Genomic DNA, 68,422 nt, shown 5'->3' on the forward strand with positions numbered 1-68,422 from the left:
CTCCTACTTATATTTGTTTTCTGGTTGCATGGAATGACTTTCCACCTCTTGACTCTCAGTTTATGTAAGTCTTTATAAATGAAATGTGTTTCTTGTAGGCAGCTTATAATTGAGTCTTCTTAAAAATTCATTCAGCTATCCTGTGCCTTTTAATTGAAAAATTGAATCAATTTAGATTCGGTATTATTGATAAGTAAAGACTTGTTACTGCCATTTTGTTGTTTGTCTTCTGAGTGTTTTGTAACTTTTCTCTCTCTTCCTTCCTTTCTTATTGTCATCCTTTGTTGTCAAGTGATATTCTCCGGTTGTATGTTTTAATTTGTTGCTTTTCATATATTTAGTAAATGTGTTATAGGTATTTGCATTGTGGTTACTGTGAAGCTTACAAAAAGGATCTTACAGTTATAACAAGTTATTTAAAGAGATGAAAACCTATTTTAGATCAAAAATAGAACATCAACAAAAGATAATTTTAAAACCCTATACTTTAACTCCACTTCCCCAGTTAGTCTTTGTGTTGTATTTATTTACATATTTTTATATTGCCTATACTTAACAGGCTGCTGTAGCTATTATTGTTTTTGATACATTAGTCCTTTGGGTTTCACAGTAGAGTAAGAATGTATTGTACATCACAATTACAGTATTACAGTGTTATGGGCTTATCCACTTAACAGTGAGTTTTATGTCTTCAAAATTTTATCTACTTTTAGCATTTCCTTTTAGCAATAAATTTCCATTATTTAATTATCTGTTTCTCAAGCTTTGGAAACATCTGTTACTATTTTTTTTTAAATAAGCTTTACATCTCTTGCTCAACTCTCTCTTAAACACCAGTAATTAGATTTTTAAGGTAATTTTCTATATATTGTAGGTGATCTTTATTTCTTTTAATTATTTTTCTTTTTTTATCTTTTGACTGTGGTGTTGTCAAATAGTCTATCTTCAAGCTCACTGATTTTTCTCTCTTCTGTATGCATTCTGCTGTCAAGACTAATGAATTTTCTACTTTGACAAATATATTCCTTAGTTTTAAAAGTTCTATTTGATTTTTTAAAAATTATTCAATCTCTTTAATAAATTCTCTATGGTAAAATACTGAGTTGTTTTTCTGTGTTACCTTGGAGATCACTGAGTTTTTTTTTTTTAAACTACTATTTTGAATTATTTGTCAGAAAGCTCACATATCACTGTCTTGCTAGGGTCAATCATTGGTTCCTTACTTTGTGCATTTGAGAAGATCATAATTTCTTGCTTGCTGTTGTTTTTTTGTGGATTTATGTCTATGTCTTTTCAGTGAAGGATTAGTTATTTATTCCAGTAATCTCTGTCTGGCTTGTTTTGGTTTTTATTAGATACATTTGCTTAGAGGTTCTTTGTAATTTACCTGTTGATTATCTTTCTCTCTCTTTTCTTTTTCCCTACTGGGCCACTGTCTTCGTTTTGGCATTAGATGACACCCTAAGCCCAGGCTTGCCTGAATTTTAATAAACAATCACAGGGCCTTCAGTCACAAAAGAGGGAGGTTCCAAGGAGGATATCCCAGTAGTGTGGGAAGACTGACTAGGAGTTTGTGCCCAGGCAAACTGTGGAACAAAGCTCCTATAGCATGGTTCTGTTGAACATCCACTTTGATGTCTCCTTTGGCTGAGTTACAGAGCAGAGTTTCCAGGGCTGCAGATGGAAGTCCCCACTTTTTTCTGGCCATGTTCAGGGATATATATCTCTCTAGGCACTTTCAACACTTCTTATGGTGTGTTGAAAGGTATCCTGCCAAGAAAACCAAGATGGCTGGCAAGTTGATTGTTCACGTTGATTTCTCTTTTACTAGAGTATAAACCAGGAGTCAAAGGGAGATTTTCTGTGTTTGGTGCCAAGCAGATTGGAGGCAGTGGTATCACAGATATACAAGTGCAATTCTCTTACTGTTCGCTCTGAGTTTTCTGTGTTCTTTATGGCCCTAGGAACTGTTTTTTCCTGACTGGAGTTCTGGGATATTCCTGACCATAACCTTAATGTTGTGTAATGACAGGAGGTGAGGCAGTGAAGCCAGCTAGCTTCTGCACCAACATTTTGGAACCAGAGGTCTTTTTTTCTACTTTCTGAAAAAAGAAGTATACATTACTGATTTGAATATTTTTTCTTTTCTAATGTAAGTGTATACTGCTATAATTTTCCCTTTTAAGCACTGCTTTAGCTCAGTCTGCTGATGAACGTAGTGAGGGCCTGTTTCACTTCTGCTATTGCATTTATTATTTTTAGCAAATTCCACTGGACTCTTTCTATAAGCTTCCTCATTTTTCTAAAATTTTCCCATAGACCTTTCAATATATTAATCATATTATTTTGAAGTTACTGTCTGGTATTTCCAGCATGTGAATTATTGCTGATTTCTGATTCCAGTAATATAGATTGTTTATTGCTTGACAATGAGATTTTTTTCTTGTATTTTGGTGGGTTCTGCAAATTTTTTTAATTGAATATTGGATATTGTGTATGTATGAAAGGTAGACTTGCAGGTAATTTGTACTTATACCTTACAATGGGCATGCTTCTTCTGTCAGGCTGTAATGTCAGAGGTTAAGTGATTCTATCCGGGAATTGAGCTGTCTTGGATTCTATTGCTACCATTAGTCTCAATGCACCAAAGCTTCCAAATCCTCCAGTGTTTGTTTAGTATGGGGCCTGGAGTATCAGATGATTGTTTCTGATGTTCCTTATTCATTCTCAACTTTCGTCAGTCTCTGCATTTGCATATCGTAAAGGGGTTCTTTATCCATGCCTTTGCCGCTATTAGCAGTAGCTTGTCATTGCTTATTATTTGGTGCTTGAGTTATGGTGGGTTTGATCAGCCATTATCAAATCTCCTTATCCAGTGTCAGATTTAGGTAATTCTTATGAGCCTCTGGGTGTGGGTTTGGTCTTTCTCTGAATTTATGCCCTATATAAATGGCAGTAAAATATTGCCTTTAATTTGTGGTGTGCCTTAGGTGGCTAAGGGTTTCCTGATGCTCCTCTAGTGAGACCAGAGCTCTGTCTTAATAATCATGCAGAATTTTAAGCCCCAGATAATTTTCTCCTTTTAGCTCAGAGTTAGATAGCTATTGCTTCTGCCACTCTCCCAGAAACAGCAGATTTTGTTGGGCCATGTGCATATGAGAGTTTCCATTCCTCCACTGTACACCACAGGAAGATGGATTTTCTTTCTGTTCCTCCCCAGAAGTAGTAAACTTCTGCTCGCCCCTGAGTGTGTGTGTGCGTGTGTGTGTCCTCCCTCAATGTATTAAAGGCTTTTATTTTCTATGAGGGAAGCATCCTGGAAAACAGGTGAGGGTTCCTTCTCATCCCCCAGGGATAGTGATCAGAACCTGCATGCTTATACCATCTTGTAGTGCTATTTCCACTCTTTCCCTGACTCTAGTTTTTCTTTTGAGCATCTAGTTGAAGCCCATGATAAAGGGTTTTTGAGTGTATATTTGTGAACTCCTTTCAAGTCTTAGGCTCCCAGTTATTTTAAACTTTCATATTAGCTCATACTTGGCTTTTAAAAATTTATTAATATTTTAGCTGATGTTCTCTTACCAAATATTATGACAGGCATTTCCTTCTCTCATGTTCTATTGAGACGTAGGTTCCACTGCCCTGGAAGTCTGACCTGCAGACCCTGACTCAACAACGAATGAATTAATGCACTCTCACACCATTACAGTGTTTCAAGTGGGCCAGGGAATGGCCATTGACTGCTTTCAGAGGGCGAAATGCAACCAATCAACCTAGACCCTCTGTCTGTCCACACTTTTATTCATAACAGGTTCTAAGTTATCACATCTGTGGATAATTAACATGGTTAAGCGAATGGTTTTAAGATTAATAAAAACTTTAGGTTCCCAAGACCAGAGTAAATGCTATTACAGGTAATTGCCCTTTGATCTTCCTCAGAGAGACCACCTAGCACAAAATCGTCATGAGTAAGTAGAGTAGAGACCAATGGGTGTAGGGTAAGGCTTTTGATTATCTCTATCTCTCCCTAACTTAATGGACTGGATGGCCGCCTTCGCCTTCAGCCTGCCCCAGTAAAACCTTTTGGCCTTCCAAAAGGCTTGAGACTAATCTACAACATTCTCTAATATATCTTTACTATTTTCTGTAATATTTTGCCAACCTCACTGAGTGAATCTCAACATTCTTTAAACAGTTCATGTGTCCTCTTTCTTCCTAAAGGAGCTTATCACTCTTGGTAATTTGGTGTAGTTCTCACTGTCTTGCAATCTCAGTTAAGTCATGGGATCAAAATAAGTTGTAATTTTGTGGATTGCTTGTTGTTTTCTTGTTGTTTGGATGAGAACATTTTTTCAGTTTTCTTCATTCTTTGTGAAAGTGGATTTTTTTTTTCACTATTCTTATCTTAACATGCTGATGTCTGACAACTAGAGATGATTAGAATATCCTTCTTGACCTAAGAAGTCCTCTGAGCATTTTCTCTTTTTCTTTTTTTCTTCCCACCCTTCTCCCTCCCCACCACCCCGCCACATTTTCTCTTTTTCACATGTGCATGAAATTTAAACTCAGGAAGCATTGCCTGTCAGACTGATGGCATTTATGTTTTTAATTGCTGGGAAAATTCAGAAAATAGTTTAGACTCATTCTGCTTCCTGGAGCCATACCCAGAGCTTCATGTAAACCTAACAAATTGCCTTAAGATATTATTTTCATCAAATGAGGATGCATTGGTGCCATAATTGAAGAATCTTCGGTGTTAACTGGTTGGAAAAACTTCTTTGATTTCACAATTCTCTTATGCAACCAGCAATAGTTTATTTAGAACAGCCTAATTCAGAAAGTTGACTTGTCTTGTTAGGGCAAGTATGAGCTCATAATAATATAAAATACTTACTTGTGTCATTTAATTTTTGTAATAGCTTCATAAAGCATTGATTTTATCATAAAAAGTGCCATGGTATTGGGTTTTAATCAAATACAGTTGAATGAAAAGAAGAAATTTATAGTGTCAATGTAATGATTTCTCATAGGGCCCAGAAATCCTAAATTTTCTCAGTTTCAATTCTCAGCTTGCACAAGTGCCAGGAAATTTACTGTGTTTAAATGAGTGTATTTTAAAATATTGCATAAGTTTATATTTATTATTTTATTTTTATGATATAAGATTAGGCAATGTCTTCTTATAGGAAACAAATAAAGGAATTTTACAAGTAGTTAACAAAAAACTCAGATTATAGGTGATGTATTAGCTAAAGTAAAGATAACTCAATTACCAATGAGGTATTTTATATAAATCTACACATTATTTAACATGTGTATGCCAGGAGTAATGGTACATTTGTCTAGTCCTGATTCACACCGTGAACGTTTTTCAACTTTAGTCCTTGATCACATCATTTAACCTCAGGTGTAAATACTGAGATTTCAGTAGGTCTTTTTGTGGAGTGTTTTGTAGAATTTGAGTTTTTGCAAACTGAATTATGGGTTAAGCTAAACGTTCTTTCATACATGTATATGTATATATAACAAAAAAATATTGTTTTACTTTAAATTCTGGGATACATGTGGAGAATGTGCAGATTTTTTACATAGGTATACATGTGCCATGGTGGTTTGCTTCACCTATCAATCATTATCTAGGTTTTAAGCCCTGCATCCGTTAGGTATTTGTCCTAATGCTCTCCTTCCCCTTGCCCCCAACACCCTGTGTTGTTCCCCTTCCTGTGTCCATGTGTTCTGTCTCTCTTCTTTTTTGATAGATAGTGGGAAGAGTATTGCCATTTGAAATCTTTTTTTTTTTTTTTTTTTTTTTTTTTTTGAGACGGAGTTTCGCTCTTGTTACCCAGGCTGGAGTGCAATGGCGCGATCTCGGCTCACCGCAACCTCTGCCTCCTGGGTTCAGGCAATTCTCCTGCCTCAGCCTCCTGAGTAGCTGGGATTACAGGCACGCGCCACCATGCCCAGCTAATTTTTTGTAGTTTTTAGTAGAGATGGGGTTTCACCACGTTGAAGAGGATGGTCTTGATCTCTTGACCTCGTGATCCACCCGCCGTGGCTTCCCAAAGTGCTGGGATTACAGGTGTGAGCCACCGCGCTCAGCCCGCCATTTGAAATCTTAACTCTGATGCTCAACATCTTTATATTGCATATTCCACAGAGTAAAATGGGGAAACAAATAAAATCACTGAAAATTGAATGAAATAAGGTTTCGTGAAAAGCACCAAGCTTAATATCTTTCCATTTTAAGGCCCAATCAATGTTATTTTCCTTTCCCTTATATGCTTTTTTAATATGGAGGTCATGATGGTCTATTAGAATGGATGGAGCTTCGGAGTTGGAAAAAGATACTTGAATCCCAGTTTTATTACTTAGTGGTGCTGTGTGTTATTAGAAAGCTACTTCACTTCTCTGGTCCTGTTGTTTTTTTTCATTTGCAAAATGGGTGGGAGGGAATAAGACCTATGTTAGATTATTACAAAGATTAAATGACATAAACTTGTGGCATAATGCCAACATCTAGAAGGCATTCAATGAGCTCTTGCTTTTACTTAAATATTATAATCTTCCTTTTTACTTTCTTAGTGTTTTACATGCATCTCATTTCCTGTCAGTTTGAACTTGCCCTCGTATTCCTCTCTAGTGGCTGCCGTGTATCTGTCATCTGGGCTGTAACTGTGCAGAAATAACTACTGATAACCAAAGTCATTTTTAGTACTAACTAAATACCAAGAAGTATTCTAAATACTGTACATACATTATTTCATTTAAAACTTGGTCTTTTTAAAAAGGAAAACTAATTTATAATGAAAGAAATCAGTGGAGTGGAACCAGGAGGGATTAACTGGAAGACGGCCCCAAGGAACTTCTGAGGTAATGAAAAATGTGCTAAATCATGATAGGGATTTGTAAGCATTTGAAAAACTCATCAAATTGTACACAGAAAACGTGGGTATTTTACTGTTGGTAAATTATGCCTGAATGAGAAATTGAGAGGAAGAACCTAATGGTAAAAATATCCATAGAGTGGAACATTTTATGTCTACTTTTTAAAGAAAACTATTCAGATGATATATTCAAGCTCACACTTGCTGGTGGCTGTGCCAGTCAAATCTAGATATATTTTAGTGCATGGCTCCTGCACCTAACCACTAGGCTCCACTGCCTCTAGTGAGATCTGTGTATCCTGACCCATGTTTTCATATTTATTCTTTGTTATTTTATCCTTAGTAAATATATAACATAGTTTGAGGCAGAGCACTATATTTATATTTATATTATATATTAATGTTTATATTATGTTTATATTATTGAAATAGTCTTATCAGAGATAGAATTGTATAGTTTGGACAAAACTCTATGCAGAAAACATATATACCCCAAAATGTTTAGCTAGGGTGATGAGACCCAGGATATATTCTATCCTTGGAATCGCTATGCATTTCCAAGAATGCTGGAAACATTTGGAAGTAATGTTTCAGCTGTGGTAACCTCAGGTAGCATATTCAAAAGTACCTCAGTAAGTTCTCTGGTGGCAAACTCGCTACCAGTGTCTGCCATACAACGGACCCGCAAGGAGGTAGGAGTATCTTTAAGACGAGGCTTTAACAACCAAGTGAATTTGTTATCTAACCTTCTGTTACAATGCATACATTTAAATTTCAAATCAAATATGTCAGCAAAGATCCCTTGATACTTTGGTGATTATGAAACAAAGCAATCTGCAGTGCCTTTGCAGAGTTAGTGTCACTTTAAGGTTATTTCTGCCTTAAAGAGGCAGGAGTTTCTAAACTTATCAAAGCCTTGCCTGATGTCTTCTCTCCCAACTTCCATCAAAAAGCCCACATAGATTCAGAAATCTGAATCTGAAATTTAAATTTTAAAAGGACAGTTGATCAAATTGAAGGGAACTTTTCCTCTGTGCCATGATGAATATAAACTGAGAAATGCCTTCTTGTGCTATAAACTGTGAGTTTACCCTCTGAAACCCAATATTAATGTGAAGCATTTAATATACTCATTTAATCCTCACAGCAACCCTATGAGGACTTTAATATTAATATGCACATTTGTAGAGTAATAAAACATGTTAGCTGGTTGATTTGTCTGAGGATACACATCCCATAATTTTGAGTGGGAGAGCCAATATTCAGGCCTCTTTAGCTACCTCTATTCCCTACTATGAAATACTGCAACCCTTCCCAAAAGAAAAGATTAAACATGTTTATCTGCTTTACTGTGTATATCTGGGGATGCACTGACCCAGGCCAACTAATTTTGGAATTACAACTAGACATTTTCTGTGCTGCTTTCAGCACTTCCTCACCTGTAAACACCTTTTCAAAGCTCCGTATGTTGGGGCATTGCAAATTGAAGTGAGTACATTAAAATTGGTGTTTAAGGGAGAGAGAATATTAGGAAGATCAGATGCTAGCATGTATGGTTTCTCTTGTACTGTATGATCAATGAATTGTAAATGAAATATTAGTTTCTATTAAATTACAAAGCTCATTATTGTGGCATTGGTTAGAGGAGAGTGAATACTTGTAAAGCAAACTGCACCTGAGCATCACATATGGAGCTAGAAGATAAACACAAAGCTTTCCCTTCATATTTAGATCTGCGGGGGAAATGCTGCAAGCCTGTTAAATGTTGGCATTGACCGAGTTCTGCCCATATAAAGATCACTAAAGAGATGATAAAATGAAAAGTCAGGAATCATGGGGCCCAGAAAAAGACACAGCATAAGGCTAGAGATCTTTTTACAAATACAGACCTCTGAAAATGATATTTTACAAGAAGTAGATGTTTTCACAAGATTGTAAGCACCATGTGGACAGAAACACTGTTTATTTCCTAAGGAATTCCTAGCAAGAAGAATAATATTTGACAAATAGCAGGCATTCAAAAAATGTTTGTTAAGTATCTTTTGAATAAAAAGTGGAGAAAAAAGGCAAAGGAATATAATTAATGAATTCCCCAAACCGTCAATTCAAAGACAATTTCATGTACGTAATAGCTCAAATTATATGACATCATTGTATTATTACTTGGAACGCTGTTTGGAGACATATGTGTAAATCTAAGGTAATTAATGCTAATTGCTTCAACAGACAACCTTTAAATCTTAGTGGCTTAACAGAGTAAGGTCTATTTATTACATGTTATAGTCTGATGTGGGCAGCTGTCTCCCATGAGGCAACTCAAGGATCCAGGCTCCTTTCGTCTCAGAGTATCATACTTCACTTACAATTGCATTGGTAAGAGAGACAAAATGCATACAAGATCACATGGGTAAGAGCAGGCCAGTCTTGGGAATGGCATTCATCACTTTCCTCCACATGCCATTAGGCAGAAGCCAGAAATATGGCTTCAACTTAACTAGAAGAAGGGTCGGAAATGTTCTCTTCCTGTTTGTCCAGTAAGAGGAACTGGAACTTGTAAACATTTAGATACTCTCTACTCCATTCCATCTTTTTGAGTATCAAATTTGTATTATACTCTTTCTCCCACACCATGAACACATTCACCATCTCTATAAGGTGATAACCTAATGTCCTATGTAGTCACTCATTGCCCTCCACCCATCCCAAATTTTGGAATCTCCATTGATGACAGTTTCCTCTCTGAGGCCTTGTTGTGGTTCCTTCTATTTATCTGTCCAATACAGCTATTTACAATAGTGAAACATGCCCAGAATAACTGGAATAGACAATCTCATTTCAAACAGGACATAGAAGTCACTGGTTCATAGCAAAAGTGAAATACCACTAAGCACATGCTTGGGAAGACCCTGGTATGAGTCTGTTCTCATGCTGCCAGTAAAGACGTACCTGAGACTGGGTAATTTATAAAGGAAAGAGGTTTAGTTGAATCACAGTTCAACATGTCTGGGGAGGCCTCACAATTATGGCAGAAGGCAAAGGAGAAGCAAAGGTGTATCTTACATGGTGGCAAGCAAGAGAGATGTGTTGGGGAACTCTCCTTTATAAAACCAGCAAATATCATGAAAATGGTATGGGTGAAACCACCCCTCATGTTTCAATTATCTCCACCTGGCCCTGCCCTTGACATGTGGGGATTACTATAATTCAAGATGAGATTTGGGTAGGGACAGAGCCAAATCATATCAACACCCTATCTTATGTGTAGGGGAAGGTCCTTGCTTAAGCCTTGGCTATACTTTCTGACAGAGGCTCTTTTGCTTCTTTGACTACTATTCTCTATGTCCCTACTGAAAAAGAAGTTTCTCTTCATGCATTTTTCTCCTTGCCTATTCTAAAGTGTGTGTAGGAATGGTACTCTCCTTGAAGACTATAGAAACTTCAGAAACAACTTACTATTTGTGGAAAGTGGAAACCTAAAGGGTAATTTCAAAGCTTAAAAATGTTTTGTGTGTGGGGATGTACATGAGGGAAGTAAAAGAGTTTCTGTGACAATACAATTACCTCAAAAACTTAGTGATTCTGATAATACTAGTTTCCATATTATTCCATTTTCTTTTAATCATAAAGTTCTATTATCTAGTTCTAAAATCTGTTTTATTATTTTGTTTTCTTGCTACCCGCACCATGACTCTCTCTTAATATAAGTGGAGTCAACTTTAGGCAGGGCATGAATGGATGTATCCCTTGAGACAGTTTATTCAATTGAGACATTTTTTACAGAATATTTTTCATTCAAAGCCTTATAAATCATTTTGGAAAATTTCCAACATATAAAAAGGTAGAGTGCATAATGAATCACCCTAATCCCATCATCCAGTTTCAACAATTTTCAATGCATGAAGTTAAATAAGTTTAAATAAAGTTTAACAACTGGAATTTGACAAATCTGTGTGACTATATAGTCTTTACATTACTGTAGACTTAGGAGAAATAGATTATGCATAGGGTTGTAAAATTGAAGCAAACACTATCCAGAGACACTCAGTGACTTGCTGAAGATTACAAAATTCGTTAGTGGGAAACCTGGGACTAGAAATGAAGTCTCTTGTTCTTAATCTAATTCTTCTTCCATGTTGCTCTTTTGTCTTGCCCAGATTAATTAAAGGCTGTCACAATAATTTAAGCAGCCACTGTGCTTATCACTTTTTAGGAAAAAAAAGTGCTACCTTTCATAACGAGCTTAGTGATGCTCCTTAAGTAATAAAATTTACAAAACAGAAATAATTAGAAAGTAGAAAACTAGAGCATTGTTAAGATAGTATTTGTATTAGTCCATTCTCTCACTGCTATAAAGAAATACCCAAGACCAGGTAATTAATAAAGAAAAGAGGTTTAATTGACTCACAGTTCTACATGGGTGGGGAGGCCTTGGAAAATGTACAGTCATGGTGGAAGGTGAAGCAGGCATGTTTTACATGGTGCCAGGCAAGAGAGAAGAGAGTGTGTAGGAGGAGGAACTGTCAAATGCTTACAAAAACCATTGGATCTTGGTGATAATTCACTATCATGAGAAGAGAATGGCGAAAGCCATCCCCATGATCCGATCACTTCCCACTAGGTCCCTCCCTTAACACGTGGGGATTATGGGGATTACAATTTGAGATGAGATTTGGGTGGGGACACAGAGCCTAACCATATCAGTATTTAACTTCCAAATCTATTTCTTCAAATATTCTTACTTTTATTTTTGCCTTTATTAAATTGGTCTTCATTTCTCTACTATAGTTAGTGGAAAAAAATGATGATACCTGCAAATTCCAAGGAAGTTGCAATTTGAAATTTTATTGAACAGCAAAATTGAAGACAGCATTAAAAAGAATGAAAAAGCCTATTTCAGAGTGGACTGAATTAAGTCTTCTTGCACTCACTAAACAAAAGACGTGCAGCCATATGAAGACAATAAAATATGAGCCTGACCATTTTCTTGTACTGTAGTGACACCTCTGCATATTGACAGATGGGCTCCCAGTGGAGTGGATCCGCAGGTCTTGCCAGCACACTGTGAGGATCACAAGGAGAAATCAGGCCTCACACCTGTGCTGAACTGAGTTCCAGGCACTTCTCTAGGGCCTATGGGGAAAAAAATGTTATTTTAATTTCTTTTCCTACAAGAAATAAAGGTAATTAAAAAAAAAAAAACATTTCTTTCCATTGCCTCATTTTTTCTAAACTGTTCTATTATAATCTATCGGTAGTTAGAATCAGATGTCTATTTTTGAGGCAAATACATATTGCAATTTGATTCTTAAATGATCATTGAACAAAGTGACATCTTCATTTATGTTACATACACAGTCTAATGCCTCTAGACATCTGGGATGTCTTTTCCAAACTTGTTTGATTAATATTCTCATTTTTCTCACCACTGAAAATCATGACTAATTTGCTATTTTCCTTTTACTTCTGAGGCTTCTGCCAATGGCTTGCACTTGGGTCTTTCGCAGCATCTGTGACTGCTCACCATTTGTGATCCCCTGGAACACTGTTGGAACTGGAAAGAAATGATGCCCATCCTGGCCTTTCCTATTTACGGCTGTATAATCCAAAGAAGAATACGTTATTTCTCTCAGCCTCAATTCCTCACTGGCAAAATCAGTAAGAGTCTGTCAATATTACATGATTATTGTTATATCTGCGATGATTAGTAGTCACATTATCATCATATCATTGTAGGATCCTGATAATGTTTGTCAGATTAGTAAATGGACAACAGTTCATTAATAATTTCCTGACCTAAAAAATAAATTATTGACCTTTCAGGTAATCTAGACATCTTTCCTCTGATTCCAAAGTCTTTTTATTAAACTCCTTAAAGGTAGAATGTTTCATACACATTTGCATCCCACAGTTCCTAACATATCACCTTATATAATTCGACATTTTTGTAATTTTTCAGAAAAGATAGCCTAGGTAACCTGATAGATGGTTTTTCTTAGCATAGCATGAGTCAGTAGTTTTAAATGGAACGATGTCTGGAGAAAATTTTGGCTGTTACAACTGGGGGTGGTGCTACTGGCAGCTAGCTGGTATAAGTCAAGGATGCTGCTAAATATTCTCAAATATATAGTGTATTCAAACAACAAAAAATTATCTGGCCCCAAATGTGCTAAGATTGAGAAACCCTACTATAGTGGAAAATACGGCTTTGGAGTCAGACATAGGTTCCAATCCGAACTCAGTTGTCAACTTGCTTTATGATCTTGGGCGAGTTGCTTGGCTTCTTTACATCTTGGTTTTTAACCTCTATATAGTCAGTATATTCTATTTTAATATAAAATAAAGCTATTATTTCCTTTTACTTTGGGAATTAAAAAATAATAATTGTAAAGTATTCAGTGCTTAATACATAGAAGTTATGCAAATATATATACATTTTCCTTGCACTCCTTAAAAAATCTGTCTGGCATAATATGTTACAAGAATCTAGACACAGAGAGGTAGATAGATGCAAGCAGGAATTCTTGTCTTAATAAGACCCAGAGATCTCGGGATTTTAGTAAGGAATTTGAATAAGATGTAGGCTGTTCTCTGGAGACACAAAGAGGGGCAGTTCTAATGAAAAACGTGCTTACAGAAAGAGAATGCAAATAAATCTCATATGTCCTGTTGGTGGCCAGGCCACTCTGGGTTACTTTGTGTCTTTGCTTCCCAAACACAGATCACTTTAAGAGGAGCTGAACATGCCAAGGCCCTAATAGAGATGTGAATTCCACTTGCTTCCTGATCTCAGTCAGCTTTCATAAAATTGAATGTTTCCTTAATTGATTTCATAGAATCACAAAGACTTACTTTTATCAAGATTGTTATAGGGAGTCTAGAGCCTCCAAAGGAGACTGTGAGCATCCGGAGAATTGGGCACCAGCATAGCAGGCAGGAAAATGCATCTGCACCTGCTGCAACCAGCTAGCCTTCCTCCAGGCCTGGGCCCAAGGCTGACAGTGAGCCATACCAGAATTTTAGAATGCTCCAATGTTCACCATCTTCGTGTTGAAGCACTAGTAGAACTAGCAGATAGGTGTCAGGGAGCTCCAGGATAGCCTGTCCTGATGCTATGCAAGCAGGTATGTCATCCTGTTTAATGTAACAGACTCAGGACCAAACACGTGCCTGGAACACAGGTGTTTAATAACGATTATTGAATAGTCTCACAGAAACACTGAAACAGTAACATTTGACTCTAAAACCTGAGGGAAACACTCTGGGCAGAAGCCAAAGTGTTTCTGTGTGGAGGTCTTTGAGCTGGGTGATTCACAAACATTTAGAAGCATTCCTGAAGACTAATACCTCCTCTAAGGAGTGAGGCATAAAACCTTACATAAAAGGCATCACTGCAGAATCAAGTGGAGCCCATCCCTCACATTAGCAAGAGGTATTGAAATATACCCCTATATATTATAAGTCAGAGGGAAGTATAATAAAATTCAGTTAAAAGAAACAACTACTTAGGAGAGTTAATGAGTTTGCCATTCAAAACGTGTGTTAATAATTACTATTTTATTAAATGCTTATCACTTCTCATCTATTGAAGTAAGCACTTTTCACACATATCCTTATTTTATGGGCACATCAACTTATGACATAGATTCTGTTGTTATCCACATTCTACAGACAAGAACATTGATGTTTAGAGAGGTTAACTTATTTTCCCAAAGTCACAGGACAGTAGTTAAGGTCAGTATGAGTCCAGAGGCTGAGTTCTTAAACATTAAGCAATATGCTTAGAGAATCCCTTGGAGCATCCTTACAAAAGGAAAAAAAATTGCTTGGAAAATGTCTGCCTGAGCCAGAGGTACTGACCTGCAGCGTCAGGTCCTATAAATCGGCAGATGAATGGCCACGTATTTTTGGCAGCCAAAACAAAGAAGGAAATGTGAATATTTAATGATTTGATGTGCAAAAGAGAAAGGCAAACCAGACGTATTAGAGAAGCACAATTATCTCTGCTATTAAAACCAGATAATCATTTCTCTGGGGCCCAACAGAGGATAATGTTTAATATTAATAACAATGCATAAATGAGTCTTTACTGTAAATATGATGCACAACAAAAAGGCTATAATCATGAAATTACTGAAATTATTTGAATACCTTGAAATTATTTTAATACCTCTTGCTAATGTGAGGGATGGGATCCACTTGATTCCGCAGTTATCCTTTTTATGTAATGTCTTAAGCCTCAGTTTTTGGAGAAGGTAGTATTCTTCAGGAATGTTTCTAAATAGCCATGAATTATGCAGATCAAAAACCTCCACACAGGCCACATGTTTTTTCTAGGAGGAAACCACCACTAAGCTCTACTCTTCAAGGAGTAGATTCTTAAAGTCACAGATGCTCCCTCTATACATGTTGCACTGGCTCTGAGAAAACAATGTTTATGAAGACTGTCTGAAGATGATGCTGTTAATTTGTTCCTCTATGCAGAGCTTAAAGTTTGCAGTGAACGCCAAGAATGAAATACTCAGACAGTTCCAGCTGAGCGGGCCTGGGGGTAGATCTTCCGAGAGAGTCCGCCCCAGCATCCATCCACCAAATATTTATTAAAAGGGCTTGTCTAACTACAAACATCCACTAGATGGTCATTTGAAGTGGGTACCTTGTACACACTCAAACTGCATTCTCAGGAAGTTATTTTTCCTGCTTTATGGTAGGAAAAGAGTAACAGGGTTATATCTTAATAATTGGAGGCAACATCGGCGCCCCTTTATGAGAAGAGAAGCTATTAAATCTGTGGTCTTTTGTATGTGTTTAGAGGGATCATGAGACAGGTAAATAGCACATGAATACAGAACTGACAAAAGGCAAACCCTACCTGCTCAACTAAGCCATGCAAGGGCTGGATATCTAAGTTATTTTTACCATATTTTGGCCCTTGAAAGTGATTAGAATGTGACTGGGATAATAAACCTGCACTGAGTTATCTTAAGTGTGTAAAAAAAAAAAAACCTCAAAAAACTTTTTAAAATGTCTTTAGGTGCTGGCCATTTCCCCGCATTAGCCTTTAGCCGGAATGCTCTAGAAGTGAGCTTGGAAAAGTAAGGCTGTGGTTGGTTTCTTTTCACCTGCTCCAAACTCCTTAGAGGGCCTCTCTCTTTAACAGCCTGCCACCTGTTGCTGCCCTTACCCCGAGAGGAAGGAAGGAAGACTACACGTGGCAGCAAGAGGCCAGAGAATGACCAGGTGGTAACGTGCGTTTGTAATTGCGGAGGCAGGAGGCAAGAGGGTAGCAGGCTGGGAGAAGATCGCTCCCCTCATCCTCCAGACCACCTACGCTTGGAGCCAACCCTGTTAGGTAAGGTACTGAAAACATACTGGGCTTTTTATTATTTTTTCTACCCCCATGCAGAGAGGCTCAGGGGAGGAGCAGACATGCAGCACAAGGTCTGCTTTGAAATTCCCTAGCCATAGTGTTTTTAAACATGTTATAAAAAAGCATTCCTTACTGCTGCATCTATCTTCTGAACATGGCAGAAGCTGTTAGTATTTAACATGGCGATGGGAGAGCGTCCTTTACTAGTGGGCTTCTCCCCCAGAGCTCTGTACTCCAGGCTGCTCTGCACCCCTCTGCCCACCTTAGTGTAGTAAGGTTGGGGTGCACAGGGACTGTTTCTTAGCCCTCTCCGTAGAGAGCCAGGGAAGACAAGGAATTGCTTGTCAGCTGAGACATGCGAGGGTGGCAGGGAAGGGCAGAAGTAGGAAAAGCAGCAGCACAGCAGGCAGCAGGCCACTTTCTGGGCACAGTTACTAAGGCACGTGACCATGGCGAAGAGGATTCTCAGGACCGGGCTGGAGCTGCCTGCAGCCACCCGGGACTCGGTCTGTGTCTCTTGGCCTCCCCTCCATCACCACAAACCCACACAGGGGCAACTTGTCTAAGCTGCCAGAGACCAAATGGGCACTCCATGGCATCCTAGCAACTCTCCTGCCCCAGGTCTCTGTGGGCAGCAAGAAAGCCAGAGCTTTCTTGGATAAAACCCAGGAGGCAGCATGCAACTTTCCTTTATACTCCAGGGAAACAGAAAAAAGTCAAGGCCAGGTAGGCTGATACTGGAAGTAGGAAAGTGAGGAAGTGAGAACTTGCATATTAGGAAGACAATCATAATTGGCCACTTTCCTTCCCTCCTGGAGGCACTCCTCCAGCAGGGAAGTTTGTCAAGGAGACGCGGCCACCCAATCACATAGATGTTCACTGACCAGGAGGCTTATCCAAGGACTGTCCCTTGGGCGGCCTCCAGTCTCCTCAAGGGGGATGGGAGGCACTGTTGCCTGAATGGGGCCAATGAATGCAGGTCACTTTAAGGGTAGAAGAAAAGAGGGCAATAGCTTTTCTGTTAGGGGAGGAAAAGGCTCTGGTTCATCCTTATCCTCACTAGAAAAAAATCTCTTCCTTACTCCCTATAGAAGGGAATGAAGTGGAGAGAGAAGTCTCTCCCTGTTGTTCTCATTTTTGCTTTTCCTTCTCTTTTAAATCTCCTGAATTCCCTTCAGGTGGAGAAGATGGGTGGTCTGACGCACCACAATCTAACAGATAGAGGATACAATGCAGAGCTTACCAGCGCCCAGGTGGTCAAAATAGTAGCATTAGTAAAATGACCTTGCTTATGTCCTCTTTTCAGGCAATGACCTACCGGCTCCCATAACTCTAAATCTAAGTTTCCTTGATCAGGAAACCAAGGGCATTCCTGCCTAATTAAGAGCATAAGCTTGTGTAGAGCTCCAGGCTCTACGGTGCACTGGACAGCCTTAAGTAGCTGTTGCACTGTTTTAAAAAATACTTTCTGCTCTTTGGTCATTTCTTGACTCATGATAATCTAGCCCCTGATGTTTTACACATGCATCCCTTCCTCCTGATGGGAGTCAGGACTGTCCCTTACGAGATTCCCTGGAAAATTGATGAGCTTTCCTCCTTCACACATAAATTCAAGTCAATCATGTCGGGGGCACCAGCCGCAGAACTTAGAGCTCTGCAAGAACACCAAGAACGCAGTACTCAGTTCCAGCTGAGCGGGGCTAGGGGATAGCTCTTCTGAGAGAGTCCACCCCAGCATCAGTCTGCCAAGTATTTATTGAAATGGCTTATATTAACTACAAATATCCGCTAGATGGTCATTTGAGGTGGGTTGCTGAGGCACCTGTGACCTTGTACACACTCAAACTGCATTCTCAGGAGGCTGTTTTCAGCGTTCCTTATCACACCACACACTCCACTCCCTGTCCTGTTTTCAGAGTAAACGAGTTTCATTCTCATGTACAAATAACATACACAGTGCCTCAGTATTTTTCCATGCCTGATCTCAAATACCATGTACATAAGCTTGAATATGTTGCCGTGCACCCTCTATGCTCTAGGTATTATAAAATCTATCTCTACATTGCAAATGACCAGCAGGAATATCCCTAGATTTCATGGTTGTGGTCTTTTTGTTGTGTGTCCTGTTTAAAGTTGCTCTTGTAGGCATTGTTAATTAAATTAAACAGTGTCCTCTGGTGAGGCCGGGAGAAGTGATTCCCTGGTTTTAATCGCAAAGATAATTGTGTTTCCCTAATGGCTTTGGTTTATCTTTTCCTCTTGCACATCAGACCATGTAAATATTCACGTTTCCTTCTTTGTTTTGGCTGCCAAAAATACATGGCCACTTACCTGCAGATTTATAGGAACTTAGACTGCAAGTGAGTACCTCTGAGGCAGAGATTTTCCAAGTTTTTTTTTTTTTTTTTCCCATTTGTGAGGATGCTACAAGGGTTTCCCTAACCCCCTGTTAATTTTAACTTGTATTAATGGGGAAAGTCAGGGTAATTTTGCAGGGGGTAGAGGTGAAGAATAGCTAAAAGATTCTAAGCAATGAACTTGGGTTGGGGCTACACAGGTACAGATGACAAATTCCTCACTCTCAGTGAGTTTCTGGCTTAATGGAGAAAACTCACAAGTTAAAAAATTTTGTAACACGCAGTTTTTAAAAATTGCATTCATGTGAGGATGAGAACACTAGATGAGACCTTCAAGCCCTCTACTCTGCCAAGGGAAATTAAGAAAGTTTTAATGCAGGAGTTGACAGTTGCGGAATAAAGAAACAACATTTATTGAACACTGTATGCTGTGTGCTGCTTTATTTAGATTAGCTAGCTGAATCTCGGTAACTGCACAAGATAGCTGCATTTTCTCTCATTTTTTTTTTTTTTGGATAGACAATGAACATAAGGCCCAGGAAGATCAAGCATTTACTCAGGGTGGCACAGGTATGGTGCTTCGAGGCTGGGATTTCAACCTAGACCTGTTTGTCTTCAACCCTGCTTGTTCCTTCATGCATTAGGACTATTCAGATCTAATGAGGTCTTCAAATGAGGATTCATGGTTCTGGGAATAGGGAAGGCAAATTCCACCCAGGCATATCTGGTTGAATGTGTTCTTTGTGCAGGCAGAGGAAAGGGCAAAATGATATTTCAGGATGTTTCTAGCTTATTTTCTGTGCATGCTTGTCTCAGGGAAGAAAACATCTCCACTTCTAACTTTTGATCAGTGTTCCTTTTAGTGTAAGTGTCTCTCCAGTGGTACAGCAAAGTTTTTAGATGAATTACATTTAAACTGGATGAAGAAAGGGATCAGGTCAGTCTTACTCAGGACTCATACCTAGTACCTGGCCATAGAAGCCATTGATTCTCATTGTATATTGACTCAGTGAACACAGCAATCTGGGATTCACTGAAGGAACTTGAAGATAAGTGTTAATATATTAGGTTTGGTGATTTGGTAGATTCTGTATCCCCTCAGTCCTCATGACAATTTTAGGTGCTCAACAAATGTTTTCAATTGAAAAACGCCCCACCATTTAGAACTGCATTTAGTCGGAGAACACTTCCCTGACAATCCTCAATTTGGCTTACTCCTACGCCAAACCACACAAATTCTGCCACATGACTTCTGTAACACTCTACGTCTCCTGTCAGGGCACTTATTAACATTTTTAGAATTGTCTTCTCAGTTACACATCTTCTTTCACTCCCATGTAAGCATCCTGAAGACAGTGTGGCTCCCTTAATCACCTTTGTGTCTGTAATATCCAGCCTGGCATAAATTAGGCTTGATTGGTTAATAGAATGAAAGAACTAATCAATCAATGAGCACAATATTTAGTTATTCTTGACTACCATGCTAGACACATGAAGAATACGCTTTGGCAGGTGAGTCATAATCCAGAGAAGAGCTAAAAATAATTACACAAAAGCAAATTATTATATATAAACTGTGCCTCCCCCCAATACAAAAGAAAAATACATGCATGATAAAATGGCACCTAAGTAGCAGTGTGAGGGCCCTATAAAAGCAAAGCAAAACAAACCAAAAAACAAAATGAAACTAAACAAGTTGTATTCATCATTAGATCACCCGGGCTTCCAATTGTCTCACTGCAGTAGTTCGTTCTTTTAAAACTTCTGGTGCCTCCTACTCTGAGTTGCTGCAGTTTAAGTATTAAATTCCTCAAGCTGAAGATTTTCCGCCTTGTTCATCTTTCGTCTTCTTTCATTCTTCCCGGGAAGCTGCATGGTTTTTACTTCTTATTCCACACAACCCTTTGGCCAAGGTTCTCAGCTTGAAAGCTGCTTTGTATTTTTATGTTTTTAAAGTAGACCACGTATTCAAGCACAGTACTCTGTTGACTTATTTCAGTTTTTTTATCACGGTACCTCTTTCATGATAAAGCTTTTCCTCTACGCTTTGCAGATAGAAAGTAATAATGTAAGTGATTGATTTTCTCTTCCTAGTCACAAAACATTTTGAAAGTGATTCAGAAGTCTCCAGGTCTTTTCATGCCTATCTCAACTCCAAGAACATTTTAGTGGCAGCCATGCCTTACATACTAATATGATTCCTGGCATTATGTATCTGTTGCTTTATGAATATTGCTACTTAAGATTAATGTTGATTTATAAATTACATCAAAGGAAATAACTTTAATAACATCTATATTGATTTACAGTTTAAATACTGTTTATTTAATTACCTTGTTAAAGACACAGGCATCTCACTATATTGCCTGTGTTGGAGTACAGTGGCTATTCACAGGCATGATGATAGTGCACTAGAGCTTTGAACTCCTGGGCTCAAGCCAGCCTCTTACTTCAGCCAAGTAGCAGTACTGCAGGCACATGCCATCATATCATGCTAAAGGGTTACTTAATATCAGTAAATTCTCAATAGCCAGTGTAGGTTACTTACAGATGGGGAAACTAATGTCCTGGTTGGTTTGCCCAAGATCAAATAGTCTACCTAGATTTTTTTGTCTAGATATTATTCCCTCCATTATATCAACTTGTGCGAAATTTAGAACCATACAACTCTGACTCTACGAAAATGGGTTCTCATCCCCAAGGCTTTGTCTTAGGACCATGGTAGACTTAAGGAGATCTCCTGATAACGCTGTGCAATTACTGGGTTCTGTATCTTTGTACAAGCTGTTCTTTCTTGGGAAACCTGTTCCCACCTCAAATGTGAAAACTCTTTATATCTTTGTGCTCAGGTGTCACTTTCCCTGAGAAGCACATCTATCACCCTGTACAAAGTTAGTGACCTCCCTTATGTTCCTTTTGTTCCTTGCATATCTTTCCATTACTGGATTTATTACACTGGAATACAGTGGGATTTCTGTCTCCTTGGATTTGCCTTAGGCAGTTGGAAGACAGAGATTATGTCACATCCAGTAGATGCTTAGTAAATCCCAGTTGAGCTGAATTAGCTATACAATTTAAAGAATTAAAACTATGTTGGGCACATTACCTGGGAATGTTTGCTGCTTTTTGGATTTCTTGCTAAAATTCATACTAATACCAAGTTACTTAGTTCACTGAGGTGTGTCAAACTTGATTAAAGTATTACATGTTCTATTTTTCCATCTTACACATGAAAGTTGATGCTGTTAGAATACAAAAAAACTACCCAGAAATGTGGTCGACTGAAGGAAACCATCTTAATCTGGTTCTTCAAGCTTCAAAAAACAAAATGAAGATGGAAGGCCAATTAGAGGGACTGTTGTCACTCTACATGTAAGAAAAATGTTACCTGTCATCCAGACTAAAGTTTCTACCTCTCATTCTTCACAATATCTATGTTTTTAGAGATGTGGCTGGGTGTATGCTTTATATGCATTAATCCTTACAGTAGTCATGTGATGCAGGAATAAAATCATTCTTCACTGTTCATGCACATGAGATCAAAGCAGGTTTAATGACTTGCCAAGTTCACATACAAGTTCAAGGGAAAATGTGAGATATGCAAAAACTTCTAACTGGTTTCAAAATGTGTACTCTTTACAAGCTGCATGAGCTTTTCTTGCTGTATGAGCAGCCATGACATAACGAAGAATGCTTTCTTCATCTTATTCATTCAAACATTTTCTTTTCCACCTGCCCAGTGACTTTGCTATGAGGAAAAAGAAAAAAAATAAGCTTAAATCCTTTTGTGTAACAGTGCACCTGACTGAGAACTAAAGTAGCTATTTGTCCTTGGCAAATCACTGTGTAGTTAAGACTTTTCATAAAATTCATTTAAATTTTCTGCTTTGGTCTCAAGGCCCCAACCTCTTGAATATTATTTGGTTTTAACTTTTCTTTCCCAGTATGAGTGAAGCTCCTGTTGGTTTTTATAAATGCACCTTTTTCATCAGACACACAGCTTTCTAATGACTTTCATGTTCATTTGATAATTTTCTGGAACATGAACAGAAGGCATATATAATACACAAATGTGATTATGTAATTATATATATAATTATATAAGTATATGTAATTATATATATAATTATATATATTTATGATTTTTTTCTTCTGTCCTGGGAGGCAGTAGTGGGAAGTATAAAAGTTTATATTAACCTCCACCCCACTTTTTATTTTTGGTCAGCCAAATGGTTAGCAAGAAAAGAGACTTCACAAACTGAAAGATTCCATGCTGATTTTCAAAGGTGGCCCCAGTTTCTTCTAGGTAACTGAAGATTTTCATCTATTAGAAAACAGCCTTGAGGGAAACTACCAGGAGCATAGTCATTAATACAGCATTCATAGTTCAGTGTCAGGAACTTTTGAGAATGGGGGAAATTATGAGATATTTTCTTCTTCACATTTTAAAAAATAGAGTATCTATTTGGTAAAATTCAAATGCAGACCTAAGGAAACATATGAACAGGACCTAAGTAAGCTTTTGAGTAAAAAAGACCTAGGATTGAAATCCAGTTCTATTGTTATCTTTTTGTAGTGGTGGTTGTATGATTCAACACATACATTAAATATCATAAAGCCTTATAACAAAAAAATTGGAAGGTTTTTAGGCATTGTTTATTCCACTATATTTTCAGCACCAAACTCTTTCCCTTCACTTTTTGTGACTGACAGGAAAAATATTAGACACCTTGTTTTTCTCCTGTAGATCTGAGACTATTAAATTTTTTAAACTCTTTTTTTTTTTCTGTCATTCAGGCTGAAGAAGTTCTACTGATCTATCTATGGGTTTTTTGACTCTTCTCTATTCATCTCCATTTCACTGTCAATCCCAACAGGTAAGTTATTTATTTATTTAGAGATGGAGTTTTGCTCTTGTTGCCCAGGCTGGAGTGCAACGGTGGAATCTCAGCTCATTGCAAAGTCGACATCTCTGGTTCAAGCGATTCTCCTGCCTCAGCTTCCCAAGTAGCTGGGATTAAAGGCATGGGGAACCATGCCTGACTAATTTTTTGTATTTAGTAGAGATGGGGTTTTACCATGTTGGTCAGGTTGGTCTTCAACGCCTGATCTCAAGTGATCTACCCTCCTTGGGCTTCCTAAAGTGCTGGGATTACAGGCATGAGCCACAACCCCCAGCCCTTTATTTAGTTATTATATTTTTTAGTTCTCAACTGTCATTTAGTTCTTCCTGTATTTCTAATACTTTGCTGAAACTTTGTTTTTTTATTTGTTTCAAAAGGTTTCGAAGTTCCGTATTGGGGCAATTTTATAATACCTGATTTATAGACTTTGTCACAAAATTTCAACATCTGTGCTATCTTAGTTTTGGCATCTGTTGATTGCTTTTTCTCATGTGAGTTGAGATTCTCCTTGTTTTTCACATCAGGACTAATTTTGAATTGTATCCTACTTAAAAATCATAGAAAATGTTGACATTTTGTTTAGGTTCTGGCTGCAAGTTCAATTTTACCTTTTGTGGGATTGTCTGGTTCCAATGTCAGTTGAGTTTTCAAAGCCTTTGCTTATGTCCATCCTGCTTGTGCTCCACCTAGTATGGTCAAACTAGATGGTGATGCATATGTCACCACAGCATTGTCAAAGATTTGGACGGGCTGATTAGAATCAGTTCTATTCATAAGCTTACTTCATATATAATTTGCATAGGCTCACATTTCTCAGCTACTCTTTATCCTTGAATCTCCTTGTCAGTTTCCAGTTCCCTGGGGGTCACTTATTTGGCCCTCCAGTAGGAAAGCTGGGGCTCTAGTTGCCCAACTCCATTGCAGGGCTAACACCCGGGTAAAGTTAGGCACATTTCTTGGGTACAAAATTTAAGAGGGCTCCTAAAAATTCAATAATCAAGATACATAAAATTTTAATGCAATCTTTAAAAAAATGAAAATGAATGTGAAAATTTAAAATGAACGAAATGTTGCAATTTAAGTAAAGAGAGGATCCAGCTCCGCACTTTACTACCCTGCTTCACTTCCTCACCCTCATTCCAACCCTACCTTGCTGTGTACTTCTACAACTGCACCTCCATCTGGAGCCAGGCAAGCAGGAAGACAGGTGGAAAAAAAATGTAACCAGTTTGGTGGTACTTTGAATTCTGGTCTTCGTCCTCAACCTTTCTGCTACTATTTATATTTCAGAGCCTTCAAGTAGTTGATCTATGCATTCTACCAGGTTTTGCAGCTACACTCAATGAGAAAGACAGAGTAGAGGGTGGTTATTTCGTCTTAACAGGAACAAGAACCAGAGAAGAATATTCTTAGATTGCTACAAGGAGCTAGGTGAAAAAATTGACAAAAAAAGTAAATTCTAGGGGAAAAAGTAATAAATATTTCAAAAAGCAATTCTATCACCTTATTATTTCTAGTGAAACTTTGTATTCTTAAGAAGAAAATTAGCTTTCCAGGATTTATACAATACACTCTTTTCCTTTCATCTCCCAGGGGAACGTTCATGTGTACATGCGTGTATGTGTGCATGAATAGGCATGTGTACAGTCATGCCCCAGAGAAAGACAGAAACAGAAATAGAATCAGAAATAGAATCAAAGTGGGGAGGGACTTAGAAAAGGATGCTGTAGATGTAGGTTGAGCTTCTCCAGTGTTCCCTTTACCATTAGGGACAGATTAAAATGTGAGAATAAAGAACTTATCAGGTCCTATATGGATTTTCTTTTTCCTTCCTATTTTGAGGAAATCATCAGAGGTAGAAACCTCTCTCATGGGTACAGTATTTGCTACCATTGACAATGTCACAGTTCTTTCCATTTATAAAAAGAAGGATACTTACATAAAGGGCAATTCATTGTTTTAAGCAAGGGAGGTCAAGTTCAATACTGCCATTCCTTTAGCTATCTGCATAAGTACCTTAAAACTACGGAAAACATATTCAAATGTGCTATTTGAAGAATGTAGTTTGGGATTTTTGATTGTTTGCTCCTGTACCCAGAACTGCTTTGTTTATTGAATATGGCCAGTGTTAGATGGAAGGTTGTAAAAAGCAGGATATAATCTATTTAAATACTATTTGAATTTGACTGGAGAAAAAGAACTGTGTACAAAAGCTGTTGACTGCCTTTTAACTTTGTGATCTCTGGACCTTTGAATTCATTGCAGTAAAAACCAAATTGTAACCTTTGTTTGGCCCAGACAGTGAATTCTATAAATCTGGAAAACTCTAAAACATCCCCTCTCTAATTTTCCTCCCTGTCTCCTTCTCTTCATCCATCCTGCCTTTGTTTTCTTCACCCCCTATTTCCTTCCTCTCCAGGAACACTGATTTAGCACCTTATTTTGCCTGTCACTTTACTAGACACTGTGGACAATGCAAAAGTAGATGAGATAAATAAATAATGATCTAGCTGGGAACACTGCCATTTATTTGTGGAAACAGGTATAATCACATGAAAGACTTAAAACAGACTTGGAACAATATACATCCCAGTGAATAAATGTCTCATAGAGATGGTCTTTCTAGATTATTTCTGATTTCTTTAGGGAATCATTGTGTCTCAACTTCATTACGTTTGCAGACGTTTCTCTTTTCCAATAAACAAATTAGTTTATTGCTCTGTGAGTGTGTGCGTGTATATGCGGTAAGAGATCTTGTATTTAAAAACGCATATATTATGTGTGTTTCAGGTACTTCTTGCTACCCTTAGCTATTGCTTTAACAAGTCAAATTTTCTTCTATTACCCTCTGTAAAGACATTTCTGTTCTTAGACTGCGAGCCAAGTCAGGTGACACTGTCTGATTGCTGAATAAGCCTTGAGCCAGGCATTCATTCTGAGGGTCACAAACGGAAACCTACCCAGAGGCCTATTTTTATGAACCTTTGCTTTATTCCAGGCAAAGCTTCCCAAGAGGTCTCTGCACTCTCGTCTGGTTTGATCTCTATTGAAAATCTCCTAGGCAGCCAGCCTCCCATTGGGTCTGCTCACCTAGAAAGCTTCTGTCTGCTTTCAGTAATTAGGGCGAGACAGCTGACACAGATCTACCTGGGAATTGCCAGTCTCCCTTGCACGTTCTCTGGCTTCCTCAGGCACTCTGCCTGGGAATTAACCTCCCATTACATCATTCAGAAAGGAGGTGGCTCATGATGCCGTCTTCTGGCATGAGTGACCTGGGGTGCTCTGAAGAAACTTAGAGGCTGACAGTGTCAGAGAGAAATGATGAGTACAGGAAGAGAGCCCTCAGGAATTACCTCAGGATGCTTTCCAACTCCTCCCACTCCGGCTTCTCAACACATTTTAGAGAAGCAATTATCACTGGGAGGTGGTGGAGGAGCAAGGCTGTGTGCGGGACTGGCTGACCAATTTAGCAAATGAGAGGAGGGACTACCTCCCATGCAGATATAGCTGTATTTTGGAGAATTGTTACCTGGAGAGAAGCCGACTTCTGCCTTCTCCTGGGAAGCCTGTGACCTATGATTTTGTTAGAAATGGTATTTTTTTTTCTTCAGAGGAAGGAGTTTCGTTTATGGCAGATTTTGAATATGGTTGTAATAAAATGGCCTTTAAATTTTAGAATTTGTGTGAAGAAATCCATTGGATGTCTCCCTAAACCCCAATTTCCTTTTCTGAACTGTGGGTTTTGGCAGCTTTCGTTTTCAGGGTCCAGTTGCCAATTTTAGTAAGGCAGGAATAAAAGCCCCTGGCACCTCATAGCTTGTAACAGCTCCCAGCAGGATGAAGGAAGGCTGAGCTGCCAGGTTTCAAATGTAGGTTGCACTTCGGTATCCTGAAGCCTGTCAGTCATACATACCATAGCTGCAGAGGGTAGGCAGCAGCAGCACACTAGTCTCAATGGGACAAACAACTTTTAGAAATTACATTTATATTGTTCCCTTATCTAGGTGCCGCTTCTGTTGAAACAGAGACTCAGAGACACGTGATTTTCAGATGTATTCAGTAACTACAATTTTTCTCAATTCGATGGGATAAGCACCTGCTGCCAAGCAGCATTGTCACCAGCATCATCAGCAACGAACTGATCGATGCATTCATCATTTTTTTAAACTAGCCTTAGTTGAGCTAATAAGGTTCTATATGTCGAACTCTAGACATTGCCCTATAAACAGTTTACTCATTACATTCAAGGTACTCTGAATCCTTTGGGTAAAACATGTAACAAAACTTATTGTAATTAATATAATGTGTATTGTAACGGAGACGTTAATTGTTATTTAACAAAACAGATGGAAGGAGGCAAGGTCTTTCCAGGCAAAGAGAGGAGCACGTGGAAAGGAATGGAGATGCGTATGTGCAAATGGCATGTTCAGCTCACTATTACGGATGGAAGGGCAGTGAGTGGGCCTGAAAAGGCAGGTGAGGACAGATATTTAAGGAACATGCCATGCTACAGAGTATGGATTTATTCTGAAGTTAACATTTATATAAGAGTAGTAAGCAGATGTAACTGGTATCATCTACTTCACCATCTTGAAGTACAGACAAGATTATAACAAAATAATAAAAATATCCTAGCAATGTTTTAGGATACATCCTGGAAACTTCTGTGAAGAAACAGACATGAATGGGAATGGAGAGGAACACACAGGGAGCCCAATTGTGTCTTCTATATTTATTTGGTTTTTTAACACAGAGTTCTAAAGTAAGTTAGTACAACATTAGATTTGATTAAAGTGGTGATGAGTAAAGATGTGACAATAAAATAATTATCAAAAATAATGAGGGTTATATCTTTGTAATATTCAAATTCACTCAGGTCTCTATTTGTGCAAGATGGCAAGTGTTACAGGCTGAATTTTACCTTCTCACCAAAATTCATGTATTGAAGCCCTACCCCGTGGTACCTGAGAATGTGACTGTATTTGGAGATAGGCTCGTTGTTGTTGTTGTTGTTTGAGACAGTCTCCCTCTGTCGCCCAGGCTGGAGTGCAGTGGTAGTCATGGCACACTGCAGCCTCAGCCCCCCAGAGCTCAGATGATCTTCCCGAGTAGCTCGGACTACGTGGAACTATGCATCACCGTGTCCAGCTAATTTTTGTATTTTCTGTGGAGATGGGGTTCTACCATATTGCCCAGGCTGGTCTCTAATTTCTGGGCTCAAGTGATCTGCCTGCCTTGGCTTCCCAAAGTGCTGGGAATATAGGTGTTATCCACCTCACCTGGCCTGGAGATTAGCTGTTTAAAGGTATAACTAAGGTAAAATGAGGTCAGTATGGTTCACTGTAATCCAGTATGACTGGTGGCTTTATAAAAGGAGGATATGAGGACACAAATATCTGCAGAGGCCATGTAATGACACAGGGAGAGGACGGCTATCTATAAGTAAAGAAGAAAGTCTGCAGAGGAAACTGGCTCTGCTGAGACTCTGATCTCTAACTTCCCAGAACTGTGAGAAGATACATTTTTATTGTTTAATAAACAGTAGTAATTTGTTAGGGCACCCCTAGAAAATTAACACAGCAAAGGTTGTAGAGTGACTCTCTTGGGGCTTTCTCAATACCCAGCAATTGTCTAAGAACCTCTGGGAATCATTCATTTTCAAAACAGCTGCAACTGCTTCTAGGCTAAACAAGAACACAAGCATCAGATCTGGCCACAGGCAGATGCCAGTTTTTTGTTGGCCTTGTTTCTTTTACTATCAGTGGTACAGTTAAGGACTGGTGCTGCACTACTGAACATTTCCTGACCAGTTGCAGCAAAGACACCTTTACTGGTCTGGATCCCATTCCCATGAGCATTCCTCTTGTGTAAAGATGCTCTAGATTAGACTTAAAAGGTCGCAGTTCTTTAGTTTACATTTAAGGCCCAGTAACTGTGCGTAAAGTTTTCCTGTAGGCTAAGGAGGAGTTGACAGTGTCAGCCACATGCGCATTCTCATGTGTCTTTAAGTCCTATTGTTGAGCCTACCTCGCCAGTCAGGCTCTCCTTCTGCTCTGGGTACACTCCTTTCATCCTTTCTCAATAGGTGGATCTTTTGTGAAAACTAATCAATTCATGAGTAAAGCTTGAACCATAAGAAGAAAGAAAACAGTTTTTTATATTTTATTTTTGAGACAGAGTCTTGCTCTGTCACCAGGCTGGAGTGCAGTGGAGTGTAGCACTGCCATCTCGGCTTACTGCAACCTCCACCTCCCCGGTTCAAGCAATTCTCCTGCCTCAGCCTCCCACCTAGCTGGTATTACAGGTGCACACCACCGCCCCAGGCTAATTTGTGTGTGTTTTAGTAGAGATGGGATTTCACCATGTTGGCCAGGCTGGTCTCAGACCTAGTGATTTACCTACCTCCACCTCCCAAAGTGCTGGGATTATAGGCCCCAGCCACTGCACCTGGCTAAATGGAGACAGCTCTTAATCCCTCCTTCTCAAGAGGTTCCTAAATCCCCTGCACAGGTTTCTGCATTTTCCCCATACCACAGTTCTGCTTATCCAGGGTATTAGGTGCCTATCTGATTTATATTTGTCTAAGGAACCTGTTAAACAAATCTCTACAGCATAAATCTGATTTATGGTGCTGTTACATTATATATATATAAAAGGAAGCTGAAGTTTTTTAAATGGCAAATTTTATTGCTTAAATTGCAAATAATCAGTATCGTCATACAAAACAAAAAGAGTGACATGAGCAAAACTTCCTAATTGCAATCAGTCTCTGAATAGCCACTAATGTTATGTTTTAAAAATAAAAATAATGGCCAGTTTTCTTTTTTATTTCTTACAGAACCCAATTTAAATTATTTATTCACTTGGCTCCGACTGAAAACAAAAAGGAACACAGCAAACAAATTTCTAATCCTCCTTCAAGGTTCAGCTCAAGTATATGCTCAAATAAATTGACTCATACTTGCTTCTTTTATTCCTTATTATTTTTCTGAAGAATACTTACCAAAGGAAAGCCAGGAGCTCTTTTTTCATCTTAACAATCACAAAGCATAGCAGAGTGCTGGCACATAGCCAATAAATAAATGAATAGATATTTGTAAAGTATTGCTGATAGCAATGTGAACTGTATCTTAGATGTGTCTTTAAAATTTCACTCCCCAAAAGGCAGAGAATCAAAGTAAAAACGATAAGCTATTTAAGCAAGAAATGATGTGTCTGGACTAAAGAAATAATAGTGAGGATGAAGAATTGTAGATTTTGCAGATAAATAATCGGTAAGACTTGGTATTTGGTAAAAAGGTGGTATGAAGAATATAAAATGATTATCAAATGAGTTTACGGAAAACTGAGGTAAAGTTGTGTGTTTCATTCCTAATAGAACATAAGAAAATCAGTAAGTTTAGGGGGCTCAGATTTTCTTCTAGTAACTACTAAGTGTGAGGAAATATGCTTTGCCATTGAGGAACTCCGTCTAGTTAGAAGTGAAAACATGCATCTAAATTGGCAAATAAAATTGTTAAATGGCTTAGAAAAATATAAAATCAATAAATTATAAGAAGCAAATATGGATAAAAACAAATCATTCACCTTTTAAAGGAAAATAAAAATATTGCAATTCTACGTGGTCTGGAACCAGCTGCTCCCCTGCTCTGAGCTGGGGTTCTGAAATGGTAGTTAATAGTTTTGTTGATTTAACATCTTGACACTAGGAAAGCTGTTGATAAATTGCCTTGAGCTCACTAGACATTTTTCAGGATTCTTTCTGCTGGGCCAAACCCCAGCTCATACTGGCTTTTGCAGGGAAATGTCTTGGGTCATATGCCAGAGACAACAGAATATAGAGGTAGAGCGTCATGTAAGACTCTTTAAAAAAAAGTCATTAATATAGTAAAAGGGCAACTCACAGACTAGGACAAAGTATTTTATATCTTCTCTATGTACATATATAATATACACACAATACCAAATTATATAACTGTAAGACAACTTATACTGTCACCATGTATTTTATGTATCTTTGTGATTGTTTATACCTTTTGGAATGAGTCTTACAACTCTTTAATAAGAAGGCAAACAACCCAATAGCAATAACACAAGATTGAAACATACTCCCCAAAGAAGATACATAAAATACACAGTAAAAGTATATACAAATTATATTTCTACAATGGACTGTTGAGCAATAATAAGATATGAACTAATAGAAACAGTAACTTGGATGAATGTCAAAAGCATTATATTAAGTGAAAGAAGGCAGAAACAAAAGACCATATACCTTATCATTTTATTTATATGACATTCTAGAATAGCAAAACAAACCTGTTGTGATAGAAAGGAGATTAGTGGTTTTCTGGTGACAGAAATAGTAGTGGAGATTTATTAAAAATGTGCCTAAAAGTTTTAGTGGAGGTGAGACTGTCCCATGTCCTGATTACGACGTGTTTACAAAATTGAACTTCCTCAGGTGCTCAAACTGTGACCTTAGAATGGGTATACTTTATTGTACTCAAATTATAAAGCAATAAAGTATATTAAAAAGTCAAAGTAATAAAATATGACTCTTTGGGTAAAATTACCAAATAAACCACTATTATGTAATTATTCAAAGAATAAAAGGCAAAAGTATTTAATTATCTACAAAATGAAATACGGCAGAGGTAAAATAACTTAAAAATAAAATGAAAAAAATGAGCTTATTACAGGTAAGTCTATGGAAACATTTGAAAGCCTATGCAAAAATACTGTTTATCATAATTGACCCTGGTTGTAATAGAATGCTTCCACAAACTGATTGCCATATAAAATGATAAAGAATTCAAAGAACTACCTCCTCAAAATCACTCAAACTAGATGATTATATAGAAAATTTGACCAATTCTTTAAAGACCATTCTTGTTTAAATTGTTCCAGAACATAGAAATAAAATAAAATAAAAAATTTGTTTGAAACAAATGTAATATTGATAACTAAACCTAATAAACACATACAGAGAGAACTAGGAAATCCTGCTTCCTTTTGAATATTGATTCAAGAATTCTAAGTATTTGCAAATGAAACCTGCCAACAACATGTCAAGGAAATAACACATCATCACCAAATCATTTGTTCTGGAGATTAAAGAATGAATCAATATTAGGAGATCCATAAGTGTTTATATTAATGGTTCTCAAGTAAATAATCATTTGTTTCCATTGATAGGTTCAAAATTCAATACAAAACGGAAACAAGTGACCCTAACTCTATTATTATTGATAACATATTTATATTGAAAAAATCTGAGAAATATCATATTTTGAATGTACATTGTTAATAATATGTGCTAAGATAAAAGGAAATGCACGGAAATTGTGAACTTTATTAAGTTGTATTGGTGGTGACATTGGTATAGATATTTTAAAACTAGTTTATGTATTGTAGGTTAAAAGAAAGGGTGAATATGGAACAGGAAAAGGCAAGGACAAACACTGTGATATTGTATTTGAATTTTTATTAGAATTAATGATTAAATACATGCAATTAAGCCATGGAAAGATTCAGAAGCAATGTCACCCTGGTAGCCATGAGTAATATACTTTTTACTCACATATTGGCTTCTAAACATTTTTCACTACAAATAACTGGAATCCTTAGAGATGTAAATGAATCTGTATCTTTAGCAGTGTAAGTACAAAGTGACCTTGGAACGTCTTGTTGTGGCAGAGAGTAAATGAATATCGTGAATTGAGGGTACATATCAAAATGTTCCAGAATCCAGCTTAATTGGACTCCAATTATCAAAATTTGGGACGTTTTGATTATTAACACTAATAATCATAATCTTATAGCTATGAAAGAATAGTTTGTATCTGACTAGTATTACAACTAAGAATAACTATAAAACCTGTTGTTTTTTTTATTATATTATTATTTTTTGGCCCGTATGGGAACTGAATCCATAACAACTGTCAAACCTGAATTTTTTTAAATAGTGGCTTGAAATCATTAGAGAGAAATCAAGGCACTGGATTTAAGAAGCCATGATCCTAAAAGCAAAAAAAGGTATCAAGGTTAGCCGTAGATCAGCACCACTATTTTTTTCTCTTGAAAATTTGTGAATTTGCTTCAGGGCATAAAGCAGGAGCGGAAGTTGCAGCAGTTTTACTAGAATGTGATGCCCCCCAAAATTGGAGTTTATGACCCTTTGTCAAGCAATTTGAGGTATTCAGATCTTTGTGTAAAGAAAATTGCAGAAAGAAAACATAAGAAAATGTCTAATGTCACTAAGACTGGTTTAGACTTCTGGCCTGTGTCATTCTCCCGTGCTGGACTCTTCCTGCCCTCAAATATTGGACTTCAGGTTCTTCAGCTTTAGGACTGGGACTGGCGTCCTTGCTCTTCAGCTTGCAGACAGCATATTGTGGGACCTCACCTTGTGATCGTGTGAGTTAATACTCCTTAATAAACTCTCCTTTATGTATACGTCTATCCTATTAGTTTGTTCTCTCTAGAGAACTCTAACTAATACAGATTTTGGTGTTAGTCAATCATTCCGAGAAAAATCTTTAAAGTTGTTAGAGAATGGGAACGCATAACTTTCAAAGAAGCAACTACAAAACTGGCTGTGAAGAAAAAGCATTAACTATATAATAAGATTAATAAAATTTACTTCATTAAAATTTAAAAACATTGTTCCAGACCATCCTGGCCAACATGGCGAAACCCTGTCTCTACTCAAAGTACAAAAATTAACTGAGTGTTGTGGCGGGCACCTGTAATCCCAGCTACTCAGGAGGCTGAGGCAGGAGAATCACTGAACTCAGGAGGTGGAGGTTGCAGTGAGCCGAGATAGTGCCACGGCACTCCAGCCTGGGAAACAAGGGTGAGACTCCAACTCAAAAAAAATAAATAAATAAAACATTGTTTATTGAATGAAATCATTAAAAGGATGAACAGATTAACCATAGAGTAGAGAAGATATTGCATATTTTTTAAATACATGAGCAAATATTTTTAAGGGAGTTTACAAGATGACTATCTGACCAAAAAAAAGAGAGAAATGTCCTTAACATTGTTAATAAGCAGGGAAATAAAAATTAAAAGCTAGTGAGACACCACTACACATCTAGAGAATGTGCTGTACTTAAAAATGATATCAACAAATGTTGTCCAGGAGCTCTCATACGCAGCCGATTAAAGTATAAAGTTGGTGCAACCACTTTGAAACTATTTGTCAATATGTATCAGTGCTAGACACATGCAGATCTATGATTCACAATTCCACTCTTAGGTGTATACTAGCACAAATGTAAATTTGTACGCAATAAACACATGAATAAGAATGTTCATAGAAGAAGAATTGCCTCATACCAGAAACATCATAGGTATACAGTCACAGTAAAATGGACAAATAATTGTGATGTAAAAAATGATCTATTGCTGTATATGGCAAAATGGATAAATTTTACAGATACAATGTTGAGTGGAAGAGTCCAGATGCAAAAGAATACTCATGTTTTCATCCATATCAAGTTCAAAAATAAGCAAAACAAATCCATCATGTTAGACTTCAGGATAGTAGTTACCTTTTGTTGATGGGGAGGGATGTTGCTGAAGCCTGGGCAGAATCATGACTAGACTTCTAGAGGGCCGGAAACAGTCTTTATATTGATTTGAGTGGTGAATACTTACTTGGATGTGCATAATTAAAAAAAAATTATTGGTTTGTATATTTAATGTTTGTGTATTTAGTGTGTGAATATAATACTTAGAAAATGTTACTGTAATTAAAAGAGAAAAAAATAAAGAATAAAAGGTAAAATTACTGAAATCCCATGAATAGCAATAATAAAGATAAGTAGTGATACCCAGATATAACAGAAAATTATAGAAAAGTATTTTTTCCCAGCTATTATTTTAGATTCAGGGGTACATGTGCAGGTTTGTTACCTGGGTATATTCCATGATGCTGAGGTTTGGGATTCAAATGTTCTCATCACCCAAGTGCTGAGCATATACCCAATAGTTTTTCAAGCCTTGTCCCCTTCCCTCCCACCAACTCTAGTATATATCTAGTCTCCAGTGTATATCTTTATCCTCTTTATGTCCATGAATACTCAATGCTTAGCACCACTTACAACTGAGAACATACCGTATTTGGTTTTCCGTTCCTGCAATAGTTTGCTCAGGGTAATGGTTTTGAGCTGCATCTATGTTACTGCAAAGGACATGATTTCATTCTTTATTATGGCAGTATAGTATGGCTGTATAGCATTCCATCAAATATGTGAGATATAAATATATTTGTTTTATACATAAAATCGCATTTTAAAATCCAGTCCATCAGTGATGGACTAGCTCAATTTCATGTCTTTGCTGCTGTGAATAGCACACCCATGAACATGTGAGTGCATGTGTCTTTTTGATAGAATGATCTAGTTTCCTTTAGGTATATACTGAGTAGTGGGATTGCTAGGTCAAATTGTTGCTCTGCTTAACTTTCTTTGAGAAATTTCTAACCTGCTTTCCGCAGTGCCTAAACTAATCTACATCTTCACGAACAGTGTATGTATTCCCTTTTCTCTGCAGTCTTGCCAGTATCTGCTGTTTTTGACTTTTTAATAATAGCTTTTGTGACTGGTGTGAGATGGTACCTCACTGTGGTATTGATTTGAATTTTTCTGATGATAAGTGATGTGGAGCATTTTTTCCATATCTATGTTTGCTACTTGTATGTCTTCTTTTGAAAAATGTCTGTTCATGTCTTTTGCCTACTTTTTAAATGAAGTTACATGTTTTTTGCTTGTTCAATTTAAATTCCTGATAGAGTCTAGACATTAGACATTTGTCAGATGCATAGTTTGCTAATATTTTCTTCCATGCTGTAGGTGTTCTGTTTACTCTGATGATGGTTTATTTTGTGTGCCGAAGCTCTTTCATTTAATTAGATCCCATTTGTCAATTTTTTTGTTGCAATTGATTTTGAGTACTTAGTCATAAATGATTTCTGAAGGCCAATGTACACAATGGTGTTTTCTGTTTTCTTCTAAAATTCTTATAGGAAAATTCTTCTTTGCAGAAGAATGACAACTAGTAAAGGCAGAAGTTTTCAAAAGCCATTTTACAATAGTAATAATTGATTCAGAGAAATCATGAATTGGTACTAAAATTAGCAGGTAAAAGTTAGTAGGGGAATAGGATATTGAGGTGGTTGTCAAAATATATAATCTGAATCAAATCTTGAGATAAGAAATCTGGCAAATCTCAATTGTGAGACATTTTACATAATTGGCTTGGATACTCATTTTTCAGTTCAATGTTTATGTATAAAATAGAATTGATTTTTGTGCAATTGCCTTACACTTTTTAAACTGATATTGAGCTTGCTAAATTCATGTGTTAATTAAAAAATATTTTTGATCACAATTAGACCATTAAATAAAATAAATGAAGATTTTATAGATATTCTTTATGAGTTTGAGAAAGTTTCACTCTATTTCTTTTTTTCTGAGGTTTTTAAAAATCATGGTGCATATTTTGTCAAATTATTTTTTTACATCTATTAAGAAAGTATTTGGTTAACATGGAGAAACAAATTGATTAACCTTTCATTCCTGGTATAAAACCCAATTTTTCATGATTAATTATCTATTTTATATATTGCTGGCTTTGATTTGCTCTTGTAAAAAGTAATACAGAGAGGTTCTGTGTACCTTTTACCTGGTTTCTCCATGGAAAATTGATATTGAAATAATCCACCAATCTTACTCAATGTTTCCAGTTGTGTGTGTGTGTGTGTGTGTGTGTGTGTCTTTAGTTCTTGTAATTTTGTTATGTCAAGTTTGTGTATCCATCATTACAGTAATGAACATTTCTCTCACCCCAAGGATCTGTTATGTTGCATTTTTATAGCCACATCTACCTTCCACATTCCCAGCATGTGGCAATCATCATTTAATAACCTGTTTTTCATATCTTTAATTTTGTCAATTCAATAATGTTACATAAATGGGATTATAAAGTATGTAACCTTTTGGGATTGGCTTTTTTTCACTCAGTATTTTTTCCTTTTTATTGCTGAGTAATATTTCATGGTAAGGAAATATCACTATCAGTCATTTGCCCAATTAACAATTTTCAGTTTGCTTACAGTTTTGGGCTATTACGCATAAGAGATACAAATATGTATAGGTTTTTGTGTGACCATAAGTTTTAATTTTTTAAAATATATATATTGCATTTTAGGCTTTGATGTACATGTGAAAAACATACGAGATTGTTGCATAGGTACATACATGGCAATGTGGTTTGCTGCCTTCCTCCCCATCACCTATATCTGGCATTTCTCCCCATGTTATTCCTCCCTAAATCCCCACACCCTGCTGTCCCTCCCCTAGTTCCCCCAAACAGACACCAGTGTGTGATGCTCCCTCCCTGTGCCCATGTGTTCTCACTGTTCAACACCCACCTATGAGTGAGAACATGTGGTGTGTGATTTTCTGTTCTTGTGTCAGTTTGCTGAGAATGATGGTTTCCAGGTTCATCCATGTGCCTTCAAAGGACATGAACTCAGTTTTTTTATGTCTGCATAGTATTCCATGGTGTGTATGTGCCATATTTTCCCTGTCCAGTCTATCATTGATGGGTATTTGGGTAGGTTCATATTCCGTAAGGAAACTTTGGCTAGAATTTAGCAAAATGATGCTTTTGGAAGTTTTTCTCTAAAACTCTCATTGACTTCAAAGCTATGATCATGTTTGGCAGAAGAGGTTATGGTATGCCTTGTGAATGTCTAGAACATCAGAGGAGCTGAAGACAGTAACGTTAATAGTGACCTTCAAAATGCAGATGAGAGGTCAGGAAAATGGGGAGGGTTGAACTGGTTTACTCCTATAGTATATTAGTCGTCCAGTAAAACCTTAAATAATTTATTTAACAGATAATTTTTGTAACAAACCCTGAAAGCTTCATAAGTAAACTCCTAGTATATAAATTAGTTCCTTCATCTTATTTGTGTTAGATTCATGTGGTCAATGGATTTACAATAAAGGATTTATAATAAATGTAAATAAAAGGATTTACAATTAAATAAATATAATAAATAAAAATACAAAAAATGGATTTCTGAGAAGGTGACCAATAAGGCTGATCAGGAATAATTTATTCCTCATACTTGCATGAACTCATTGTTTTTGATGGCTGCATAGTATTCCATGTTGTACATGTGCCACATCTTCCCTATCCAGTTTATCATTGATGGGCATTTTGGTTGTTTCTAAGTCTTTGCTATTGTAAACAGTGCTGCAATGAACATTCGTGTGCATGTGTCCTTATAATAGAATGATTTATAATCCTTTGCATATATACCCAGTAATGGGATTGCTGGGTCAAATGGAATTTCTATTTCTAGGTCCTTGAGGAATCGCCACACTGTCTTCCACAATAGTTGAACTAATTTACACTCCCACCAACAGTGTAAAAATGTTCCTATTTCTCCACATCCTCTCCAGCATCTGTTGTCTCCAGATTTTTTAATGATTGCCATTCTAATTGGCCTGAGATGGTATCTCAATGTGGTTTTGATTTGCATTTCTCTAATGATCAATGATGATGAGCATTTTTTCATGTTTTTTGGCCTTATATATGTCATCTTTTATAAAGTGTCTGTTCATATCCTTTGCCCACTTTTGAATGGGCCTGTTTGTTTTTTTCTTGTAAATCTGTTTTAATTCTTTGTAGATTCTGGATATTAGCCCTTTGTCAGATGGGTAGAGTGTAAAAATTTTTTCCCATTCTGCTGGTTACTGGTTCACTCTAATGATTGTTTCTTTTGCTGTGCAGAAGCTCTGGAGTTCAATTAGGTCCCATTTGTCTATTTTGGCTTTTGTTGCCAATGCTTTTGGTGTTTTAGTCATGAAGTCCTTGCCTATGCCTATGTCCTAAATGGTTTTGACTAGGTTTTCTTCTAGGGTTTTTATGGTGTTAGATCTTATGTTTAAGTCTTTAATCCATCTGGAGTTAATTTTAGTGTAAGGTGTCAGGAACAGGTCCAGTTTCTGCTTGCTGCACATGGGTAGCCAGTTTTCCCAACACCATTTATTGAACAGGGAGTCCTTTCCCCATTGCTTGTTTTGGTTAGGTTTGTCAAAGATTAGATGGATGTAGATGTGTGGCTTTGCCGCTGAGGCCTCACCTCTGAGGCCTCTGTTCTGCTCCATTGATCTATATCTCTCTTTTGGTACCAGTACCATGCTGTTTTGATTACTGTAGTTTTGTAGTATAGTTTGAAGTCTCGTAGTGTGATGCCTCCAGCTTTCTTCTTTTTGCTTAGAATTCACTTGGCTATGCAGGCTCTTTTGGCTCCATATGAAGTTTAAGGTGTTTTTTTCCAGTTCGTGGAAGAAGATCATTGGTAGCTTGATGGGGATAGCATTGAATCTGTAAATTACTTTGGGCAGTATGGCCATTTTCATGATATTGATTCTTCCTAATCATGAACATGGAATGTTTTTCCATCTGTTTGTGTCCTCTCTTATTTCATTGAGCAGTGGCTTGTAGCTCTCCTTGAAGAGGTCCTTTACATTATTTGTTAGTTGTATTCCTGGGTATTTTATTCTCTTTGTAGCAGTTCTGAATGGCAGTTCGTTCTTGATGTGGCTCTCTCTGTTTTTTGTTTTTTTTTTTTTTGAGACGGAGTTTCGCTCTTGTTACCCAGGCTGGAGTGCAATGGCGCAATCTCGGCTCACCGCAACCTCCGCCTCCTGGGTTCAGGCAATTCTCCTGCCTCAGCCTCCTGAGTAGCTGGGATTACAGGCACGCGCCACCATGCCCAGCTGATTTTTTGTAGTTTTAGTAGAGATGGGGTTTCACCGTGTTGACCAGGATGGTCTCGATCTCTTGACCTTGTGATCCACCCGCCTCGGCCTCCCAAAGTGCTGGGATTACAGGCGTGAGCCACCGCGCCTGACCGATTTGGCTCTCTTTAAGTCTGTTATTGGTGTATAGGAATGCTTTTGGTTTTTGCATATTGATTTTGTATCCTGAGACTTTGCTGAAGTTGCTTATCAGTTTCAGGAGATTTTGGGCTGAGACGATGGGGTCTTCTAGATATACAATCATGTCGTCTGCAAGTAGAGATAATTTGACTTCCTCCTTTCCTAATTGAATACCCTTTATTTCTTTTTCTTTCCTGATTGCTCTGGCTAGAACTTCCAATAGTATATTGAATAGGAGTGGTGAGAGAGTGCCCAAGAACACAAATGCTGGGTTTTACAGTGGCTGCATGTTTAATTTTATAAGAAACTGCCAACTGTTTTCAAGAGTGGCTTAACATTTTACATTCCCAACAGCAATGTTTGATTCCAGTCTTTCTAAATTCTTGTATTTGATGACATCATAAACAAATTTTAACCATTATGACAGTTATGTTATAGTATCTTATTGTGGTTTAAATTTGTGTGTCACTAGTGGCTGCTGACGTTGAACATATTATCATGTGTTTATTTGCCATCTGTTTATGCTCTTTGGTGGAATGTCTCCATTCATGCCTTCTGTCCATTTTCTAATTGGGTTTCTTTTTTTTTTTTTTTTTTTTTAAACTGTCAGATTTGAAGACCTCTTTGCATATGTTCTAAATACAATTCTTTGTTGTATTTGTGTGGTTTGCAAATATTTTCTTCCCATTTGCAGCTTATCTTCTTATTCTCTTAGTTTTTTCACAGAACAAATTTTTATTTTAGTAAGGCCTAATTTATCAATTCTAAAATTGTGTTTTTAATTGTTGTGGGTACATAGTGGTGTAAATATTTATGGGTTTATGAAATCTTTTGGTGGTAGCACGTACTGTGTAATAATCATATGGGAAATTGGATATTCATTCCCTTGAGCATTTATACTTTGTGTTATAAACAATCCAATTATACTCTTTAAGTTATTTATAAATGTACAATTAAATTATTTTTGACTCGTCTCCTTGTTGTGCTGTCAAATACTAGGTTTTATTCATTCTTTCTGTTTTTTTGTAGCCATTAACCATCTCCACCTCCACCCCATTCCACACTACCCTTCACAGTCTCTGATAACCATCTTTTTGTTCGGTATGTCCATCAGTACAACTGTTTTGATTTTTAGATCCCACCGGTAAGTGAGAACACGAGATGCTTGTCTTTCTGTGCCTGGTTTATTTCATTTTTCATAATGACCTCCATTTCCTTCCATGCTGTTGTAAATGACAGAATCTCATTGTTTTTTAATAGCTGAACGGTGCTTCATTGTGGATAGGTCCCACATTTTATTTATCCATTTATCTGCTAATGGACTCTTAGGTTGTTTCCAAATCTTGCCTATTGTGAACAGAGTTATATCAAACATGGTCATATTGATGTATCTTTTATAAAATGATTTTGTTCCTTTTGGGTATATACCCAGCAGCAGAATTGCTGGATCACGTGGTAGCCCTGTTTTCAGTTTTTTGAGGAATCTCCAAACCGTTCTGCATAGGGGTTGTACTAATATGCATTTTCATCAAAAGAGTATGGGAGTTTCTTTTTCTTCATATCCTCTCCAGCATTTGTTATTTCCTGACTTTTGGATAAAATCCATTTTAACTGGAGTGAGGTGATAGCTCATTATAGTTTTGATTTCCATTTCTCTAATGATTAATGATGTTGAGCACCTTTCATATGCCTGTTTGCCATTTGTAGATCTTCTTTTGAGAAATGTCTATTTAAATATTTTGCCCATTTTTAAAAAACAGATTATTAGAGTGGTTTGAGCTCCTTTATGTTCTGGTTATTAATCCCTTATCAGACAGGTATTTTGTAATTATTTTCCCCCATTCTGTTGGTTGTCTCTTCACTTTGTTGATTGTTTCCTTTACGATGCAAAAGCTTTTTAGTTTCAGGTTTGCTTTAGTAGCCTGTGCATATAGGGTATTGCCTAAAACTTTTTTGCCCAGATCAGTGTCCTGTAGAGTTTCCTCAGTGTCTTCTCATAGTAGTTTCATAGTTTGAGGTCTTGGATTTAAGTATTTGATTCATTTTAATTTGATTTTTGTATAAGGTGAGAGAGATGGATCAAGTTTCATTATTTTATGTAGGGATATCCAGTTTTCTCAGTCTCATTTATTGAAGATACTGTCTTTTCTCTGATGTATGTTCTTAGGACCTTTGTCAAAAATGAGTCTACTGTGGGTGTTTAGATTTGTTTCCGAGTTCTCCGTTCTGTTACTTTGGTCTGTGTGTCTGTTTTTAAGCCAGGACCATGCTGCTTTGGTATAGGTCTGTAGTATAATTTGAAGTCAGGTAATGTAATTCCTCCAGTTTTGTTCTTTTTGCCTAGGATAATTCTGGCTATTTTGGGTCTTTGTGATTCTGTAGAAATTTTAGGATTTTTTTTCTATTTCTGTGAATAATGTTATTCCTGTTTTGATGGGGATTTAATTGAATCTGTGTATTTCTGTGGGTAATATAGACAGTTTAACAATACTGATTCTTCCATTAACATGAAATATCTTTCTATTTTTTGTATTCTTTTCAATTTTTATCAGTGTTTTATAGTTTTTATTGTAAAGATCTTTCACTTCTTTTATTCCTAGCTATTTAATTTTATTTGTCACTATTCTAAATGGGATAACTTTTTTATTACTTTTCAGATTTTTGCTGTTGAGATATAGAAATGTTACTGATTTTTGTATGTTGATTTTGTGTCCTTAAAATTTTACTGAATTTTAAAAAATACTAACGTTTATTTTTTTAATTTTATTTTTATTTTTTTAACTTTTATGTTTAGTGGTACAAGCTCAGATTTATTACATAGGCAGGCTTATGCCATGGGGGTTTATTGTACAGATTATATCATCATTCAGGTATTAAGCCTAACACTTATTATTTTTCCTGATCCTCTCCCTCCTCCCACTCTCCACCCTCCAAAAGACCCAATGAGTGTTGTGCCCCTGTGTGTGTCCATGGGTTCTCATCATTTAACTCCCACTTATAAGTGAGGACATGGAGTATTTGGTTTTCTGTTCCCCCCAAAATATAAATCATTCTATTATAAAGACAGATGCATGCATATGTTCATTGCAGCACTATTCACAATAGCAAAGATAGGGAATCAACCTAAATGACCGTCAGTTATAGACTGGATAAAGAAAATGTGGTACACATACACCGTGGAATACTATGCAGCCATACAAAAGAATGATATCATGTTCTTTGTAGGAACATGAATGGAGCTGGAGGCCAGTATCCTGAGCCAAGTTTACTGAATTTGGTTATCAGTTATATTTTTTGTGGTACGATCTTTAGGTTTTTCTAAATAAAAGATCATATCATCTGCAAACAAGAATAGTTTGGCCTCTTCCTTTCCAGTTTGGATACGCTTTATTTCTTCTGTGATTGCTCCAGCCAGGATTTCCAATGCCATATTGAATAACAGTGGTGAAAGTGGGCATCTTGTTGTGTTCTAGATTTAAGAGGAAAGGTTTTCAGTTTTTCCCCATTAAATCCAATACAAGGTATGGGTCTGTCATATACAGCTTTTATTACATTAAGATATGTTCCTTCTGTACTTTGTTTTTTGAGAGTTTTATCACAAAGTGTTAAATTTGTTCAAATGCTTTTTGAGCATCTTGAAATAATCATATGATTTTTATCCTTCCTTCTTTTGGTATATCACGTTGATTGATTTACGTGTTGAAACATCCTTACATCCCTGGGATATCACCTGGTCACAGCAAATGATCTTTTCAACATGTTGTTGAATTCAGTTTGCTAGTACTTGTTGAGGATTTTTGCACTATTATTCATCAGATATATTGGCCTGTAGTTTGTTCATAAAGATCGCTTTATGATCTTTTTTTAAAATGTGTCTTTGTCTGGTTTTGGCATCCATATAATACTGGCTTTGTAAATGAGTTTGAAAGTATTCGCTCTTTCTTGGCCAGGTGCAGTGGATCATGCCTGTAATCCCAGTACTTTGGGAGGCCAAGGTGGGTGAATCACTTCAGGTAAGGAATGTGAAAACAGAGAAAGATAGAATACTTTTTTTTTTTTTTTTTGAGACAGAGTTTTGCTCTGTCACCCAGGCTGGAGTGCAGTGACATGATCCTGGCGCAGTCCAGCCTCAGCCAACATCGTGAAACCCTGCCTCTACGAAACATACAAAAAATAGCTGGGTGTAGGTCTGTAGTCCCAGCTCTTGGGAGGCTGAGGCACAAGAATCGCTTGAACCTGAGAGGCAGATGTTGCAGTGAGCCTAGGTCGTGCCACTGCACCTCAGCTGAAGTGACAGAGCAAAACGCTGTTAAAAAAAATTATTTTTCTCTATTTTTAGGAACAGTTTGAGTAGGATTAGTATTAATTCTTCTTTAAATGTTTGTAGAATTCAGCAGTGAAACTATCAGGGTCCAGGGATTTCTTTACTGGAAGACTTTTTATTATGGTCTCGATTTGTATTGCTTGTTATTGGTCTGTTTTGGTTTTTAATTTCTTTATGGTTCAGTCTTGGTACACTGCATGTGTCTAGGAATTTATCTGTTTCTTCTAGATTTTTCTATTTATGGGCTTATAGTTGCTCACAGTAGCCATTAATGATCCTTGGAATTTCTGTGATACCAATTGTAATGTCTCCATTTTCATCTCTGATTTTACTTCATTGGGTCTTCTCTCTTTTTTCTTAGTGTGGCTAAAGGTTTGTCAATTTTATCTTTTCAATAAACTAAATTTTTGTTTCATTTTTCATTTGTATTACTTTCTTCATTTCAAATTCACTTATTTCTTCTCTGATGTTATTTATTTCCTTCTACTAATTTTGCGTTTGGTTTTCTAGTTCTTTAAGATACATCATTAGGCTATTTCTTTGAAGTTTTTCCTCTTTTTTTGATGTAGGCACTTACTGCTATAAGTTTCCCTCTTAATACTGCTTTTTTTGTATCCCTCAGGTTTTCTATGCTCTGTTTTCATTATCATTTGTTTCAATAAATTTTTGTCAATTTTCATCTTAATTTCTTCATTGGCCCACTGGACATTTGGGAACATATTGTTTAATTTCCATGTTTGTATAGTTTTTAAAATTTCTATTGTTACTGGTTTCTAGTTTTATTCCCTTGTGTTCAGAGAAGATGCTTTATATCATTACAATTTTTTAATGTTTTAACACATTTTGCAACCTACTATATGGTCTGTCCAAGGGAATAATCTATGTCCTGAGGAGAAAAATGTGTGTTCTGCAGCCATGGGATGAAATGTTTTGTAAATATCTATTAGGTCCATCTGCTTTATAGTACAAATAAAGTCTGATTTTTTTTTGTTGTTGAGTTTCTGTTTCGGAGATCTGTTCAGTGATGAAAGTGGGATGCTGAAGTCTCCGGGTATTATTGTATTGAGGTTTATTTCTCTTTAGCTCTAATAATACTTGCTTTATATATCTGGGTGCTTCAGTGTTGGGAGCATATATATTTATAATTATTACATCATTTTGCTGAATTGACCCCTTTATCATTATATAGTGACCTTCTTTGTCTCTTCTTACAGTTTTATCTTGAAATCTGTTTTGTCTAATATATGTATAGCTACTTCCGCTCATTTTTGGTTTTTGCTGGCATGGAACATCTTTTTCCATCCCTTTATTTTCAGTCTGTCTGTCTTTATTGATGACGTGTTTTTTTGTAGGTGAAAGATCATTGGGTCTTGTTTTTTTTTTGATCCATTCAGCTCCATGTCTTTTAATTTTATATACTCTGATACAAATGGCCAAAGTGACTTGTCAATGTCCTCAGTTAGAAACCCTTTGAGGATAAGACCTAAATTCAGGTTGTCTCAAAGACTCATTCACCTCTGCTCTCTCTAATCCATTTCATGTATACTCACTAATGGGTAACCATACACCAGGCACTGGTGTATGTGTATGTATACAGTGCTGAATTAGAGAGAAGTTCATGCTTCAAAGACTTGTGTATTTGGAGGAGATAGACCATGAACATTTATATTAAATAGTATCATATGGATGATTCTAGGAATGAAAAAAGAGAAAAGTGAGGTGCTATTTTAGATGGGTCCTACAAGACTCATAAGAAAGGTTATATTTGAGCAGAGACTGAATGAAGTGAAAATGAGTGTCATAAATTTTCTGTTAAATATCACCTTGGTAGAGAAGGCTATAACATAAAGAGACTGAAGTAGGAGTGCATTTGGGAAGTACTCAAATAGGAGAAACAGGGAGGCTGATAGAATATAGTTCAGAGAAGTACGTAGGGTCTATATTTTTCCCTGTGAGCCACTGTAAGAATTTTAGTTGGGAGGCATTTTGAGTGTTGATAGCAGGGAATGATATTACATGATTTACATTATAAAGGATTCCATTCATTGCTTGGGATTAAAGAGAAAAGGGTGGACACAGAGAAGAGCTAGAAGGCTATTGTGGGTTGCAGGGGTCCTGGTGACCATTATGCCTTAGAGCAGGCTGGTGGCAGCAGAAATGGTGAGAATGAATTGGACGTTGGGTGTATTTCAAAGGGAAGGCTGAGAGGATGTGCTGACAGATTGTATGTGCGTTTCTATGAAAGAAGAAAGACGTCCTAGATGATTCTAAGATATTTATTTGATCTATGGAACTTGGTCAGTTATGGTACCATTTACAAAGATAGAAGATGGAGCAGGTTTGTGGTATAGATAGAAAAAATTTTTTAAACTGAGTTACCTGTTTATCATCTAAGTGAAAGTGTCAATTAAGAACTTGAACTCATGATTCTGAAGTTCATGGCAAAAGTCCAAGGTTCTGATAAAAATTTAGGAACATTACTGAAGATAAGTATTTATAATTTATGGAAATCATTTAGAAAAAGAGTATAGTGTAGTTAGAGAAGAGTAAAAAGTTATGAATTGTGGGGTACTTCATCTTTTAGAGGTGAAGATAAAAATAATCCATCAAAGAAGATAGGAAGGGGTCAGTGAGGTAGGAGAGAAATGGGAAAAATGAACTGTCCTCCCCAAAATGAAAAGTGTTTTAAAAGATGGGAATAATTGAGTATAACAGTGCTGCTGTTGAATGAAATGCAGTCATTCCTTTATCTATTGGGGTTCTTCATCCTCAGAGTCAACCAACCTATCTCTGACTGAAAATATTTAAATAAATCATAATTTAACAATAAAAATGCAAATTCTAAAGTTACAACAACTATTTACATAGCATTTACATTGCATTAGATGTTACAAGTAATCTAGAGGTGATTTAAAGTGTGTATGTGGGAGGTTATATAAGAGACTTGAACCTGATAGATTTTGGTAGCTGCAGGAGTCATAGAACCAATTCCCCATGGATACCAAGATGCCTCTAATATGAGAACAGAGAATTTGCTATTGTACCTGATTTCTGCTAGGGACAGAGACATGTCTGGAGTAGATTCAAAATAACAAATAGACGTGAGAAATGGAGACAACTCTTTTGAGGAGTTTTGCCATAAAGGAAAACAAATCAATGGGGTTACTGTAGAAGAGAGATGGAAGGATAAAGGGAAGATTTTCTCTTAAAATCAGAAATCTTTTGCTATGTTTGAATGGTAGTGGGAGGAATTCAGTAGCGAATCAAGATGATGTGGGAAAAGAGTGGACAGTACTAGAGAAATATCCTTAAATTAGAAGCAAGTGCTGCAGTACTGAAATTGAAGAGTTTACTTGATAGTAACAGGAAGTCTAGCAGAGTAAGCATATACAGGAACAGATTGAGTCAGTGAAATAAAAAGCAGGATGATTAGCTGGCAGAAAAAAATCTGATAGGGGAAGGTGGAGGTCTGTGTATTAGTCTGTTTTTACGCTGCTGATAAAGATATACCCAAGACTGGGCAATTTACAAAAGAAAGAGGTGTAATAGACTCACAGTGCTATATGGCTAGGGAGGCCTCACAATCATGGTGGAAGGTGAAAGGCATGTCTCACATGGCAGCAGACAAGAGAGCTTGTGCAGGAAAACTCCCATTTATAAAACCATCAGATCTTGTGAGACTTACTCACTATCACAAGAATAGCACAGGAAAAACAGGCCCCTATGGTTCAGTTACCTCACACCAGGTCCCTCCCACACCAAGTGAGAATTATGGGAGCTAAAATTCAAGATGAGATTTGGATAGGGACACAGCCAAACCATATCAGTCTGAAAATGAGGAATTCACATGGAATTGTGGTTACGTTCCTGTCTGCTGTTTAGATCTATTTTTTAAATCACTGGACAATTTAGTATATATATAAAATTTTAAAAAAGATGTGGAGACATATAGAGACTGTAACATATAGAGACAGAGCTGAAATTGTCGAAGGGTTTTGAAAGCAGGGGTCTTAAAACAAAAACAGATTTCAAGGGAGGTTATAAAGGAGGCAGTGTAAGAATAGGGTATGTAATAGTTAATCAGCCAAATATAAATCATGGCATAAATAAGAAAAGAACTGGAGACAGACGCCCTTGAGATGCATGAATAGAAGTTTTATATGCACATTTTTAACGTTGTGAATAAATATAATAGAATGACAGAGTGGATTATACGACTTTAGAAATCATATAACTGTGCATGCGTGTGTGTGTGTGTGTGTGTGTCTGTGTGTGTGTGTGTGTATGTATATACTTACATAACCCTTGTCACCAACCAATATGAGAATATGATCAGATCACAAACTGGATTTTCTCCACTGAAAAGTGCATACATGAACATGTGTACAATATCATACATGAAGTATTCACAGGCCAATGGATCAGAATTCTGATCCTACGCCTAAACGTATTCTGAATAAACTGACCTGTCCTCTTTCATGCCCATGGTTGTGTGTTTCATCCTCTCTGCTTGTAATGCTTATCTTCATTTTCTCATCTACCAAGCTGCTGCTCCTCCTCCAAATTTGAAGTTAAGCTTTCCCTTGTCTGTGAAGCTTTTTATGATTCTTAAGAAACCCTAGGGGCACCTTCCTCCTATTAATGTCTGATCTTTCACTGCTAACACTTATCACTTTGCTTTGTAACTGTGGGTTTGCAAGTCTGCTTAATCCATCCTGCTGTGGATTATTTGAAGGCAGGACTAAATCTCTTCATTTCTGAATCATTATTACCTAAATGAGTGCCTGGCAAGTTCTGAATAAATTTTGCAAATAAAAGTGAGTCCTAAAAGAGGTTAGGGAACTTAAGCAAGTCAGTGTCAGAACAAAGCCAAAACTATGGTGTTTTCCTTGCTCAGTTTAAGTTTCTCTTTATTCCTCTTGCATCTATCTGCTTTTAAGGAAGAAAACATTTTTACACCAGAAAATGTCTGGTGGGGCAAAAATGGACTAAAGTGCACATTGAAAGGTCATCTATAAGGATCAGTGCTCCCCCTTGTGGCATCTCAGGAAGGTGGAGGTGAAAGTGACCATGGGCTCCTCAAGGTCTGTTAAGAAGCAAGATGGATCTTTAGCTGGGAGAGAGTAACAGTGCCCCGACCAGTGTTGCCCCAGGAAGAAGTTAATCAGAAGATGTTTCCTTTCACCACAAGCAAAAAATTAGATTTATTTCAAGTCTTCACTAATTTTCATTAGATTCCACAGGCATCTGAGTAGGTTCTTTAGGCAAATATTGTCAGTTACATTATTGAGAATATAAGTCCTCATAATAAGCCATTGAAATAGGTTGTCTCATTCTAATGTTACCAGGTAAGACAACTGAGGTTCAGGATGTTAAAGTAGTCCTTGCAAGGGTGGACAGCCTGAAACACTTGTCTTTGAAGTCCTCTATGTAGCATACTTTCTACCACACTCTGCCTGTTTAGACAATAAACATTTGGGTTGCTGAAAAACAAGCTAGCGATTCTTGTTGCCAGAAATCTGTTAGCTACCAAGTAAGCAAAGGAAGCTGGCTTTCAGTGGAAAGCTCAGATGAAGAACTCAAAGTTGCTTTTCTCCTGCTGCTTTTTTCTATATGGAGATTGCAAGTTGCTAAAATATTAGCTGAAGACAAGGACTACCCCACTGGGAGGTGGTGGATATGGTGGAAGGACAGCTGAAGGTACAAGGATTTCTCTGTCTGATGCACAAGCTCAGACCTCCCAAGTGGCCAGCGGTTGGAGGAGAAAGGAAAAGTCTTCAGACTATCCTCACGCAAAGGCTCCAAAGCCCAGCCTGAAGCATTTTTCTTATCTAAGACTTAAGACATTTTTTTAACCAAGCCAAGAGATTGAGAGCACACTGCAACCAATAGGGATCTTTTAGGATGATTGAATACTGTCTTTACTGGCATAGGCAAATATCCGCTTTGCTTTGTAATGTTTTCATAACTCAGTTTCCTCTCCTCTAGTCCTGCCCCCATTAGATCTAACAAACACCTAAATCACCACAAGAGCATGATTAACACATTTCCATATCCTGAACCCCTGCAAGGCAACGATCAAAATAATAGCTAACACCTATCAATCATTTACTGTGTGGTAAGTGCTTTACCTTCATGATTATCTCATTTAATACTTATAGCAAAGCATATTGTGACCAAGACAAGTTCAGAAAACTTGCCCAAGGTTACAATGAGTAGTCAGTGTATCTAAGATTAACAGTAAACAATCTGACCCCATCACATTACCCAATAAACTAAAAATACAAAAGGTGATCTCTCTGAATACCTGAGGAACTACGTCTCTACCTGTAACCTGCTCCCTTAGTTGCTCAGCACATTTGAGAACCATAGAAGAAAGAGGAAAGCTAAAGCTTCTCATTGCCCTCACTGTACAGCTGGTTAGATTGATGAGTACTAGCCCATGATCTAGCCAGACATGTATTCCTTAAGAAAAATAATAGTGATTAAAATTACCACTGAGAGATAACATTGCAGAGAGATTTTATAACTGAAAAATTTTGTGAAAAAAAAAATACAACTGGGTATGTGTGGTACTTTGATTTTAAGTTGATCTTTTGGTTGCTAATTTGCTTTGTCAATTTCACTTTGAGAAATTCCTGGATATTGTGTCTCCACAAATTTCCAGAGGTTGCCACGTCCATCTCTGCCTGTTTTCTTTCCCACAGAATCCCTGCCATCCTGTACTGCTCAGTACTATTTCTGATAGCATTTTCAGTGTTGACCTGAGGGTTGTACCTGTTGTTGCCCTGGTCTCCGCCACCTGGCCTTACTGCACATTAAGAGAGGCTCAAATTTGTCCACACCCATTGTTATCTCAATCAATATGCATGGAATAAGGGCCATCGGTCAAAAGGATTGAGGAAGGATCTTCCCTAAAACACATGGCTGTCAGGGTACAAAGCAGGCTTTGGCAGCAGGGTAGGTATGGGTGATGAGAGAAATTGGCAATGACCGCCACCATTAATATGGCTTGTTACAACCAGATTGTGGCCGTTGTAACAATCGTGGAAGACAGATCTGTCTTCCAATCTCAACTCTGCCACTTCCGGTCTGTGTGATGTTGAGAAAGTCATTTGCCAATCAGAACTTCATTTTTCTGGACTCTAAAATGAGGATAACACCTACCTAATACCTTTGTTGTGTGGTAAAACAAGTAACAGACTGGGGTCATTCTCTCCTTGAAATTTTAGGATATACAGATTAGGGACCCTATGATGGTTAAGACCACGCATATCAGGCTTCACATCCTAACTTGCTCCACTTAGCAACTGTGCAAATTTGACGAATTTTTCTCAACTCCTTGACCCTGTTTCCTCATCTGTAACATGCAGTTGAAGTTACCTACCATATGGAGTATAGAAATAAGACAGTATATATAAGTAACTGCAGTAAGACCTGGCATGTAGATTCTAAATCCCTTTATTTCTTCTACTAAAGCGCCCATTATTCTTGACTCTTTGATACTGGAGAGCAAGAGGGGAAAAGGAGATTGTCCCCAGTAGTGCCCTTGTCTTCCATCTCCTACTTAATAACATAATAATAGTTACTGCTATGCTCACCACTTCTAATATGACTACTTTGACCACTAGTGCTGCTGCTGCTGCTATTCTGGTATTATTTATTGAGCACGAACTATGTAGCTATATGTAATGCAATGTGCTCTTTACCATGTTATTGATTTTAATCTCGGTGTAACTGCTTTCAATCAAGTTTTTATTGCATGGCCTTGAAAAATAGCCATTCCATTCCTGTCCTGGGTTTTTGCAGGCCAGGGTTAATGCAAGAAGCTTTCATTAGTAAACCATAAACTACAGAAGGTGTGAGAAATAGGACTCGGTCTATGCATCTTTTCTTTTTATCCATCTCAGCCCCAGCACCTGCTGATGACTCCCTCTCTGAGTGATTTCACAGTTTGTCATCCTAACTGTTCTGAGTTCTTAGTGTTTCACTGCAGCATTTTGCAGGCAAGCATAAATCTCCAAATCTTCAAATTTTGAATCGGCTAGAACAAAATCTCAGCATTGCTTTTTATGCTGTTAATCATTCTCAATTGGTTCTTTTCCCTTTGTCGCAGTCATTATAAATGGCAAAGAACAACAGAAACAGAAAAGCAATCATGAAGCCACATCCTTGGATGTTGTTAGGGGAAAATAAAACAACATTCATTTCTATTCTGTTGAACATGTACTTACTCTAAACAAAAGAAATTGATGAACTAAAACAAACAAAAATGTTCCTCAGCCCTGCGTTAGACAGATAAGCGAGGACAATAAATATCAAGGCTGTTATTTCTTTGTTCCAATTTTCTATCCCTGTTCCTAACTGATATTCTCTAAGGTATCTGAGATTAGATAACTATTAAAGTTTCATTCTGGATTATTTTGGGGTTTTACTGAAAGTTTATTACTTGCAAGCCTTTGGAGGTAAATAAAGTTTAATGTATTACTATCCCGACAGAATGTCAGACCTGAAAAGCATAAGGATGAGGTTTTTCCTGGGGCAACCATCTCATTTTGCAGCTGAGAAAACAGGCCCAGAGTCCCCTGAGATGTGTGTGTGTGTGAGACAGTTCAGAGGGGACCCTCTTTGTAACACGATACTTTCTGTATACATAGTCCTTTGACATTCTTTTTAAATTGTGTATGCTGAGTAAGAAGTTACCTTTGAGGTCTTTAAAAAATCAAAATTTTCCACTAGTGTAGTAAAGCAACACTACTATGACCAGATTTGGCTTGTTTATTCCAGCACCCACTGAGACATCGAGGAAGGACAGGAAGGACAGTGGAAAAGTTTGACGAAATATAATTGAGGAATAATCCTCTTTCCTCAGTACAAAGGAGCTTTTCAGAGCCTTATTGCTGTCCTACCTGGCTGGTTGTAATTTGCTGGGCATGTAATTTCTGTGTCGGGAGCTGTTCACAAGACAAAAAGCAGATTGCTGTTGGGAGCCTTGTTAATTGTTAATAATTCTTCTTCATTCTAGTCCCCACCCAGAATCCAGAAAAATTTGCTACCAGGTAATGCTAGCTGTTCAAGCTTGAAACTATTTTCAATAGAAACTTTATTAGGAAAAATAATCCAGTAAGTTCTATACACTCCTTCCATCTTGGTTCCCACCATGTTTCTCCCTGTTACCTACAACAATCCTGTGGTGGCTTCCCTTCCCATGTGGTGGCTTCTCCTGCTGCTGGCCTTACCTCCTGACACAAATGCTGAAAGTCACCTCCTCCAGTATCCTTCCAAGTATCTGAACACTACGGTGGCTCTGTCTTTGCCTGCTTCAATTGAAGAGTGAGAAGCTTCTGGTGGCTGTGTGATTGTCAGCTTTGTTAATCAGTAGGTCATAGTCTAAGCATTTCTCCTCACCCTCACTGGTGCCATAACTCTTGGTGACCAGATTGAACATCTGATGAGGCCCAGAGGGCAAAAGTGACTCAACCAGTGACTGGACCCTGCTCATGGCAGGCCAGGATTAAGGGGGGACTTTGCTGTCCTATTTTTCAGGTGAATGTTACACTGTTTGAGACAACTTAAGGGAAGTAAAGAGAGTGAGTGTGCCCCCTGGTAGTTTTAATCTGGTCAAGCAGAAGAACACGGATGGAGCAAAAGTCTCAAAGCAAAACCTCTTACTCAAAAGACAGTGTGCCTTAGTAATTAAGAACAAAGGATTTGAAGTTAAGGAGGCCTATGCCTGAGACCCAGATGTGGTTCTAACCCACTGTATGGCCTGGAAACATCGTTTAACCCCACTGAACCTTAATTTTCTAACCTGTGGATGAAATCTATGATACCTACACCATGAGGTTGTCTTGAAGAACTAGATGATGTAATGTGTATAAAAGACCTAGATGATCACCTAATATGCACAGGCCAAGATGGTAATTATCACTATCAAGATGAGCCCTGCTGCATTCTCACCCTTATTTGCCCTTTTTAGTTTTTTGAAAACCTTGCTATTTCAGTCATCCTTTTGAGATGCTTTTTAAGGATTAGCTCTTAAGATCACATGGCCCAATTGGCCATCTCCCAGAAAGTTTAACAAAACCTGACCAGGTTGCCCCTTTCACCTTCTTGCAACCTCTTCCCCTATCCCCAGGGGTCCTCTCCACCACTCCAGATCATTCCTTTAGTGTAGAGCTGGGCAGCAAAGTGGATATCTCTGAAGGAGGTAGGAAGCCAGACTCTACTGCTTACATTGCCATGATCCCGCAGTGCATAAAGGAGGAAGACGCTCCCTCAGATAATGATAGTGGCATTGATATGAGCCCAGAGTTCTATCTGGGCTCTCCCCAGCATAGCCCCTCTGCCAGGGGCTCCCCAAATAGGAGCCTCCCATCTCCAGGTGTCCTCTGTGACTCTGCCCACCCCAAACCTTATGACCCTCCTGGAGAGAAAATGGTAGCAGCAAAAGTAAAGGGTGAGAAAATGGATAAGAAACTCAAAAAAATGGGGCAAAACAAGACAGCAGCCACTAGGTACAGCCAGAAGAAGAGGGCGGAGCAGGAGGCCCTCACTGGGGAGTGCAAGGAGCTGGAAAAGAAGAATGAGGCTCTAAAAGAGAGGGCAGATTCCCTGGCCAAGGAGATGCAATACCTGAAAGATTTGATAGAAAAGGTCTGCAAGGCAAGGGGAAAGAAAAGGGTCCCCTAGTTGAGGGTAGTCAGGAGCGCAAGGTGCTTGTACATAGGAGTCTCTCGCTGTAGCTGTGTGTTCGAATAAATTATTTTGTAGTGAAAAAAAAATAACCACATGGCTTTGAATCAGATACAGCTAGGTTTGAGTTTGGACTACAGTGTTTGTTTACTATTTATGCTACTCTATGCAGGTCAATCTACCTTTACAAAGCTCAGTTTTTGAACTTGCAAAACAGGAATAATACACATATATCTTGATAGAGATGGGCCTAGTTAGAAGATTGAATTAGATTAAATGAGACTATAAATTTGAATAAAAGCAAGGACCCTATCTTGTACAACATGGTGTTCCTTGCATCTGGCAATGTGTCTTGCATGGAATTAGTGCTCAATAGATAGTTGTTAAAGGAAACAATTAATAATGCATGAATACAAGCTTGTAATACAGTATCTTGCACATATTAAGTGGAAACTATGTCTGTCATATACCAGTTAAAGTATAGGAGGGGGAAACAAAAGTGTAGGGCCATTTAATATTTCTTGCAATAGACATCCATCTGGAATGGCCTCTCAGACTACCACGATGTCTCCGTAAATGACTCTGACTATTCTTAATAAATAAATGCCAGGGAGACAAATTTCAGAGAAGGTGGAGTCGGAAGAAATTAACAGCTGATTCTGAGCCTCTTGTAGAGACCTCCAGACTGGACAGAATAAGTTCTGACATTCGAGAATGCTTAGCGGGTAGGCGAGAAGAGATGCTAATGAAGGATGAGAGCTTGCATGAAACAGGTGACTATGAGGAAGGTAAAAGGGTTGAAATTATGAGTACCTGGCCTTAAATTCTACCTTGAAACCTGGAAAAGTCACATCGTTTTGGTCTCAGTTGCCCCATTTATAAAACAGAAATAACAGTACTTTGCAGGATTATCGTGAAAATTAAATGAGAGAGTGGATATAAAAGTGACTTGCAAAACTCTGAACCAAAATAAGGAGTTATCCCTTGAAGACGGAACTTTGCTTTCTTCATGATTCTATTTAACTCAGAGTCCTGCTTTGGTCCATATTGACCAAACCTATTTAGGTTTCCATCTTATATCATTAGTATTCTCTGGATTTTATGGGCAAAATATAATTCATATCAATACAGCAATATTAATTTTATCTGTTTTGAACAAAGTACATTTTTAATTCTCTGAAACCCTCCCTGACTACCCTGGAAGTCACTTACTCATACATCTGGCTACCACATCACCTTAAACTTCTCTTTCCTCTTGACTACATTTGTTATCTGTTATCTCCTAAAGAACTTAAGCTGGAATTCTGGTGCTTTAAGAAACTCTCATTAAATGACTGTTGAAAAAATAAATATATATTTGAACTAAGAATGAAGTATGTTGCCAATTATGTGGTAGACAACATAGAGCATAAATCAAGTGTGTACTACATATAGAGCATCCCTAGCCTAAAAATTCACAATCCATGTTGCTTCGAAACTCACAGCTCTTTGATGGCGACATAGTGACAGAGGTGGAAAATTTCACACCTAATCTTATGTGATGAGTTAGTCAAAACACAGAACATTGTTTCATGCACAAAATTAAGAAAAATATTGTGTAAAATTACCTTCAGGCTGTCTGCATATGGCGTATTTGAAACATAAATGAATTTCATGTTTAGATTTGGGTCCCATTTCTAAGATATCTCAGTTATGTATATGCAAATATTCCAAAATCCAAAAAGATCTGAATCCAAAATACTTATGGTTCTTGCATTTCTAATAAGGGATACTTAACCTGAATATATATAAAGAGCATAGAAGGGCCGGGCACGGTGGCTCAAGCCTGTAATCCCAGCACTTTGGGAGGCCGAGGCGGGTGGATCACGAGGTCAAGAGATCGAGACCATCCTGGTCAACATGGTGAAACCCCGTCTCTACTAAAAAATACAAAAAATCAGCTGGGCATGGTGGCGCGTGCCTGTAATCCCAGCTACTCAGGAGGCTGAGGCAGGAGAATTGCCTGAACCCAGGAGGCGGAGGTTGCGGTGAGCCGAGATTGCACCATTGCACTCCAGCCTGGGTAACAAGAGCGAAACTCCGTCTCAAAAAAAAAAAAATAAATAAATAAAATTAAAAAAAAATAAAGAGCATAGATAAAATCCTATATTATGGTCCAAAATATCAGCCACAATGGAACCCCAAAGAGCTGATCTCACTGGCACTGTGGCATCCACAAAGCTAGTATTGTGTAATCACAGACAAAAAGACAAAATATACTTGAATTCTGGTCCTAATCTGAAACAACTTTGCTCTAAAACTTTAGATCAGTACGACTCATCTCAAGACATTAGTCTTATTATGTATCAGTGTGGGGGTTGAATCTCTTTTCCTTTATAAACTTTGATTGTTTTCCTAGAGTTGACAATTGCCTACTTGTTTTATTCCTTTGGCATTTTTATCTCCTTTATTAATCTTCCCCAAGCACTTCAACAGAATTGCCCAAACCTCTCAGTACTATTTATCATATTGTTAAATTCACTGCCTAACTCCTTCTGGAATCCTCTCTCATAATGTTATAATCTTAAAGGGTTGCTGCGTATGCCTTCCACACAGCTTCTATGCAAGATAAGCGGAAGATTTACCCTGGAACTTTTCTTCAGAATCATCCTGAGGATTATCTGTTTCTCTCTTTTGTATCTGGAATATGTTTCTTTCTGTCAGCTTATGCTTTCTTTCAGGAGGAGCGTATCTTCTAATAATGTATTGAGAAAGAGAGATGAAGGAATGACACTTCTGAGACTGCTTAAATAGCTGTGCCTTTATTATATCCTTATGCTTTACTTTTTAGCGATTGAGATATAGAATCATAGATAAGAAATTATTTTCCCTTAGAATCTTGTAGTATTGTTCTACTTCTGTCAAGCTTTTGGTGTTAATATTGCACATTTAAAGTTATTTAATTTTAGTTTCAGTGCTGATATTTCTCTTTGGAAGGTAGTACATATTTCCTTTATATTTGATGTTCAAAATTTTCATGATGATATGTCTTGACCTGAGTTTTTGCTTTTGTATTTTTATTGTTTTGCATTTTTTGTTAGAGACCATGTTTGTTTATTTAGAAACTGTAATTTCATTTCTTGATAATATCCTTCCCAATAGTGTCTCTTTTTTCCTTCTGGAAGGTATATTAGTCAGATGATAGATTTCATAGGTTGAATCTCAAATTCAGTGCTTATCAAACTGTATCATGCATTAGAATCACTTGGACGCTTGTTAACATACAGATTGCTGGACTCACTTCCAGTCACTGATTAAGTTGGGATGATGGTTGACAATTCCATTTTTTAACAAGTTTATAGCTTACTGCTGCTAGATATCCTTTGAGAACCAGTGTTCTAATTTTCTTATTCTGATATCTTCTGTTTTTCATATCATTTTCTTTTTATTCCCCTCTGAATTAATACCTACTCATTGCTGTCCCAATTTTTGGTCAGATTTTAATTTTAGCTATAATATATGTCCTAAAGCTCTTTGTTTTGTGTTTTATGGTTAAGAATATAATACAATTTTTAAAAAATAGAAGTAAAATTTACATACAGTAAATATAGATATCAATTGTATAATACAGTTATGTGTATCTCTAACCAACCTCCTGATCACAGCATAGAATTTTTTTCTCCTGGATGTTTCCCTGTGCCCACTTCCAGTCATTCTTCATTCCAACATGTCACAACTGTCCTGATTTAAATAACCATAAATTAGTTTGTATGTGAATTTCATATACATGTAAACATGCATTATTATCTCTTTTGTGTCTGACTTCTTTACTGAACATATTTTTGAGGTTCATCGATGTTGCATTTATTGTGGTTCATTCCTTTGTATTGATGAGTAGTATTCCATTATATAAATATAATACAATTTATCTGTTTTTCTAGTTGATACATTTGTATATCATAATATATAGAAATTGACTACCCCTGTCCCTAGTTTTTGGCTACTATAAATAGGGCTTTTATAAGCAATATTGTACATATACGTTGTGGACATTTTTATTTCTTGTTAGACTAGAATTTCAGGCTCGTTGGGTTAGGAGTATATTCAAACTTAAACTGCCAAAAAGTTTCCTAAAGTAATTGTATCACCTTATGCTTTCACAGGCAATCTATAGGAATTCTTTTTGTTTTGTATCTGACATTTGATGTTATCATTATTTTAATGTTTAAATTTCTAGTTATTGTGAAGTGGTATTGCATTGTTATTTTAATTTGAATTTGCCTAATAATTTATAATTAAAAAATTTTTCTCACGTAATTTTTGACCATTTAAATATCTTATTTGATGAAGTGTCTGTCAAAACTTGTGCCAACTTACAGATTTGTAGAAATTCTTTACCTATTTAAGATAAAAATTATCTTTCAAATATAAGTATTGCAAGTACTTTTTCTCAGACGATGGATTGTCTTTTCATTGTTAACAGTGTCTTGGATAAAAGTTTTAAATTTTGACAGAATGGGGAAAAATAATTCTTCTGTGTATTGCCTTTTGTACACTAAGAAATCTTTGTACACATATTGTAGACATTATTCTAAATTTTTATTTGGATGGTTTATTATTTTAGTTCTTATATTTAGTTCTGTAGTGTAATTTTATCTTTTTATTAATTTTTACATAATTATACATATTTATGGGGTACAACATGATGTTTTGATACATGTATAAATTGTGCAATCATCACATCAGAGTAATTAGCATATCCATTACATTAAACATTTATTTCTTTGTTGAGAAATTTGTTAACATTTAGTATTTCTTTGTAACACCATTCAAAAACCTGTCTTTTAAGAATTTTGAAATATACAATATATCTGACTATGGAACAGACTGACGGAACTTATTTTTCCTATTTAATTGTAGCTTTGTACCCGTTGGCCAATCTCTAACCATCACCCACCCTCACCCTAACCCTTACAGTCCTCTGGTAACCATTATTCTACTCTCTACTTCAGTGAGAACAACTTTTTAAATTCCACATATTAGTGAGATCATGTAATATTTGTCTTTCTGTGACTGGCTTGTTTGACTTAACATATGTCATTAAAGTTTATCCATGTTGCCATAAATGACAGGATTTCATTCTTTTTGTGGGTGAATAGTATTCCATTGTGTGTGTGTGTGTATGTGTGTGTGTGTGTGCGCGTGTGTTTATTCATTTGTTGATGGATATTTAGGTTGATAACATATGTTGGCTATTGTGAATACTGCAGCAATAAGCATGGATGTGCAAATATGTCTTCAACATACTGATTTCATTTTCTTTGACTATATACCCAATTGTAATGATATTTCTGGATCTTACAGTGGTTCCATTTTTAATTTTTTGAAGAAACTCCATACTGTTTTTCATAATGGCTGTGTTAATTTACATTCCCACCAGCAGCGTGTAAGAGTTCCCTTTTCACCACATTTTTGCTAACACTTGTCATCTTTTGATTTTTTAAAAGTTGGCATTCTGACTGGAGTGAGTTGATATCCCATTGTAGTTTTGATTTGCATTTCTCTGAAGATTAGTAATGTTTTTCTGTTGATCATTTGTCTCCTCTGGAAGAATTTCTGTTCAGGTCCTTTGTACATTTTTGTTTGAACATTTTGTTGTTGAGCTGTTTGAGTTTTGTATATATTTTAGATGTTAGCCTCTTATCAGATGGATAGTTTGCAAATATATTCTCCTATGCTGTCAGTTATCTCCAAAACAGCATGGCTCTGTCATAAAAACAGAAACACAGACCAATGGAACAGAATATAAAACCCAGAAATAAATCCATGCAACTATAGACAAACGATAAACAACAAAGATGTCAAGTACGTGCAATGGGGAAATGACAGTTTCCCCAAAGCAATACTGGGAAGACTGGATATTCACATGCAGAAGAACAGAAATAGACCCTTATGTTTCATGATATACAGAAATTAACTATTAAAAATGTATCAAAGACTTAAATGTAAGATCCCAAAGTACAAAACTACTTGCAGAAAACAGGGAAAAGCTCCATGACATTGCTCTAGGCAAGGATTTTAAAAATAAAACCTCCATGCACAGTCAAGAAAAGTAAATACAGACAAATGGTATTTTATCAAACCTAAAAAAAAAAAAGCTTCTGCACAACAAAGAAAGCAATGAACAGAGGAAGGAGACAACCTATAGAATAGGCAAATATATGCACATATTATGATGTAATTTTAATTTAAAAATTCCTCCATGTAGTTTGACATAGGAGTGAGGCTCATTGCTTATTTATTTTTAAAATGGGTTTCCAGTTGCAGGATTATTTTTTTTTTGAAGTGGTTTTTATTTCTTTCATTGAGTTGCCTTGTCACTTTTGTTGAAAAGCTTTTGGCCACATATGTATGATTTTATTTCTGGACTCTATTTCTTTCCACTAATCTGTATGTCTGTCTTGTACCAAATTCCCACTGTCCTCATTGGCTTTACAGTAATCCATGTAATATGGTAGCGTAAATTCTCTGAGTTTATTCTTATTTTCCAAGAATGTTTTGTTATTTTGAGTTTTTTTTTTCCTTTTCCCTAAAAGTGTTACAATTAAGTTGTTAATTTTCTCGCCCCACTCCCCGCCCGCCAAATAAAAAGCTTACTGAATCTTGTTTAGGATTACATTAGGTTTATCAATTTCTTTGGGGAACATTTACATCTTTATAAAATTATCTCTTCCAATTCATGCAAATTGTGCAAATTCTTATTTATTTAGGTATACTTTAATTTCTTTTTTTTCCCCATTTATTTATTTTATTGCAATTTAGGTTTTCGGGTACATGTGAAGAACATGCAAAATTGTTGCATAGGAACACACATGGCAGTGTGATTTGCTGCCTTCCTCCCCATCACCTACATCTGGCATTTCTCCCCTTGCTATCTCTCCCCAGCTTCCCACCCCCCACCGTCCCTCCCCTATTTCCCCCCAACTGACCCCAGTGTGTAGTGCTCCCCTCCCTGTGTCCATGTGTTCTCATTGTTCAACACCCGCCTATGAGTGAGAACATGCGGTGTTTGATCTTCTGCTCTTCTGTCAGTTTGCTGAGAATGATGGTTTCCAGGTTCATCCATGTCCCTACAAAGGACACAAACTCATCGTTTTTGATGGCTGCATAATATTCCATGGTATATATGTGAAACATTTTCCCTATCCAGTCTATCGTCGATGGGCATTTGGGTTGGTTCCAGGTCTTTGCTATTGTAAACAGTGCTGCAATGAACATTCATGTGCACGTGTCCTTATAGTAGAACGATTTGTAATCCTTTGGATATATACCCAGTAATGGGATTGCTGGGTCAAATGGAATTTCTATTTCTATGTCCTTGAGGAATCGCCACACTGTCTTCCACAATGGTTGAACTAATTTACACTCCCACCAACAGTGTAAAAGTATTCCTATTTCTCCACATCCTCTCCAGCATCTGTTGTCTCTAGATTTTTTAATGGTCGCCATTCTAACTGGCGTGAGATGGTATCTCAATGTAATTTTGATTTGCATTTCTCTGATGACCAGTGATGATGAGCATTTTTTCATTTGTTTGTTGGCCTCACATATGTCTTCTTTTGTAAAGTGTCTGTTCATACCCTTTGCCCACTTTTGAATGGGCTTGTTAGATTTTTCCTTGTAAATCTGTTTTAGTTCTTTGTAAATTCTAGATATCAGCCCTTTGTCAGATGGGTAAACTGCAAAAATTTTTTCCCAATCTGTTCGTTGCTGATTCACTCTAATGATTGTTTCTTTTGCTGTGCAGAAGCTGTGGAGTTTGATTAGGTCCCATTTGTCTATTTTGCCTTTTGTTGTCAATGCTTTTGGTGTTTTGGTCATGAAGTCCTTGCCTACACCTACGTCCTGAATGGTTTTGCCTAGATTTTCTTCTAGGGTTTTTATGGTGTTAGGTCTTATGTTTAAGTCTTTAATCCACCTGGAGTTAATTTTAGTGTAAAGTGTCAGGAAGGGGTCCAGTTTCTGCTTTCTGCACATGGCTAGCCAGCTTTCCCAACACCATTTATTGAACAGGGAATCCTTTCCCCATTGCTTGTTTTTGTCTGGTTTGTCAAAGATCAGATGGTTGTAGATATGTTGTGTTGCCTCCGAGACCTCTGTTCTGTTCCATTGGTCTATATCTCTGTTTTGGTACCAGTACCATGCTGTTTTGATTACTGTAGCCTTGTAGTATAGTTTGAAGTCTGGTAGTGTGATGCCCCCCGCTTTGTTCTTTTTGCTTAGAATTGACTTGGCTATGCGGGCTCTCTTTTGGTTCCATATGAAGTTTAAGGTGGTTTTTTCCAGTTCTTGGAAGAAGATCATTGGTAGCTTGATGGGGATAGCATTGAATCTGTAAATTACTTTGGGCAGTATGGCCATTTTCACGATATTGATTCTTCCTAACCATGAACATGGAATGTTTCTCCATCTGTTTGTGTCCTCTCTTATTTCGTTGAGCAGTGGCTTGTAGTTCTCCTTGAAGAGGTCCTTTACGTTCCTTGTTAGTTGTATTCCTAGGTATTTTATTCTCTTTGTGGCAATTGTGAATGGAAGTTTGTTCTTGATTTGGCTCTCTTTAAGTCTGTTATTGGTGTATAGGAATGCATGTGATTTTTGCACATTGATTTTGTATCCTGAGACTTTGCTGAACTTGCTTATCAGTTTCAGGAGGTTTGGGGCTGAGACGATGGGGTCTTCTAGTTATACAATCATGTCGTCTGCAAATAGAGACAATTTGATTTCCTCCTTCCCTATTTGAACACCCTTTATTTCTTTTTCTTGCCTGATTGCTCTGGATAGAACTTCTAATACTATATTGAATAGCAGTGGTGAGAGCGGGCATCCTTGTCTGGTGCCACATTTCAAGGGGAATGCTTCCAGTTTTTGCCCATTCAGTATGATATTGGCTGTTGGTTTGTCATAAATAGCTTTTATTATTTTGAGATACGTTCCATCGATACCTAGCTTATTGAGTGTTTTTAGCATAAAGGGCTGTTGAATTTTGTCAAAGGCCTTCTCTGCATCAATTGAGATAATCATGTGGCTTTTGTCTTTTGTTCTGTTTATGTGGTGAATTATGTTTATAGACTTGCGTATGTTGAACCAGCCTTGCATCCCCAGGATGAAGCCTACTTGATCATGGTGGATAAGCTTTTTGATGTGCTGTTGTAATCGGCTTGTCGGTATTTTATTGAAGATTTTTGCATCTATGTTCATCATGGATATTGGCCTGAAGTTTTCTTTTCTTGTTGAGTCTCTGCCGGGTTTTGGAATCAGGATGATGTTGGTGTCATAAAATGATTTGGGAAGAATTCCCTCTTTTTGTATTGTTTGGAATAGTTTCAGAAGAAATGGTACCAGCTCCTCTTTGTATGTCTGGTAGAATTCAGCTGTGAACCCATCTGGACCTGGGCTTTTTTTGGGTGGTAAGCTCTTAATTGCTGCCTCAACTTCAGACCTTGTTATGGGTCTGTTCAGGGTTTCGGCTTCTTCCTGGTTTAGGCTTGGCAGGAGGCAAGTGTCCAGGAATTTATCCATTTCTTCCAGGTTTATTAGTTTGTGTGCATAGAGTTGTTTGTAATAATCTCTGATGATGGTTTGAATTTCTGTGGAATCTGTGGTGATATCCCCTTTATCGTTTTTTATTGCATCAATTTGGTTATTCTCTTTTCTTTTTTATTAATCTGGCTAGTGGTCTATTTTGTTGATCTTTTCAAAAAGCCAGCTCCTGGATTTATTGATTTTTTGAAGGGTTTTTTGTGTCTCTATCTCCTTCAGTTCTGCTCTGATCTTAGCTATTTTTGTCTTCTGCTAGACTTTGAGTTTTTTTTGATCTTGCTCCTCTAGCTCTTTCAGTTTTGACGATAGAGTGTCAATTTTTGATCTCTCCTTGCTTCTCATGTGGGCACTTATTGCTATATATTTTCCTCTAGAGACTGCTTTAAATGTGTCCCAGAGATTCTGGTATGTTGTGTCTTCATTCTCATTGGTTTCGAAGAACATCTTTATTTCTGCCTTCATTTCATTGTTTATCCAGTCAACATTCAAGAGCAAGTTGTTCAGCTTCCATGAAGCTGTGCGATTCTGGGTTAGTTTTTGAATTCTGAGTTCTAACTTGATTGCACTGTGGTCTGAGAGACTGTTTGTTACGATTTCCATTCTTTTGCATTTGCTGAGGAGTGATTTACTCCCAATGATGTGGTCAATTTTAGAGTAGGTGTGATGTGGTGCTGAGAAGAATGTATATTCTGTGGATTTGGGGTGGAGAGTTCTGTAAATGTCTATTAGGTTTGCTTGGTCCAGGTCTGAGTTCAAGTCCTGGATATCCTTGTTAATTTTCTGTCTGGTTGATCTGTCTAATGTTGACAATGGGGTGTTAAAGTCTCCCACTATTATTGTGTGGGAGTCTAAGTCTCTTTGTAAGTCATTAAGAACTTGCCTTATGTATCTGGGTGCTCCTGTATTGGGTGCGTATATATTTAGGATCGTTAGCTCTTCTTGTTGCATTGATTCTTTTACCATTATGTAATGTCCCTCTTTGTCTCTTATGATCTTTGTTGCTTTAAAGTCTAATTTATCAGAGATGAGAATTGCAACTCCTGCTTTTTTTTGCTCTCCATTTGCTTGGTAAATCTTCCTCCATCCCTTTATTTTGAGCCTTTGTGTATCCTTGCATGTGAGATGGGTTTCCTGGATACAGCACACCGATGGGTTTTGTCTTTTTATCCAATTTGCCAGTCTGTGTCTTTTGATTGGGGCATTTAGTCCATTTACATTTAGGGTTGATATTGTTATGTGTGAATTTGATACTGCCATTTTGGTGCTAGCTGGCTGTTTTGCCCTTTAGTTGAGCTGGTACTTGTTGTTCCTTTATATGTGTAGAGCCTCTTTCAGGAGCTCTTGTAGAGCTGGCCTGGTGGTGACGAAATCTCTGAGTACTTGCATGTTCCCAAAGGATTTTATTTTTCCTTCACTTATGAAGCTTAGTTTGGCTGGATAGGAGATTCTGGGTTGAAAGTTCTTTTCTTTAAGGATGTTGAATATTGGCCCCCACTCTCTTCTGGCTTGTAGGGTTTCTGCTGAGAGATCTGCTGTGAGTCTGATGGGCTTCCCTTTGTGGGTAACCCGACCTTTCTCTCTGGCTGCCCTTAGTATTTTCTCCTTCATTTCCACCCTGGTGAATCTGACGATTATGTGCCTTGGGGTTGCTCTTCTTGACGAATATCTTTGTGGTGTTCTCTTTATTTCCTGGACTTGAATGTTTGCCTGCCTTGCTAGGTTGGGGAAGTTTTCCTGGATAATATCCTGAAGAGTATTTTCTAGCTTGGATTCATTCTCTTCGTCGCATTTGGGTACGCCTATCAAACGTAGATTAGGTTTTTTCACATAGTCCTATTTCTTGGAGACTTTGTTCATTCCTTTTTACCCTTTTTTCTCCAGTCTTGCCTTCCCGTTTTATTTCATTGAGTTGATCTTCGACCTCTGATATCCTTTCTTCTGCTTGGTCAATTTGGCTGTTGATACTTGTGCATGCTTCACGAAGTTCTCATGTTGCGTTTTTCAGCTCCATCAATTCCCTTATATTCCTTTCTATTTTGTCCATTCTTGTTAGCATTTCGTCAAATCTTTTTTTCAAGGTTCTTAGTTTCTTTGCATTTCTTTAAGTTCACAGAAGTTTCTTACTACCCACCTTCTGAAGTCTGATTCTGTCATTTCATCACACTCGTTCTCCATCCAACCTTGTTCCCTTGCTGGTGAGGAGTTGTGATCCCTTGTAGGAGGAGAGGTGTTCTGGTTTCGGATGTTTTCAACCTTTTTGTGCTGGTTTCTTCCCATCTTTAAGGATTTATCCACCTGTTGACTTTGTAGTCGCTGGCTTTCAGGTTGGGTCTCAAATCTTTCAGATTGACGTTCTGTTTGTTGATGATGAGGTTATTTCTGACAGTCTGGCCCCTCTGCTGTAGGTCTGCTGAGGTTCACTCCAGGCCCTGCTTGCCTGGGGTTCACCTGCAGCAGCTGTTGAACAGCAAGGGTTGTTACCAGTTTTCTTCTTCTGCTATCTTTGTCCCAGAAGGATACCCGCCTAGTGTCAATCTGATCTCTCTTTTATGAGGTGTCTTTTTGGATATATAGGGGTCAGGGAGCTGCTTGAGGAGACGGTCTCTTCTTTATAGGAGCTCAAATGGTGAGCTGCGAGCTCTGTTGTTGTTCATTCAGAGCTGCTGGGCAGGTAGTTTTAGGTCTGCTGCAGCAGAACTCATAAACTGCTTTTTGTTCCCAGGTGCTCTGTCCCAGGGATTTAGGGCTTTATTTATGAGTTTCCGTTATGCTGCAGCCTTCTTTTTTTTTTTTTTTTTTTCCTTCAGACCTGCCCAGCCCTGCAAGGGGGCAGCCTAGTCACTGTTGACCTATAGCAGCTTTGCTGAACTGCTGTGGGCTCCGCCCCGCTGCCCAGTGAACTTCCCTGCAGTCCTGTTTATATGGGTGTAGTTAGAACTGCTTTGGCGATGGTGGCCCGCCTCTGTTGAGGTGGAGTCTCTTTGCTGTGGCGGGTTGCCTTGGCAACGGCGGGCTGCCTCAGCAATGGCGGGTTGCCTTGGCAACGGCGGGCTGCCTGGGTAATGGCGGACGCCCCTCCCCCACAGAGCTGGACCGTCCCGGGTTCAGCTGCGCTTGCTGTGAAACTCTCAATCCAGAGTTTCTGGTTGCTGTTCTTTTGTAGGGGTGGGGCCAGCCGAGCCTGATCACCTGGCTCCCTGCCTCAGAGCCTTTTTTAAGTTGGTGTTCCAGTCGCCTGTTGAAGAGGCGCCGGGGCTCTGTTTGTTTTCCCCTGTGGCCACTCACTGCGCTGGCTTAAACAGCGGCACTGAGGTTTGTGGTGCTTTTTTTTTTTTTTTTTTT

The 68,422-nt window shown here is 37.5% G+C and overlaps 1 protein-coding gene across 1 annotated transcript; it reads left to right on the top strand.

The window, feature by feature from the left end:
- Positions 1 to 16,700: 16,700 nt before the first annotated feature.
- Positions 16,701 to 55,590, top strand: LOC116563126 (cyclic AMP-dependent transcription factor ATF-4-like). Its single transcript, XM_032295677.1, has 2 exons — positions 16,701 to 16,757; positions 54,842 to 55,590. Exons 1-2 carry the CDS (start codon positions 16,701 to 16,703, stop codon positions 55,496 to 55,498), a joined length of 714 nt encoding a protein of 237 aa, XP_032151568.1. The 3' UTR covers positions 55,499 to 55,590.
- The last annotated feature ends 12,832 nt before the right edge of the window (positions 55,591 to 68,422 follow it).

This window comes from Sapajus apella, unplaced genomic scaffold, assembly GCF_009761245.1.
Source record: "Sapajus apella isolate SASKATOON/1434 unplaced genomic scaffold, GSC_monkey_1.0 scaffold34, whole genome shotgun sequence".
In the NCBI taxonomy this organism is placed as follows: Eukaryota; Metazoa; Chordata; class Mammalia; order Primates; family Cebidae; genus Sapajus; species Sapajus apella.

Bases quoted from the DNA above. Each gene is read 5' to 3' on its own strand.
- LOC116563126 (XM_032295677.1), top strand. From the start codon at position 16,701: ATGGCGAAGAGGATTCTCAGGACCGGGCTGGAGCTGCCTGCAGCCACC. The intron at 16,758-54,841 runs GTCTGTGTCTCT...TTTAAGGATTAG, and splicing joins CTGCAGCCACCCGGGACTCG to CTCTTAAGATCACATGGCCC.